Genomic DNA, 72,089 nt, shown 5'->3' with positions numbered 1-72,089 from the left:
AGGAACACCTTCCATTTCAAACATAGGTCTGAAGAATATATGAATATTCCCTCTTTGAGGAAAAAAAAAGACATTGCTTTCTAGTTTTAATTATATGCCATAAACTTTAAATTTTAATTAAAAATTTAAAAATAGCTTATATGATTCTATCTACAAGGTATGGTAAACCAGAACCAAACAAGTCACATTAGTACTGGGTGCATATATGAATTCATTGTATTAATTTGTCATATTTGTTTATAAGGCTTAAATATCCACTTATATGCATCATAACATACCTTATTTTTTAAGCAATAAAGCAATCAAAATAAAACCATAAACTATCAAAAAACTCCTGGAAACACCCAAAAAACAAAGCCACCCGGTGGGTACACTTGAGAGTCTGCTCCGACCTCTTGTCCTCCACCTTGAGGACATCTTCTGGCTCAGTGGGGGGTGCCTGATGTAGAGAATGAGACTACCACTGGAGCATCCATAGACTTGGAGAGCGTTGGCCAAGGAACGGCCCACGTTGTAAAAGCGCCGGTCATATGATGGAGGCCAAGGCCCTGCCCCAGGGGAGGCACACTTCTCTTTTACTAAATCAAGGAATAACAGAGGGGATGGAAGTCTCTGTGTGGACTACTGGTTTTGAGAAAAGGGAGTCCCATTGGCTGGAATGGGCATTGGTAAATTTACCTGAGAACGCCCTTTCTATAGATGCTGCTAGAGAGCCCAGGATGGGTTAGACTCCTCCTGATGACATCATCAAGCTGGGTCTGTCTTGTATTAAAAGGACTGCCTGTAGGAGTTTTTCCCCAGCTTTGGCAAAGGTACTTGACAGACTGTAGGAAGTGTCTCTGAAAGCCAAACAGAATCTTTAACGTTAACATTAACACATCTTACCATGGTCCGGACAAAATAAGGGAGGAGCTGGGCTCTCTAGCAGCATCTATAGAAAGGGCATTCTCAGGTAAATTTACCAATGCTCATTCTCCTAAATGCTGCTGTGAGAACCCAGGATGGGACATACCAAAGCCCGCATGTCCACGGGAGGGTCCTTGTCCGGCAAGTCTCTCCGAAGTTGGAAACACTCACTGAAGCAACCGTTTGCCAAAAGTCACACTCCTCGAGGCATAGGAGTTCAGGCGGTAATGTCTGATGAACAGAGACGGGGAGGTCCACGTAGCCACTCTGAAATTTCTCATAAGGGGTGTCTGGGTGGCCCAGGCAGCTAAAATCGAGGCACTCCTAACAGAGTGTGCCGTTAGGTCCTGGGGTACTGGAAGGGCTTTGGTTAGAAGGCCTGGACGATGCATGCTGTGATCCACCTACTCAAGGTGGGAGGAGAGGCTTTGTTACCCCCAATGGGAAGGGAAAAGGACACAAACATGGCCTCAGTTTTGCTAAATGTAGAGGGATGGAAATTCTAAGCACCCTGCTAACATCTAGGGAGTGTCACTTGCGCTTTAAATCGTGGAATGGAAGGGGACAGAAATCAGGTGTTGGGATCTGAGGAACCCAGTATTGATCTAGGTACAAAAGGTAGGGTATAGATGTCTTTCCTGACAGACAAGGCTGCCAGGACCGAAATCCTTCTAGAAAGGGTGATCACTACCAGAAATAACACCTTACAGGACAAATAACTGCAAAGGAATTGACCTCAGTGGTTCAAATGGGGCCTTAGTCAGCGACTGCAATACTTTAAAGAAGTCCCATGTGGGATCTCAATGACCAATGGAGGTATTATCCCTCCCCATTGAGCCATGGTAGTGGCTATCACAGGAGTATTGGTGGGAGAGGCCGGGGAGTCAGCCGCAGACTTGCACAGGGAACTTTCAGTGGAATTAGCCAATGTAGGATTGTTTCTCAAGGCCCTTAGGTCACGTTTCAAGGATCCAGCAAGCAAAGGATGCATTGTTGTCTGTAAAGCAGCAGGGTAGGACAACAACAGACTACGTGCAAGATTTCAGGAGGGCTGCTGGTCGATTCCCCAATTGGCCTGAACCGCTGCTTATCCATTTATTCTGGGGAGGGTTGGACCGGGACCTATGTCAAGCCTGTTTGTATCGGAGACTTTCACCCAGAATACAAGAGGGGTATCAAGTGGCTATTGAACTGGATTCAGGGTTGTGCAGTAAATGCCTTGGCCAATCGTTTGGAGAATCTCAAGTATCCTAGTGAGTACAATGATCTAGCTGAGGTATTTAATGAGCAGGGGAGTGATCAATTACCACCCTATTGTGCTACTGACTATGCAATTGAGCTATTCCCAGGTATGAAACTGCCTAAACCCCGGATGTACTCTGACTCCCAAAGAGTTAAGAGAAGATGCACAGATACGTTGGTAAAAACCTGGAGAGGTGGTTCATTAAACCCAGGCATGCCCACATAGCAGCCCCAGTATTATTTAGAGAGAAAAAGGATGGTGGGTTGATACTTTGAGTTGATTTTTGAGGTCTCAACGTGGTGTGTGCAGAACTGCTATATCCTTTGCCTCTTATCAAGGATCTATTAGCCACGTTAGCAAAGGGATGGATATTCACAAAGTTGGATTTCAGGGAAGCGTACTATCGCATACAAATCCATGAAGGAGATGAGTGGAAGACAACATTAATTGTCCGCTTGGAAGCTATCAATTCCAGGTCATGCCCTTTGGGCTGCAAGGAGCTCCAGCAGACTTCATGCAACTAATTAACGAAATTTTGCATGAGCATTTATACCAGGGTGGTATATTTGGGCAATATCCTAATCTATTCTAACAATATGGGCGATCATGTAAGACTTGTGAGACAAGTGCTTGAGAAGTTATTAAAAGTGCAGCTATACATAAAGCTATCCAAGTGCGAGTTCCACTGTACTCGGTTAGATTATTTAGATTATAGGATTTCTGGAGAAGGCATAGAAATGGACCCCCAGAAGGTGAAGTCAGTGATTGAATGGCAGGCTCCAACTACTTGCAAACAGTTACAGAGTTTTTTAGGCTTTGCAAACTTTTACCGCCAATTTATTCCATAATTTGCAACGATTGCATTACTGTTAACTGAATTGTTGAAGATGAAGAAGTTACAACAGGCAAAGCGTAAGCCAGGGAGTCCAACTGAGTGGTCAGACAGATGTCAACAGGCTTTCGACAATTTGAAACAGCTGTTCACACAAGAACCAGTCTTGAAGCAACCTAATCCTGACCATCCTTTTGTGATTCAAGCAGACGCTAGTGATGTGGCAGTAGGGGTTGTATTGTTACAATGAAATAAACAGGGGATATCGCAACCTTGTGCCTACACCTCCAGAAAGCTCAGTCCCACCAAAAGAAATTGGGCTATTTGGGAGGAGAAGGCATTTGTAGTTCATTGGGTATTAACATCCTGGAGGCATTTGTTGGAGGAGGCTCAAGTCCCGTTTGAGGTGTGGACTGACCACAGGAATCTTGAGTCACTGCAATCACCTCGGAAATCATCCCCTAAACATGTAAGATGGGCATTATATTTCTGGCACTTTAACTTCGTGTTGAAATACACTGCTCAAAAAAATAAAGGGAACACAAAAATAAGACATCCTAGATCTGAATGAATGAAATATTCTTATTAAATACTTTGTTCATTACATAGTTGAATGTGCTGACAACAAACTCACACAAAAATTATCAAAGGAAATTAAATTTAGCAACCCATGGAGGTCTTACACTCAAAATTAAAGTGGAAAAAAAACACTACAGGCTGATCCAACTTTGATGTAATGTCCTTAAAACAAGTCAAAATGAGGCTCAGTAGTGTGTGTGGCCTCCACGTGCCTGTATGACCTCACTACAACACCTGGGCATGCTCCTGATGAGGTGGCGGGTGGTCTCCTGAGGGATCTCCTCCCACACCTGGACTAAAGCATCCCCCAACTCCTGGACAGTCTGTGGTGCAACGTGGTGTTGGTGGATGGAGCGAGACATGATGTCCCAGATGTGCTCAATTGGGTTGAGACGTTACATCTGGTGAAACATCAATTTTGGTGGCCAGCTATGAGAGCAGACATAGAGACCTATATTAAAAAATGTAGCTTGTGCTACCGCAAAAGTGAGGCCAGGAAAGCCATCAGGATTATTACAACTAGTCGTGGACCCTCACCATCCATGGCAGGATATCAGTATGGACTTTATTGTAGACCTGCCATGTAGCTGGGATTACACCGTCATCTGGACCGTCATAGATCTATTCTCTAAGCAGGCACATTTTATCCCCTGTACTGGCCTCCCCCTGGCGTGTCGATTAGCTGGATTGTTTATTAAGCATATTTATTGCTTACATGGGGAACTTAGATGTATTATATTTGACAGGGGAGTGCAGTTCACAGCTAATTTTGGAGATTTTTTTTTTACAGCTTATCAGTTCATCTCAAGGACGGAGTACAGCATACCACCCCAGTACTAACGAGGCTGCAGAGAATCAACGCAGCGATAGAATATTTATGCTGCTATGTGTCATACCAACAAATGGGCTGGGCTATGCTAATACCCTTCACTGAGATAGTGTACAATAACGCGATGCACAGCAGTACAGGACAGACCCCTTTTAACATTGTGTATGGAATGGATTTCATGGCGATTCCAGAGCGGCCTCAGGCAACAACTGATCCTATCACATCCACTGCCTGGTCTGAAGATTACGGAAACATGGAAAACCGTACATGAAACAATCCAAAAAGCCTTCCAAGAATATAAAGCCCAAGCTGATTAAAAAAAAAATAGTGATCACAAACCATTCTGTGTAGGGGATATGGTGTACCTATCCACCAAATATTTGAGATTGGGAATCCCATGTAAAAGCTGGGCTCCAAATATATCAGTCCATTCCCCATAATCTGTGTGATCAATCCTGTTACGATGCAGTTGAAATTGCCTTCACGTTTCAAAGGAGCACACACAGCTTTTCATCTCAGTCTCCTTAAGCCAGGAAAGCCTAAACCCAGTGAAAAGTCCCATTCCAATGAAAGATGATCATTATGAGATAGAAGCTATTCTCAATTCCAAAATACAGAGAGGGATCCTGCAGTACTTGGTCAAATGGAAGGGTTATCCTCTACCAGATGCCTCATGGGTTAGCCATGAACATGTGAATGCACCACGTCTGCAACCATGATTCCATGTACAATATCCTATGAAAGCAGGGGTCAGAGTATAGAGGGTTAGCAGGTTACCCTTGGTCATATTGTTGTTCCCTGTTTTGCAGGTGGATCTGTGGTGGAGGGGGCCACCTGTTAGGCTCCGAGTGCGATGCTACTTCGGAACCCACCAGCTTGCCGGACTTGGCAAGAATCATCCTCCTGGGAGGCTGAGCTGCCCTGGTTGCCGCCAGCGCTGTATCCGTCCTGTGCTGCAAGCAGCCCAATGTCCAACTATGCTAGGAGTCGCGCTATGATGACACGGTCAATGCGATGTAGCTCTGCGCCAGCCGCCGAAGGCTTAATTTAACAGCTGAGCTTCTGCCAGCATATTTACAATGACAGCGACATTGAGTTGCAACGGAGTGGCTTGGGAGCCAGCTGGGAAACCTATGGGTGAGGGGTGGCGATAGGAATGGATGGGGAGGGGGGTATGGTGAAGGTGGCACAGGGTGGGGATCAGTTATAAAAAGGTGGGATAGGACAAGGAAGTAGGCATTTGTGATGGTGAACTGTCAGAAGGGGGGGTAATGAGCTAGGCAGGGCCAGAATTACAGCTGCATATATGCGCGCGTGTGTCTGTTGTAATAATAAAAGGGAATGGGGTGGGGAAACTAACCTTGCCTAGCTTTGAGTCAACGCTAACCTTGCCTGGCTTTGAGCCATTCTTGCTGCAGTTTGTTGTTTGCCTATCACAGAACATTACATGTAAAGAACCATATAAAAGGAATAAATGCTGCCGAGGCAGTGCTGGAGCAGGGATTGGACTAGAATAGATATCTCATTATCTTTCTCCTCCCTCCCTCCCTCCCTCCCTCCTTTATTTCTTTTTTTTCCTGTCCCTTCCTTCCATCTTTTTCTTTGTCTGTTCCTTTTTCTTTCTTTCCCTTTTCTCTTTCTTTTCTTCCTTCTCTCTTTCTCTCTCTCACCATTGACTTGGTGCACCGCTCCACTCAGACTTGCTTGAGCAGGTCTCTCCAGTGCAGTGGGCTCAATGGGGTGGACCTGCAGGGCCGGTACCTAGAACGCGGCAGCGGTGGCACATTTGAAAAGTAGAGCAAAGCCAGAGGTCAGTAATTTTTGCTGCAAAGAATCACAAAAGCTTCTAGGCTGTGCACAAGAAGGGACACACATGTCAATGCAATTCAGCAACATAAAATAAAGAAATACAAATAAAACAAATCAAAAAGAATCGGCAAAACATCTCTGATTAGGTTCTGTTCGCTACTAGAATCTAATCAGAGATGCTTTGCCGATTCTAGTCCAATGACCTGCTCCAGCAGGGTTAGAAGGGAGCGTGTGTGTATGTGTGTACGTGGCTGTCAAAACTCCAAAAACAAGTCAGGTAGCTCTGGGAAGGGCAGTCATAAATTAGAACACTTGCTAAACAATTGGCCATTAAGTGAGGATCACTTGTATTTGGTTTGCCAGTCACCTGGCCACGCCCACCCAGTCACATGACCACCAAACCACACCTACCCGATCATGTGACCACCAAGCCAAACCCAACCAGTCACATGATCAGCAAGCCATGCCCAGGCAGTAATGTGACCAACAAGCCACACCCTCAATTAGGCCATACCCACAGAAATTTGAATCCCACCCCTAGGTGGGGGGCACCAAGGATGAGTTTGTAGCACCAAGGGGGCAGTGGACTGAAAAAGTTTGGGAACCACTGAATTAGTTGGACCTTTTATGGTTGAAGATGGACTCAAACTCAACTCCCAAGCCTACTGCCAGATTTTAGAAGACACTTTGTTCAAGCATGGTACAGGAAAAAGTCTGCGTCTCTCAAGAAGACCATAATTTTTATGCAGGACAATGCTCCATCGCATGCATCGTACTCCACTGTGTGGCTAACCAGTAAAAGCGTTAAAGATGAAGGAATGATGACATAGCCCTCTTCCTCACCTGACCTAAACCCTATTGAGAACTTGTGGGCCCTTCTTAAATGGGAGATTTACAGTGAAGGAAATCAGTACACCTCTCTGAACAGTGTCTGGGAGGGTGCTGCTGAACAAAAAGTTGATCATCAATAGAACAAGAAAATGATAGACTCCATGAATGGGAAGCTTATGACTGTTACTGAAAGAAGGATGGCTATATTGATCACTGATTTTATTTTATTTTTTTGGAAACATCAGAAATGTTTATTTGTACATTTTGAGTTGTTGATTATTCTTACTTTAACAAGTGCAAATAAACTAGTGAAATGGGCAAATTTTCATTTTTCATTTAGTTGCATAAAAATTCTACACACTAATAGTTGTCTAATAATTGTACACAGTCAGCCTCCTTAACAATCAAAAAACCCACTTTTACTTTCTTAAATATTCAGATTTGAGATTTATTAACATTTTGGATTGACCAAGGCTTCTGTAGTCATTCAATAATCAAATTAATTCTCCAAAATACAACTTGACTAATAATTGTGCAAATAGTATATTCCAGTTCTAGCAATCATTTGAAATGAATTCCCTATTTAATTTCCCAATGAACTATATCTAAAATGATTTCAGGCATCCAAAGAAAACACATTTCAAATCTGACACAGAATACTGAACATACAGTATACATTTTGTTCTTGTATCTATAATAGGATTGTTATTAGCCTACCAAAATCAATATTTCACAAATTGTCAGATCCATGTATCTGCCATTCTACAATGGAAGAAGGGGTGGGGTGGGGTTTGGTACAAGTAATCCCTTTTGATGTAACCTGAATATATTAAATCTTATATTGAATCTGTATAACTTGCACATGATATACAACTGGAGGACTGGAGCCAGATGTCTAGAAACTTGTCACCTCTTGGAGAGATAGCAAGAGAAGGGACCATAAAAATTCCAGCTCTGGAAAATACTCCCTGGGAACCTCTTCTAAGATCCGTTCCCAGAGAAGGGGAGGGGGGAATTAGCATGTTGGTTCTCTGACTAAATGCACATCTAAATAAGAGGGGTTCTAACCCCCTTTATCTATTACTGTATCCCTGGAAGCGTCCTAGATTCTGCTTTGACTAGTACTGGGATCACTTCCTTTCAATAAAGAATTCCTTTTGAAGTGCCTAGCTTTCAGAAGTTCATTCTTTTTCGGTTGAAGGGCAATAAATCTAGTGCTTACATAAAGCAGAATCTGCAATAGAGGTCAACCTGGAGAGGATTTTTTTTAAAAAAAAACTTCACTCTACCAAGGGGCCCCTGCAAAAATGTCTAAATATAGCAAGGAACAAGGGGAAGCCAAATGCTGGGGAGAAACTTCGACAACTATCCAGCCAGACACTGACTTTGTGTACCCCACTGAAGACAGTGAAGCTGCCTGTGAAAATTCCACAAGGCCCTGGTGGTCTATAGGCGTAGGAAAGAGACAGCTGGGATGGAAGAACCAAGGGAGTGGCCCTCACCCGAGGTATCCATAAACCTGGGTGGAAAATGGAGCTGGAGATCCTCTCTGATCATGAAGAATGGGTCAAGGAACCACTGGTAGATGACCGACTGAAACGGTACATAAATCGCCTCATGAGGGAAACGCTGGAAAACCTCAATATGAGGGATGAACCAGGTCGCCAATGTAGGAGAGCGAGGGAACCAGAAATTGAGAAAACCTGACCCATCACCCCTGATCCAGAGGAGAATGATTGGGCATTGGAACAAGCCTGAGGACCAGCAGGCATACCAGGTACCCGACCCCTTGCCACTCCAGAGCAGGGGATTAACCCTGGCCAACCCAGAGACATACAACTTCAGAGAAAGGTCCCACCCTTGGGGTTAAATTCAATGGGGACCCCCAGAAACTGTGATTTTTCCTGTTGTAAGTCCTCACCTACATGCAAGAATACGGGCGTAATTTCCCGAGTGTGAATCATCACCCTGGCCCTAGAAGGGGCAGCAGCCAGATGGATGGTGACCCTCCACAACGTCAAGGCACCAGAACTGAGGAACCTCGATCGATTCATGACAGCCCTATGCCACCACTTTGAAGACCTCCTCCCTGACAGAAAAGCCTGCGATCGCATTAGAGTCGTAAAGCAAGGCCATCGCCCGGAAGCTGAGTACACTGAGGAATTTCATGACCTGGCCAGCCGAAGTCAACTGGCCAGAAGATATCCTAGTCTGTTGGTCCAAAGATAGACTCAACGACAACCTGTATCCTGCCTGCCTGGCCTGTGGGGCCCCAAACCTCCTACATGAATGGTATCTGATGGCAGAGGCAGTGGAGATAGACATGACCCATAACCATTACCACAGTGGCAGAGTTTGGAGAAGATCCCCGCCCCAGGGGAAGCAGGAATTTTTCAAACCCCAAACCACCATGACTCCAAAACCATCTGGATGCTTCAAGTGTGAAAAAGAGGGGCACCGTGCAACACAATGCCATTTGAAAACCCCTGCCGGAAAGCCAGACCACCCATCAGGGGGGAAACCTGGAAAACCCAACCCTTGAGGAAAAGAAACTGCCCCGAGAAGCCGAGAAGCTGTGAGGTTCCCTTTCCCCTCCAACCCAGAGGAAGAATCTCCAATGCCCCAAGGAGATCTGAGCCAGTCTGAAAGCGATCCGGAAGACAACCCGCTGGTAAGCGACCCAATTGAACCAATCACTCTACCCCTAAGTCTGTTTATCCCCAGCCGAGGGAAGCGGGAGGAAGTTGCAGCATCACTGGATTCGGGATGCACCCGGTGCCTAATCAACCGCACCCTAGCAGAGAAATTGGGAATCCAACGAAGGAAAATGGAAAATCCCATCACTTTCTGCCAATTCGATGAAAATATAGCAGCGGGGGTGGTGAGCCAGCCAGTTTTGCCACAGCACCATTGAAAGTAAGACTGGGGAACCATAATGAGATGCTCACATTCATTGTAGCACAAGGAATGGACGGGCCACTAGTCCTAGGACTCACATGGCTAAGGAAATGGAATCCAAAAATAAACTGGAAGAGAGGAAGTGTACATTTCCAGAAACAAGTAGCATTTGCAAATAGCCCAGAGGAAAGGAAAAGAAAGGGAACAGAGAACCAGCCATGGCTGGTCCACCAGCTGAACCCATTAACATCCCCAAAGAATACCAGGATTTAGCCCAAGAATTTAGCGAGGAAGCTTCTGATGAACTCCCACCCCATCGCACCACAGACTGCGCCATTGAAATCCTACCAGGGGCTAAACTTCCAAAACCGAAAAGGTACTCCATGTCCCCCAGAGAACTAAAAGAACTCAGAGCATTTATCAATAAAAATCTAAAAAGGGGTTTCATCGAACCTACCCGACCAAAAATAGCAGTCTCAGTATTATTCCACAAAAAGAAAGATGGCTCTTTGCATCTGTGTGTGGATTACAAAAATCTAAATACCATCAGTGTGGAGAATATGTACCTACTCCTCCTCATGAAGGACATGTTAGCGCACCGTTGTAAATGATCTTTTTTCAAAGTTAGACCCATGAGAGGCATACTACAGCATCAGAACAAGGGAAGGGGACAAATGGAAGACGGCTTTTAATACCCCACTGAGATGCTACCAATTTAAAGTGCTCCCTTTTGGACTACAAGGAGCACCTGCTGTGTTCATTCAACTAATTAATAAGACTCCTCATGATTTTTTGTACAAAGAGGTTCTTGTTTATCTCAATATTTTAATCTCTACACCGAAACAAAAGAAGAACACATCAAGTTACCCTGAACAGTTCTCACGAAACTCCTAAACACCAAACTATATGCAAAATTCTCTAAATGACATTTCCATCAAGAAAAAAATTGACTACCTGGAATATAGAATATCCCATGAGGGAATAGATGGACCCACAAAAAGTAAAAGCTGTCATCGATTGGGAACCACCCCGTACTCGCAAACAACTGCAGAGCTTCCTGGGTTTTGCAAACTTTTAACGCCAGTTCATTCCAGCTTTTGTGAATATCGCCCAAACCAAGGCAACCCCTTACCTGGGCGATGGAATGCCAAGTGGTATTAGAAAAACTTAAACAACTGTTCTCAGCAGAACCAATCCTAAAACACCCAGACAAACATTTGTCATCCAAACAGGTGCTAGTGATGTAGCAGTTGGAGCATTTCTACTCCAAAAAAATGAACGTGGACAGTGGCAACCATGTGCTTATACTTCCAAGAAACTGACAGAAGCCAAGCAAAGATGGGCCATATGGGAGAAAGAGGCATATGCTGTGTGATGGGCACTCCTCACATGGAGACAGTTCCTAGAAGGGAACCAAGTCCCCTTGAAGTCTGGACTGATCATAAAAATCTAGAAGTCCTGAAAACTCCACAGAAACTCTCAGAAAAACAAATAATGTGGACTCAATACTTTACATGGTTTAATTTCACTCTCAAATATCTCCCAGGGGGGAAAAAAAATTGGCAGGTGCCCTGTCCAGGAAACCCCAACAGATTGAAGTTATGAAACCCATGATCCAACCAACCCAACTTGTAGCCAAAGTCATCACCCAGGCACAAGAGAAGAAAGAATCACTGACTGACAATGCAACGTCTTCAATATTTAAGGAGGCACTATTTAAGGGCGACTGGCTCCAGGCTAACAAAAACACTTGCTTACTCAAAGATGGTCTAACCTGGGTAGAAAACAAACTTTATGCCCCTGCCAGCCAGAGGATGGACCTCATGAAACGTTGCCATGATTCAAAACTAGCGGGACACTTTGGTTTTCTAAAAACTCTGCACCTCATCAAAAGACAATTTTGGTGGCCATCTCTCAAAAAGGACATTGAAAACTATGTTGCTAGTTTCCCCATCTGTGCTGCTGTAAAAAGAAGACACGGAAAATATCCTGGACTTTTACAACTGTGGCAGAACCTTCAGCACCCTGGAAAGAGATTTCTATGGACTTTATAGTGGAGCTCCCTGAAAGTACAGGGAATACTGTCATTTGGGTTGTAACTGATCTTTGTTCAAATCAGGTTCATTTTGTTCCATGCCAGAAGATCCCAACAGCCAAGGCCTTGGCAAAGATGTTTTTAATACACATTTATCGCCTTCATAGAGCTCCCCAACGGATTATCTCAGATAGGAGTGTACAATTCACATCCACATTTTGGTGGGCATTCGGATTATCTCAGATAGGAGTGTACAATTCACATCCACATTTTGGCGGGCATTTTTAAACATATTAGGCTTCACCCAGGGGTTGTCATCTTCCAATCACCCCCCAGACTAACAGCAGAGCAGAATGACTAAACAGCGTATTAGAACAATATTTAAGATGGTTTATTAATTACCAACAGGACAATTGGACTGACCTTCTTACTTTTGCAGAGGTAGCATACAACAACTCGGTCCACAGCAGCACTGGTTTCACCCCATTCCAAGTAGCCACAAGCCAAGAATTCAACCCCATGCCAGAGCTACCTACCAAGGAACCCAAAATTCCCTCCCTTGAGTGGATTAATTATTTGCAAGCCACTTGGCCAGTGGTCAGACTAGCCTTACAAGAGGCTAGAGCAGCTTTTAAAAATCAAGCGGATAAAAAACATTATGATCCTAAACCTTCAAAGTTGGGGACCACGTATATTTATCCACAAAATTCCTAAAATCGTTGCAACCCTCTAAGAAACTGGGATCAAATTTCATTGGGCCATTTCCTATCTCTAGAATTATTAACACTGTTACAGTAGAGCTTCTACTTCCCAAAACACTTAAACGGGTTCATCCAGTATTTCACTGTAGCCTACTCAAACCAGAGATCACTTCAAACCTTAGACCCCCCACACACACCTCCAACTCCCATTATGGTACATGGGGAACAACATTTTGAAATTAATGATATCCTTGATTCGCGCGCTCACCGTGGATCCACACAATATTTAGTAGCTTGGAAACACCTTCCTTCCTCAGAAAATGAGAGGGTAGCCAAATGACATGTAAAAGAATCCTCATTACTACGGAAGTTGCACCTGAAATACCCTCATAAACCATCCTAAGTTGTAAATGTAACACATGTTTTATGTCTTCCAGGTAGATTTCTCAAATTTTTGAGGAGGGCAGTATGTCAGATCCGTGTATCTGCCATTCTTCAATGGAAGAAGGGGGGGGGGGGAGTTGGTACAAGTACAAGAGTTTTCAAAATGACTTTACACATGGATGCTGCGGCTAACCGCTCCTTCTTTCAGTGTATGGTGTGTATTATTCTGTATGTGTTTTGGATCCTTTCCTTGACTGAATCCTGTGGGGCAAGGAGCATCTATAGTCGGCAAGCCTTGTTACAAATTGGACTGAAATGTGGAAAGGCTATTACGGATGATTTTATACATTCTTATAACATACCGAAGGAGGCAGCTAGGCCCCTGGGGGAGCCATGGATCACTAACCCTGTAGGAAGGAGGAAGAGGCAGAGAAAGAAGAACAGGAAGAGGAAGAGAGGATGCCATACTGGGGTTTTCTTTAGGCTGAGCAAGTTTCCTCACAAGCCTTCAATTCCAAGTATATTTCTTACCAATGCAAGATCTCTGACCAACAAAATAGATGAATTAAGGCTACAGATTGCTAAGACTAAATTCATCAAGAATTGCTGTGTTTTGCTAATCACAGAAACTTGGCTTCATTCACCCATTCCAGATGCAGCTGTTGAGCTGGAAGGCTACATTGCTCACTGGCAGGACAGGAGTAGAGATTCTGGCAAGATCAAAGGAGGAGGTTTAAGCCTTTATGTGAACAAAAGCTGGTGTATCAAGACAAAGACTGTAGACAGCCACTGCTCCATGGATCTGGAGTATATGACTTTTAAATGTAGACCCGTATATCTTCCGCCGGAATTCAGTGTGGTTTTGATTACTGCAGTCTATGTCCCACCTGATGCCAATACTGCCATAGCTTTGGGATTCTTGTATAACATTGTTAGTAATCAGCAGAATAAGTATCCTGATGCTGTGCATATCATAGCGGGGGACTTTAATCAAGCTGATTTAAAAGAAGTGCTCCCTAAATTCTATCAGCATGTTAAGTGTGCTACTAGAGGAGCAAACATATTGGACAAAGTATATGCCAACATCAAACCTGGCTACAAGGTTATACAATTACCACATTTGGGACAATCCGACAATATGTCACTGCTTTTAGCACCAGCTTACATCCCTCTTAGGTGACGGGCTCTGCCTATAATAAAGACACTGAAATCTTGGCCAGAAGATGCTTCCCAAGAACTTCAGGATTGCTTTGAGAACACAAATTGGGACATCTTTTACCACCCTGACCTAGAGGTGCACACTGCAATTGTTCTGTGCTATATCAAACACTGCACAGATACTATCACTGTGGATAAACATATTAGGATCTATCCCAATCAGAAACCCTGGATGACCAAGGAAGTCCAGTGCCTCTTGCATGACAGGACCAAGACCTTTAAGTCCAGTGATGGGACAAGATACAGTGTTGCCAGAGCTAATCTGAAGAAAGGTATTTGGAAGGCCAAGACTGATTATAAGAGGAAGATTGAGGATAATTTTTATAGCAATAACATAAGGCAGGTGTGGCGAAGGATTCAACAAATTACAAACCATCAACTGACCAATGTCATCCATGCTGAGGGGGATGCTTCATTGGCAGAGGAACTGAATTATTTCTTTGCTCGCTTTGAAGTGGAGACATCAGAGACAGATAAAATACAATTATCAGCCAATTGTAGCCCCCACCTCATTGTGGAGGAACAGGTGGTGAGGAGCATTCTGAGGGCTGTGGACCCTAGAAAGGCTGTCGGTCCTGACGGTATCTCTGGCCGAGTGCTTAAAGACTGTGCTGTTGGCTGGAGTTTTTACCAGGATCTTCAATTGGTCTTTATCCCAGTCCAGTCCATTGAATTCTGCTGTATAGTGCACTGTTGGTGTGGTGTCGGGGGTTTCCGGTTCAATGTGTGAAGGGTGAAGGATGTGTGTTTGTGTTTATTTTCATGGTCATGGTCATGATGTGCACTGAAGATGGTGTTTGATTTAGTTGTATGAGGTACAATGACAATAAAGTAAACTAAACTAAACCAAACTAATCCTTTTAGTTGTAACCTGAATCTTATATTTATATATAATATATACTAAATATATATTATAATAAATAATATATAATTATATAAATAAATATAATAAATAAATATAATAAATAAAATAAATAATATAAATATATATATACTAAATCTTATATTGAATCTGAATAACTTGCACATGATATACAACTGGAGGACTGGAGCCAGGTGTCTAGAAACTTGTCACCTCTTGGAGAAATAGTGAGAAGGGACCATAAAAATTCCAGCTCTGGAAGATACTCCCTGGGAACCTCTTCTAAGATCCGTTCCCAGAGAAGGGGAGGGGGGAATTAGCATGTTGGTTCTTTGTTTGATTAAATGCACATCTAAATAAGGGGAAGGGTTGTAACTCCCTTTATCTATTACTGAATTCCTGGAAGCATTTTAGATTCTGCTTTGACTAGTACTGGGATCACTTCCTTTCAATAAAGAATTCCTTTTGAAGTGCCCAGCTTTCAGAAGTTCATTCTTTTTTGGTTGAGGGGCGGGAAAGTCCAGTGCTTACACAAATATTAATTAACTTTAATGTTCAAAACAATCAAGCAAAAAAAACACATTTTGTAATTTTAAGAGGAAAACAAAATTAGCTTATTAATTAAAACCACTTAATATTTTGATCTTAAATATATTTACAAGTGTATATCCCTATGTATTTACAGGAAAGTTTCATTTAAAATAATGTCATTATCTTCCAATAAACATTAAGACCAAATTGTAAATTGAATTCAATACAAGTACTTTGGCTTAATTGAGAAGTATAAAGTAGTTCCAAATGACCATTTAAAACCATATTCATTACATATTTACTGTATCAAGAGTGTGTAACTTCTAAATCACTTCTTGAAAGATAATAAACATAGCAAGTTTCTCCTTGATCTTCACACATACTTTTCTATTTGACTTAATTCTCATTTCCAATGTATCTTTCAAATAAATTATATCACCAATACACAGAAGAATATACAAATAATGCACAGAAAAGCCTGTGGGTCTACCCAACAAATCTGAATTAGTTCAACCCTAGGAATCTCACTGCCAATAGTGGAGAACTTTGATAACAGCAATCATCTCTTGCCTGCCATTCAATAACTCAACCATGTTTTTTCATGCATCTCCCTTACCTGTGATAACAAGGGCTTTACTTTTACTAAGAAGTCATAGCTACAATTCTGAAATATACTCTCCAGAAATCAAGATTTATTCCCACTATAACTTGTGAGTATATTACCATATAATTAAATCTCTCTGGCATCCGTAGTGACATTCCAAAATTTATAACTATGCAATCACAAAACGTTGCAAGGCACTTTATTTTAAAAATGCGCCCTTGAGTTCTTCATGCATGATTACCTAGAAATTCTACCTATTATATCATTTGAAAAAGAGATGAATGTATACTGCACTATAGAACATACTCTCCAAGACATGTGTTTATTTCTCTACTGTCAGTTATTTTAAAATGAAATCTTAATAAGTATTACTTCTTGGCAATATTTATTCTTTTCCAATAAATATTTTTGGAAGCACAATGAGATGAGACATTCACATTAGCAGCTTAATTGCATGATGGAAAGATCATACATATGGTAGAAAGAACTATTAAACTGTGTACATAAAGCAGTTTGGATCAACCAAGATATATGAATACATTGTAACGCTTTTATGTATTTTGCCACAAGATGGAATTTAACTTGTAACCTACAAATTATTTTCAATGATACATTTGAAGACTGATGATTCCAGGTATGCTTAACATTAAGATACTAAAGTGTTAATGTGCATTGATTTATGGTTTATGGTTCTGACATTAACAGCCCTATTAATATAGCACAATCTCTCATTTAAAATCTTTATTGGATGCTAAGAACCAACAAAAATAATTCAAAATGGAAATGATATGAGTGATTACTGGTTAATAGCTAGACATGACTATCTTAGATTCACATTTATTTTCCTTTATGGAACTATGAATTAATCTTTCTAAATAACCAACTTTGCATAAAAAGTATTGGTATCCATGATAATTTATTTTAAAATTTTGCTTTTGCTACTAATTTTTAATGTGCAACTAATAGTTAATGTTTGGCCTTTGAATCATTATAATCAGTAAAATGTAGTAATTTAAAAACCAAGAAAGATCTGGTTTATAAAAATGAGTATTCACATCATTTAATATTCTTTGTAAAAATCATTTTAAATATTAACACATATAATGTGGCCTAATAATTACTTTTATACTTAAATACAAAGTATCTTATTGGTTGTATTTTAACTATTTATCACGATTATTAATTTATGATGGTGTTAATTGTTCCCTTCTATATGAGAATCTACCAATAAAACTACATTATTACCAAGTAATAAAGTTGAGTAAAATATTTGAGAAATGCCAATTAGTTCCTTCTTCAGAGACATTTGGATTTAGTTCTAGAACCATAAACTAATATAAAAATGGTAAATAATTCCTTTAAATTCTAATCCTAAAATTCTTGTATGTGAAAATAATGAATGTATAAGTTCAAGGAATAGACATGGAGGTAACTTGGGATCGAACACTGAATTACTACTCTGCTCACACCTGCTCAAACCTAAGCCCTAAAGAACTCTGATTACTCTCCTCCATTATATTTCCCCTAATTTTATATACTGGAACTATGACTGGAAATGAAATATTTTCTTATTCTCCATTCCCCAAAACTTCTCCAATAAACTAATATTACTGTAACCCAAATTATTACCAGATATGGCAGCCTCCCCAAGACTTCAGATTTACTGGATTTCAACTTCCATGATTCCCAGCCATCAAATCTACCAAAATGTAAGTTGAAAAAGAACGGCAGCTTTCTTTTTTTGCAATGGCACGAGTTTGATTTCGGAATTAATTATTATTCCCAGACTGAATGTGCATTCATGTGCATTTGTCTGCTTGTGCCATTATTTTGCTCCTGGCTCTGTTTGATGGGCCACAAAATTCTATCAAAGGGGAACAGAATGTGCAAGCCTGAAATTTTCCAAAACAGCAAAACAAGCATGCATTATTTAAGTCTTGCCATTAAATAACTGATAAAATAGTTTTAGTGGAAAGTTACTTATAAATAGAATCTGCCTCAAGCAATTAGCTTAGTTTCTTGGGAAATCTGTCCAATCTTCTTATTCATCCATATATGACTTTTAATGTCTGAGAAATCACTTGAGTAAAAAAAGAACTAGCATTTTATTTTTCCCTTTCCTATTTCCACACTCATAACTCCATAGTCCAATATGCCTTACAGCCATTTACCTAGAGACCTCAAAAGCTGTTAGAAATTAAACTTTCACTACTCTCTACATCTTGAATTTCAAAAGGGAAATTCAGGAGAGGACTCTCCCACAAGCTAGAATCATGCCTCAAGAGTTCCATCTAAGTCTACTATTATTTATTAATCACTTGTTTTAGGCTAGCATTCTGTACTGTTACTATTCAAGGCTAACAGTCTTCAGCAAAACCAATCAAAAACCCTGTGAAAAGATGTTGCAAGACTCACCAATAAAATGCACCAAAGGAGATAAAAATCCAGAAATGCAATTGTTTGTTTATCTTCAACCACCAAAATAGATAAACAAAAATCCAGAAATGTTAATGGCTTACCCTACCAGAGAGAGTGGACACTGAAACAACCATACTGTACTTTTTGAAATGCACATGCTGGATATAGCCAAATATTAAAACTGGGCCTTCCAGTTATCCGCTTAAAAAGTCTGGTATAAAAGGTGAAGGTCTCATAGCTCTTAAAAAGAGCATAGCTACTTTAGATTTAAATATCTTGACTATGGCCTGGACAGAAAAGGACAACAGCAGCAAGTTGAGAAACAACATAGCCCACCCTCATAAATATCCCACTAAATTTTCAATTTAAAGAACCAAGAAAACGTTTTAAGATGCACTTTTTTTACTTCAGTACATTACTAGTAACACCTCGCTAGCCGATTTCGACACTTTCACAAACCTTTAAACCTCTAGTGTTGCGTCCAACACACCACCGCTTAGGCGCAGGCGCAATTAAAGTGTGCCCGCACCAGCGTTCAATGGGAGCGTTCATCCAGCCAACATCAAACGCAACGCACCCGACTCCACGGGTGCACAAAAAGCTCTTCGCGCGCGTGTATGTACCCTTAACACGCGAGTATGTACTCTGACAGGCGAGAGGGCGTTTTTGAAAAGGGAACTTCGAAATCCCGCCGTTCCTCTCCATTTTACAAATCTCTCTCTCCAGGGAAACAATGCGGGCCGTATAAAACCCATCGCCAGCAAAAAAAAACCTGTATTAATTTAGAAATGGGAATGACAAGTTGATTCAATAAAAACGTGAAGTGGGGGGGGTGAAAAGGTGTCCAAAGTGGGAGGAGCACCTTCCACCTGCAAAGAACCACACCTGGACACACATGTCACGCTGATAGCTTTCCACGTTCCGGGCAGCTTTGGAGAAAACTTTGTTGCCCCGGGAAGAGCACCCGGACTTAAAGAAGGATGGAGAGGAGAAGCGACAGATTTAAAGTAAATTACAGTAGTCAAGCCAAGGACGGGGTCGCGTGGGGGTCGGGAGGGGGGGGCAAGCTTACCACAGCGCACGCTCCGTAGACAAGTCCCAAGCAGAGGAGACCCCGGGGGAGAAAGCGGACCCCGGTCTCCCCACGCAACACAAAACGCGCAACGCCAAGGCGCAAAAGTGCTTTTGCCAGAAGAGACGTCGTCGGTACCTCTTGGCGCGGGAGAAGAGCCGCCGGGGCGGGGATGGAAAGGCGTCTCCAAGAAAGCAACCACAACGAGAAAGGAGCGACAACAGCAGCAGCAGCAGCAGCTGCAGGAGCTTCTCTCGAATTGGAGCTGATATTCTTCCGCGGGCGGCGCTTGGCTCGGCCACTCCGGGCCTAGGCAGCCGGGAATCCCACCGAACCAAGCTTGCAGCGACTGTAAAATTACAGGCTCAAAAAGCAGCTGCGCGGGGTCTCTCGCATCTCCTCTCTCTCTCTGAGGTTCGCGCCCCCTTCTCGCGTTTTGCCCGCCCCTTGGGTGTGTGTGTGTGTGTGTGTGTGTAGACGTTCCTAAATGGAGCGTGCCGCCGGTTCTTTTCTACGCGCGCGTTTGTTGAGGATTCAAATAATTATTAAAAAAGCAACGCCGACCCTTGCACGCGCGCGCCCCCGCAACTTGGGGAGGGGGTGGGTGGGGAGAGAGAGAGAGAGAAAGAGACTCCCTGGGAAGTTGCGAAGTTGTGAGGAAGCTTTGCGGCGGGGAAATTAGAGCGTCTGCGTGCATGTCAGCATCTTTCCCACCTACCCACCCCTTTCCTTCCCTGTCAAAAGTTCAGTAGGAGGCGCGCCGCCGGGGCTCTCTGCCTCTTCCTGGCACTTCTTGGGCTTGCAAAGCGCTTTTTGCTTGCAGAGCGCAAGGGCGTTGGGCTTCGCGGGTCAAGCCGGCCCTCCTGGTGACGCCAGGCCCACCTGCTTAGGTAAAACAAAACGACTCGGACAAGTTGGTTTTGTTCTTTTCCGCCGGTTTAGCAAAAAGCTCTGCAAGGGAGAGAAAGAAAAAAAATTGGCGATGCCCGAGTTGCGCCCGCGGTTCGAAGGCTTGTCAACTCAATGCGGAGAGGTGGTTTCCAAAGGGCTCTTTGGCGACTCTGCTTCGAGAAGCGCGGCTGAAAACAATCGCCTTGGGCTTTAGGACTTTAGGAATTTGGCCCAAAGCGAGCGCGTTTCAGACCGCCTTTCCCTGACTCAACGTGGCGCTTTAGTTTCCAGTAACCCCGAGGAGCCTAACTGACCTCCAACGCATCCCCATTTTCGCGAGAAGGGGCGAAAGGCACCTCTGGGTCCCTCAAATGGGCTAAGCTGAACGACCTAGCCTCTGGCACAAAAGACCCGTGGCGCAAATCTCTCCCGACCTATTGCACCCCCTTCGAACAGCTGATGCGCAGAGAGACTCGATTTGAAGTGTGACCGGACGGACAACTTAGTCCCTTAACATTTTTGCGCAGCGCGATTTCCCCGGGTTCGTATTCAAAAGTTCCCAATATTTATTTATTTTTTTTAATCCTGGCATTATCAAAACCGGCATTGCATGCCTTACAAAATCCACGCAGGTTTTACTCCTAAATAAATCTTAGGGCATCCCGCTTGCCTTCCGCAAAGGTGTAAAACAAGACAGCCCGACTGCCGAGTGATGACGCTCGATCTTTGGTGCCTTTCAAAGATGAAGACGGAAAAAAAAAAAGCACCCTGCACAAGATCGGGAACTTTTTACACCTTATGGTCCTCTACTTGTTTTAAAAGTGGTGAGCTCTGGCAGGGATTGGAAGCCCGTCACGTTTTACTCGCGCAACCGCACGTCCCCCTTTTCTCTTAAACAGCGTAGGTGAAAAGGACGTTTAACGCGGGTGTGCTGCAGTATATTCGACAAGTGGTCTTCCCTTCCGCTACAGAAATTGGAATTTTGGCTGAGGCCCGCGGAATACATTCGGTTGCAAGAAGACAATTCAAGCAACCTCTCCAATTTCTTGCCTTTTTTGCGCGTCTGATATTTGCGCGTCTGATACCGCATGGCAACGTGACCCGGAACAATTGTTGGTGAGAGATTACACGAGCAACTAAAGATAAGATAAAAGATTTAAAAAAACTATACTTAAGCTCGGAAAGTGGTATACACTATTCTTGAAAGGACTTTCCCCGCGCCCCCCCCCTCCGGTTTCAATCCACATACCTGTCTGTCAGAACTCTATACATACGGGCGAAGTCCACCTCTTCCAAATACGGGTCTTGTGTCCCGCTGAAGCAGCCTACGTCAAAGGGACGGTCAGATCCTAAGACTCATCATACAGGGCAACTATACACATACATGCTAAGTATTTTGAGCCGTTGTAGTGCTAAAAGAATTTCTGGCGACGTATATTCGACCATGATGAACCCCCTTCAAGTAATAAAAATACATTTGTATCTCAAATCTATAAACTTTATTGCAATTCTATTTGCAACAACTACGCCAAATTAGGCTTATGTGACTAAGCGGGAATGAATTTAAGACGAATTTGGACGGTTTGAAGTTTAGCTTACTCTGTGGGAAGCGCTGTCAGGGTGTTCTTTTAAAAGAACGGTGGATCTGACTGAAATAGCCTCACAAAAGGCAACGCGAAGTATTTTCAATGGGGCGCTACACAAATTAGGGGCCCCCAGCGCAGCAGTAGCTGTTCCTACACCGGGTGGAAAACGGGTCAGGGACAGAAAGCAAAAGAACTGCAGTTACCGGTAGTGTTTGCAGTTTCTACGTAGCACAGTACTTTCTCATTTCATGAGGTATTAAAGGGAAAACTGAGGAAACTAGGACAAGGTCGGAAAATCACAGTTCCATAAAGATGATGGGTTGCTACAGCAAGCGGAGCAAAAAATAAATAAATTAAAATAAAATAAAGACCTGGGAAAGGTACAAAGAGAGAGGAAGAAGTGTGCACGCGCGCGATGATGGTACAATCGTTTCAACTCGCGTTCCGGAAAACAGCCAGTTCCCATCAGTGTTAAATATAACCGCCACCTTGACTCCGTACACTTTTTAGGGCCGGGTTAGGGAGACCTTCGGGCAGATCAGACTGACCGGCTTTCCTTCCATCCTCATCGGAAAAAAGGCCAGGAGGGACCGAGGAAACCGGACCCCAAATCCCAAAATGTTGGCGCCCGGTTTTTGCTAGGGGCCGAAGTTGTGTTTTGCTCCGATTCCCAACCCTCAGCCAATAGGGGCTTGCGGAAAGAGAAGTTAGGCTGAGGTTGACTGAACTTATGGAGGGTTTTTTTTTTCTTTTCCCTACGCCGAGCCACTAAGTTTTGGAACTTTGGAGCGCTTTTCCGCAGAAAGTAGAGGAAGCAAGTTGCTCTGCCCCCAATTGTAGGCTCCAGGGATTGCTTTAGAAAGACGGGAACGAATGGCCCAGTTGTGGCCCGGCGTAAAAGGGGCCCCTTAGACAAGTCTAGCGAAACCTCCAACGAAATTTCAACTCCCGGTTGCGGGAAAGCGCAGAGAAAGCTCGTGCGCCACGCGCTTGCCTGCAGGCTTTGAAAGCTCCGGCGCCCTTTGGCAAGAGGAGGCCCGGGCCCGAGTTCAGGTATCCTGCAAAAACTTGATTTCCAAACGTACCTCTTCAAATGTACCGCCTTAAGGGAAGGTGGGGTGGGGGTCTTATCAGAATTAAGCTGAGGACCAAGCAAAAGTCTGCAATTCGGACGGCAAAGTCAGAGGTTTTCTCTGCCTTTTAGGACTCCGCCTGTACCGTGCAAAGAAACCTGAGAAGGTTCCTATCTCCACCCACCCACCCACGTGCAAAAAGAAGACGGCCCCGTTGCACGAGACTTTCAAGATCTTGGGTCTTTGGAGTCGTTGAAATCGGTATTTTGGGGCTTTTCTTCCCGGGGTAGATTCCGGACGTCTCTGATTTTCGCCATTCGTCCGCGAGGGTTGGCCTCTCGCGCCTAAGAACTTTGGTTTTGGGATCAAGTTTGCTGGAAATCAGCGGAAACTTAACTCCCAATTCATCTGTTGTGAGATGGCCAGTATAGCCTGCTTAGATTATTCTTATATTTTCAAGAACCTTTTCGAGACAAACCATTCATTCTCCTGCGCTTTCTATTATTAGTATTGTCGTTTTCTTTAGAAAACCCCTAGAAAGCTGTTATTTGGAAACGGTTTTCTTTCCAAAACCAAGCTTGTTGTTTGTTTCTCTTGTAGGCTCCAGATCTCACCTCTGTCGGAGTTGCATTATATTGCCGACTTCAAATAACCTACTTTCAATTAATAGGTTTCTTTTCCTTGTGCCTGGCAACACTGGGTGGAGATCAGATTGCCAGTTTTCATTAGGTTTGTTTGTAAAGGAAAAGAGAAAAAACAAACATTCTCTTCTAATGTGATTATCTTTTCCGCAGCCACCACCACACACAGCCTTTCCCCCCTTCCTGCTGCCTCCTTTATTGTTAACTGAGACAGTTTGAAAGAGGAGGTAAACAACTCTGCCTTTCAAAACTGATTTCAGATCAAGGGGATTCTTGGATTATAGCAAAAGCAAAAAGCCACATAGATAGAGTTATACCACCATCTATTGTTAAATGTCGGGACTACAAAATGCCAGTCTCTTAACAAACCCTAATGAGAGAGTGGACAATCCCTTTCCAAGTTCCCCTCTCCATTTTGACACGCTGTTTCAAGATATCCTGGTGTGTTAATGGCCTGACACTACTGTGCAGTATGGTTTTCCCAGGAAAGTTTCTTTTTCAAGGCAAACTTTGAAACAGTTGTTAGTTAGTTGCGTGAATCTTAGTTCCGCCTTTAGATGCATAAAAATGTAGGTTATCCAATCTGTAAGCATTCAGAAGACCATTAAGTAGCAACAAAGAGATACCAAAAACTCTTTAATTCTTTCCTATGGTCTGCTAGTAGTTTTTTAGTACAGATCTGATGGTCCTACAGAACGGGACAGTAAATGTGAAAGGGAAAAATAGACCTAGATACTGATTCCCATATGTAATAGTGGTGGTTCTGCCTTCCCCAAACATAGAACGAGGATATAATTCTAATATTTATTTCATATTCCTCACATGATCTCTGAAACTTTTTTAAAAAGGTTTTTTTATTTTTCAATATAAACATAACATATTTTGTGGGCATTGCATTGACTGGGTCAAAGATTTTTTTAAGCAACCGTAACAATAATAATACAAATAGGTATATGTAATTCTAATCGTACAGCTTCAACAGAGCTAATCTCTTTTCATAATCCATTTCTCATTTTACCATTAGTTCATTTAAATATAAATAACATTTCTTTGCACCATATGTATCATCCCTACATACTATTATTTAATATTTTTTTAAGAATTATTCATAGTTGCACCATAACTTCAGTATTCCAATTGTGTAGGGTTAATGATAACACTAAATATTAACAATATTTAATCAATCCCGGAAGTGTATCTCAAAATCCAACACAATTTCTAGTCCTTAATATTTTAAATTCATGATATACTTTAACATGCTATTAATATTAATAGTACAGTTTAATTATCTTATCCTAAATTGCCGTCTACTGTCTTGACTTATTTGTATTATATTATTAAATTATATTGTCTATTAGTAGATATACTATTTTCCCTATATATATTTCCCCATTTTATTGAAATATTTTCTCATTATCCATCATCTCTTAACCTTTTTGAAATTCCATTGTTTATTGATTTTTTAATCCACCTTTTATCTCTCTCTCTCTCTTTGACTTTTGTATCTCTTTTTGTTTTTGTTTTGTACCTACTAATCTTCCCCTTCTGAGTACCTTTTGTGTCTTCTGTAGTATTTGAGCTCCCACCAACAAAGCTTCTTCTTGATTTATCTTAAGGAGATTTTTTTCTCAATAGATTCTGTTATAAATTTTTAGGGGTTGTGTCTTCTACTTATTAATCCTTTCTCCTCTTTATTTTTAACTGCTTGCATCTCATTTTGCTTTTCCCCATCCACTGCTTTTTTCTAACTTCTCACCTATTTCTTGAATATCATATTCTTTTCCCCCCAATTGTTAAGTAGCTTCTACATTCATTTCTGTATCTTTAAGCAAGCCCCTTTTCTCCATATTGTCTTTTAAAGATTCACGAATATTTTTGAACATAAACAATATTTCTCCACATAGCTCTATTGTCTCTTGTAAATTCATTTTGTACAACCCCTTATTTTACCATTTATATTTCTCCAATTATATATCTCCCAATTGTCCAAATTTTAAAGTCTTTGTTTAGCTTCCTTCTTTTCTCTTTTCTTCTAGCACTTTTCTTCTTCTGGGATGTTCTGTTAAATAACATTAAAAATTCAAGTCCCAGTCCAAAAAAAAAGTCCAATAGTTGGCTCAGATAAATGTTTCCAAATTATCCAAGTCGTCAACAGTAGAGTCAAGGTCAGGCCATCCTCCAGATGTTGTTGCTTCTATTCTGTGTATTAGGCTTTGTGTGCATTGAAATAACTTTCTCCAGTATGCTGCAGCTATAGTGCAGTAGTACTTCTCTTCCTCCAGTAGATGGTTCTCTTAATCCAAATCCAGTATTAAATAGTCTGTCAAAAACAGCTGATTCTCCAAATAAATCCAGGGGGTTTAAAAATACAAATAAACCAGATAAATTCTTCTGGAGATCACTTTTCAAATTATTGGAGCTTTTTCCAAGCTTTCTGTATTTCATTAACTTGTCTTAGGCTTCTTTTGCCTCTTCGTTCTCAGTTTTTTTCTCTGTGTGTCAATCCGCCACTATCTTAAGCTTAAGAGTTATCTTTTAATATTGTTGTTGTTACTTCCAATCTTTAGAGTAAAAGTTGGTAATTATCTCACCCAGTTTAAATGCTCTGTCCATACACCGCTCCAGCACAAATCTTGTGGTCCCGGTTGTCCCAGCTTCATGACAGCCAAAGAAAATGGCCGTCATCCCTGTTGTTGTTCGGCAAGAGCTTGCTTTGGACCTAACAAGGCAATTGCCATTTCCTCGTGGTCGGCAAGGTGCTTCTCCTTCCTTCACTACCCTTCCAAGGCAGCTATGACCCCGAAGGGTCTCCCAACAAGGTTACCTGCTAGATTTTGTGGGGCTCAGCAGAGCCTGCTATTTTCCAGCCGTTCACGCCGTGACATCAACCAGAAGTCATATGATCTCTGAAACTTGAGCAACCATGCTTGAATAAAAGAAATACCTGCAACAGTTTCTTTGAAAAGGACAAATGTTGTAGTACAGTCAATGCTTTGTATCAACTGACTCCTGATGCTAAATTGGGGTGAATGAAAAATCTTCCCTCATAATAACTTCTTTTGAGGATTTACCAGAGGCTAATGGCTTTTCTGCACCTGTGTTTGTCTCTGGTGAATTAACTGGCTGGAAGTGAATTAAGGAATTCCTTTCTATAATTTCAGCCCTTTCCTCTGTTTTGGCTATTGTGATGGTTCTCTCTGAACCATATTTACCATGGCTCTTGACTGGTGGATTCCCAATTTTTATGAGAAAGGGATCACAGTTTTTTTTTCCCCAATCACTAAGATAAAAATTCTGTTCAATTTCACTTGATTAAAAAACAAAAACCTATGGTTTTCTTCTTTCCACCAATGAAATTGATGAAATGACATAATAGGACATTTCACATTTGCACAAAAATGCATAAAAGACAAGTCAGTGGGACAAACTGCTTTTTGGGATTATTGCTGCCCAAATAACATCTGGGACTTGTGTTCCTTAACCCCTTTTTCTTTACCAACTCTTCATTAGCTTTCTCAGCCAGCATATTGCCAGGGACAGATCACTTTTCAGAAATCCAATTAATCACTTGAAAAGAGTTTTTGAAATTAGTTCAAGAGCCACAGAAATAGATCTTGTAACCTCATCTAAATTGGGCAACATTAAACTAATGAAGCTGTTGATATTGCCAAGTTTTGACCTTATTCAAGGACTATTATACAATAAATACTTGTATTTATAGGGTGTGCAAAACGTGCCTGAAAGAGCTCGTTACTTGATTAAATTGAAACACATAGTTTGTCTGAGCTAAGATACAAAAGCTTAAGAAAGCCTCCCAAATGTTGATATTCTGGATTCAAAAAGCTTGGGCTGTAGAGAACATGCTGTAGTAGCAGAATATGATATTTTTAAATAAATAAATGTTCCTAGGAGAGAGAGAATGACATAAATCCAATGAATAACTAAGATCTCAGTACTTCCTAAAATCACTATCTATGGCTAGCAAGATTGAGTAATTTGTTGAAAAGTTGATATCCTCCTCAAATATAATCATTATCCTGTTTTACATTCCTTCAGTAAAGACGTAGGGTTGAATTTTGCAGAAAAGATTTTGCCGAGTGCTGCTTATCAGAACATCTGGCCTATAATTATTTTTTTTCAACACGGATCACCAAAGCATCAGAGATAGAGAACAGGACCACATAACTTAATCGTTGCAGGAACAAAGGTTTCCTTCCACGGGAAGCAAATCTACTTGACAGAAACTTAGTCAAGCTAATTTTATACAGTTCTTCCAATATAGAGAAACTCTTAGTAGAACCTTTCTGGTATCAACAGGACAGAAGAAAATGTCTTGCAAAAACAGGAAATAAAAATGCCCTTTCATCATTTCCTTGACGTAAGTATGTTATTTAAGTTTTTAAAATGCTCATGGTTTAATAAATTGAATAATACTAATTTATTAAAATCAGTCCAATCCTTTCATCATGTTCAATGTGACTTGTTACAACTGAGGGGGAGTGAGGGGTAAGCCTCATGCTTCCTGGTTGCCTCCCGCACTCCACCTCAAGGCTTATGCCGCTGCATTGCCCCTCTGCCAGCTGCCCCTCCGAGCATTTTAGCTGAGTGTGGGCCGCCACTATGCAAGTGGGTGGAAGATCTGCTCTCACGAGGTTTGACTCACTTCATTCTCACAGCAGCGGCCCGCATTCAGCCAAAGTGCGCAGGTTGCGGGTGGCAGAGGGAAAAGGACAATGCGGGAGGCCTAGCATCGTGCTCCCTGGTCGCCCCCCACCCAGCAGGCAAGGCCCGCTGCTTTAAACCTGACATAAAAAGAAGATATCTAACATCTATAAATCCTTAATCTTTCTATCTATTATTTATTAATCCAGTTTACCACAATATTGATATTCTTTATCTCAATCAAATGTAAAAAAATCCTTTTTATATTATTTGAGCTTGCATTAAGAGAAAAAAAATGCATGGGATCTATAAACCTTTAATCTTTCTATTTATTTATTTTTTAGTTCCATAAGAGAAAGAAAACAAAATTTTCCCTATCTAATTTGCTTCTGCTTCTCCAACTTACAATCTAGCTTCCTTAATATTTAGGTAGCAATTCTTTCTATCCCTTGTCTCTGGCTCTCAATAGTGCTTTAATTCTTATCTGGTTTTTTTTTACTCGTTTTCCACACTCCTCGTCTTTATCTTCATCTATATCTTATTTAATCTAAACATTTCTCTGGTTACATTCTTGTATTGACATTTCTCCCACGTATCTGCCTATATCACAGTCTCCTTATCCACAATACTTTCCTGTTTGCTCATTTGTTGATTTGTCTATTATTTTCTTTAGTCCTTCTTCCTTTATCAGCTGATTTGTCAGTCCTATTTTTTGTCCCAATCCTTGATTTATCTGTTGGTTTTTGACCAATTCCTCTGTTTTTTCCACTCCTTTTGATTGCCATTTATCTGATCTTTCTCTTCGTTGGGCATTCACTTCATTTGCTTATTTTTCTGATCTATATTTGTTCCTTGTTTGTTTTCAATTTGCTGGTTTTTTCCTTCTCGTCTTTCTATTACTTCCACCATTTCAAGGGCAGTTTGATCTTTATTTATTGTTCTTTGTAACATATCTTCCATCTTCTCATCCATGCCATCCATTAAAACTTTAACACTTTTGAAGATCAAGGTCACGTCTTGAAAAAATCCACTCATTTCCACATCTGTTCCTTCAACTCCAGTCATAATGATGATAGCCGCTCTACAATAAAAATCTCTATCCAGGTCCAAAGAAGTCCAGAGTAATAGACATATAGTTTGTCTTCCAATTGTCAATAGATGGCACTGTCCTCTCAAATTTCCATGCTGCCTTTTCCCCGCAGCAGCTATTACCTACAATCGGGTGGGATTCAGTTTTTTTAACAACCGGTTCTGTGGGCTTGGCTTGGTGGGTGTGGCTTGGTGGTCATGTGACTGGGTGGGTGTGGCCAACTCATCATCACTCATGTCAAGGGGTGCTTCTCCTCACCTGGCCTCTCATGACAGTGGGGATGCTGCAATGGTCACAAGTATGAAAAATGGTCATAAGTCACTTTTTTCAGTGCCATTGTAACTTTGAATGGTCACTAAATGAACTGTTGTAAGTCAAGGATTACCTGTCCAAAAAAACCCCAAAAACAAAAAGCTTCTTTGCTTGCAAAAAGTTTCCCTAAATACCAATCATTAGATTTAAAAGACCTGCAAACCAGAGTTACAAATCAGGCAGGGTGCCAGAGCACCTTGAGGAATGAAAACAGTTAAAATGCAGTGCTAACTATCAAGCAGCCAACTTTTGCTCATAAAGTTAAACCCTTTAGCAGAGAGGTTATTAAGCTCTCCCGAAAAAGCATACCCACGAAAAGCAATGCTTAGATCCATTTGCACCACTTAAAGCTGGTCTCACTCACCTCACAAGATATCCTAAGGAAATCACCCAGATTTAAGGAAAGGTCACATGCCCCCCCAAAAGGCAATAAAAAAATAAGTGCCAAGCTTGCATCCTGCCTCTTGGAAGTATACCCCAAAAGGACAGTGCCAGATAGTACTAAAGCAGTGAGGAAGACTACCCTCCCCAGATAGAAAGAGAAACCAAGAGGCAGGAAAAAATTCAAACACAACACAAATAATTAAATCACAACAGTAGCTGTTGCTTGTTGAAGCTGAATGGGGAAAATTATCCCATCAATAAACACAGGATTAAATATCACCAAGCTCAAAATTAGCCTTCACCAAAGCCCAGTTTTAGACCAAAACTCAGAAAGGGTATGTAAACTCACATTTGAATGTCAATTTTTCTAGCTAGCCAAGAAGCCTTGCTGAATGTCACTCATCTTGGATCTCTGTCACTAACAGTTTTGCTTCATTATTCAATTGTTTCTTCAAAGTGCTGATTGTCCAGGGAAGTATTTCCTCCCAGCAGCAGTGTAAAAAGCTTAAAACAACCCTTCCCCTTTAAGAAAGCCAAGCCCCAAAGCTCCAGAGATAGTAAGTCTAGGCTGGCTGCCAAGAACGTAATAAGGGTGGAAAAAAAACAAAAGAAGATTGCTTCTAACTACCTGTTCTCTGAACTGCTTAGAAAGTTAACAAGAGGTTCTATAGAACCAGACAGAACCAGTAGAATCCCACCCCTGCTTACAATCAAAATCCATTTATTTCAAAACAAAGTCAATTATTTAGTTAAGCCAGGTCCAGGTCCAAGTCCAGCATTTGGATTATCCAATTACCAGTTCCAGTCTTTAAAGCTAATCCAAAATTCAATGCTTTCAGAGAAAAACCTCTTGTTTCTTCCTTACTCCATTTTTTTTCAGGGCTGAATCATTAGTTCAAAAGCCCATTAGCCATCTCCCCCGCCCCCCAAGATCGTTACTTTGAGGATAACTTTTAGGTAAAAATCAAGCTGAATGTCACCCAGTCACATACTGTTCCTCTACTCGCTCCTGCTCTGTCTTCATTGCTTCAGTTGCCTGGGTGGTGGCCATGATGGCTGTGGCTGCTCCACGCCTTCGGGTTTAGAGAGTTTTCTTTAGGGAGTCGGTGTTCTCCGCGCCCCCCAGAGTGTCCCTTTTTCCTTTGCCTCACCTCCAGGGAGGCTTCGGCCCCATTTGGAGCCCTCCGACGCGAGTATTCAGCATGGGATTGAGGAGCCATGATTCCTGCCGCTGATACCGCTGCAACTGTAACCAGAAGTCCTACATTATCAATGTCTGGGAGTGTGGTGTTTGCTCCCTATTTATATATAGTAGCTTTGCCCAGCCACTGTTGGGATATGGTTTTCTTTCTGCTAGTTCCTTTATTAGGATATTATTTTATGTTTGATGGTTTCTCTGTTTACTTGTTTGTCTGCTTAGATCCTCGATTAGAATATTATTATCGGCTTGACTGTTTATCTTATGTTCATACTTGCTTATCTGGGTGGTAGCTGCTGAAGAGAGTGTCTTCTGCTCTTTTTGTTTCCTTCTTAGCCTTTTTATTGTCTCTTTGAAAGGTGTGTAACACCATCTGGTAAACTATATTGAAATGATGTCAATCAAAATGGGAACTGGAGCTTTAGGACCGGTTTCCCTGAGAGAGTGTGCCTGCCTGCATTTACCTGATAGATCTATCTTAGACAGTAGATTAGGGAAGAACAGCAAATGGCTTTAAAAGAAACGATTGGTCAATACGGTGTCCTATTTATGGAAATGCCTCTTCTAAACAGATTTTTTAGTGCTGTTATATAACCTTTTTGGTACCAAATACAGTTAATTTAATATTCTTAGAAAGTCCTGAATCATTTAAACTTACTGGATTTATTTAATTATGTAGCCACCTAATGAAAGGAAGGACTCACTGAAGAAGAACCTAATGCTGAGAATGATTGAGGGCAAAAAAGAAGGAGATGGCACAGAATGAGGTGGCTGGATGGAGTCACTGAAGCAGTCGGTATGAGCTTAAATGAACTTTGGGAGATGGTAGAGGACAGGAAGACCTGAAGGAATGTTGTCCATGGGGTCGCGATGGGTCGGACACAACAACAATAATCTCACTCTAGGCAACATACAATAATGAAATAAAATCACAGATATATAAAAACAGTCATAAAAATTGAGCAATCATTATGAAAAAGGAAAAAAACATAAACCAGTAAAATATACAAACCACATGGATAGAGAAAAATATCAACAGCAATGGAGCCAGTTCAGAATGCCTGCAATTCCCTGGGACTCTCCGACTTTGTGTATAACCAGGTCTTAAGGGACTTCTGAAACAATAGCAGGGTTGGATTTAACCTGATTTCAAGGGAGAAAATAAGATGGACGTTACAACAAAGGAGGCCTGCTTCCTGAGACCAAATATAAGTCCTGGTGGTTGATGTCTTGCCTGCCAGATTGAATCAGTTGACGTAATCAGCTCAGAAAACTAGTCTCATGACAGGAAGCACATTGAATTGGACCCACATTAAAGCACATTGAATTCAACCCAGAAACAAACTGGCAGCTAATGCAATTTGTGAAAGTTTCTAGGAGCATGCATAACAGTCAGCATTGCTGCATTCTGCACCAGTTCAAATGGATACACTTCAAGGGCAGCTCCATGGAGAGTGTATTGTAGTAATCCAATATGAAGATGATGATGATCACTATTACGCTGCCAGTTTTCTAAGATTATTGTTACTATGTATAACATAATACATGCATTATAAGCAATAGCGGATTTTGCCCTGATGGAACTGGAGTTTGATGTAAGATTTTAAACCAGGAGTGTCAAACTCGATTTCATTGAGGGCCGCATCGGGGTTGTGTTTGACCTTGGAGGGCTAGGGTGTGTGTGATGTGGCGTGCCTGTGGGTGGTATGGCCATGGTGGGAGTGACATGGGACTTGTGTTGGGGGCATCTGTGGTGGCCAAGTGCTAAGGCAGGATTTTTCCGAGACCCTCCCTCACTCTCATTATGATCTTTCTTCCTTCCCTCCCTCCCTCCTTCCTTCCTTCCTTTCCTTTCTTCCTTCCCTTCCTTCCCTCCCTCCCTTTCCTTCCTTCCTTCCTTTCCTCCCTTCCCTCCCTCTCCTTCCTTCCTTCCTTCCTTCCTTCCTTTCCTTTCCTTTCCTTTTTTTCCCTTCCTTCTTTCTTCTTTCTTCCCCTATTTCCTTATTTTTCTTTCCTTGCTCACTTCCTATCTTTCCCTCCTTTTTTTCCTTTCTCCTTTCCTGTCCCTTCTTGCATGCTCAAGTGCAAAAGGGGAAACATTTCTCCTTTTGTTTTGTTTTTAGTTTGTTTTGATAGTCCTCTGCCAGCGAAAACAGAGTCTGGGGGCACCCCCCCCCCCGTGAGCTCTGTTTTCACTGGCAGAGGCCCCGGGGCCTGGTCCTTTGCGGTTTCCAGGCCGGCACTGCGGGCCGGATGTAAGTACCCTGCTGGCAGAGCCCCTGAGCCTTTAGTTTGACACCTCTGATCTAAACTAAATTGTGACAAATAATTATTATAATTATTTGTAATATGGTCATTTTCTGTTAAAAACATAGAGGGTTAAACTTTCAAAAAAAAATGCTCCCCCGCTAAATTATAAACTATTATATTCACCAGGAGATTGAATTGTATTTTTTTCCTTAAATTAAATATCAACTTTTACCTCCAAGCAAAATAGGATAACGGAGAATAGAACAAGTAGAATATGCTATTTATAGTAGTCAGTATGACTGCAATCAAAGCTATTTTTGTCAGTCACTTGGCATTTCTTCTGTCCATTTCTAAACTAACTGGGGGGAGGAATTATCTCCGGCCTTCTTTATAGTGAGAAAGGAATTGTGTGTATATCCACACACTAACACATACATCCCAAAATATTTTCTCGGTAAAAGGAATTGAAGACTTTGGATTGATTCACTCATTTGACATTCTGTTCTTAGTGTCTGCCATAAGATAGTGAATATTGGGATACTTCTATATCTGGAATTTAGCTTTGAGACTAATTTCAATGTGGAATGTACTTTCAAAGATGAGGTGGTGGATGAGGTGGTGGATCACCAGGGCCTGGTGGATTACATCCCAGAGCTTTAAAGGAGCTGGCAGAGGTCATCTCAGAACCACTGCGTCATATCTTTCAAAAATCCTGGAGCACCGGGGAACTACCAGAGAACTGGAAAAGAGTTGATGTGGTCCCCATCTTCAAAAAAAGAGGAGGAGGGGGAAACAGACCCAGGAAACCACAGGCTAATCAGGCTAACAACAATACCTGGGAAGATACTGGAAAGATAATAAAAAAACAGATCTGAAATTAGTAAAATAGTAACTAGCAATCAGCATGGGTTTCTTAAAAACAGATCCCAATCTTATTTCATTCTTCAATATAGTGACTAAATTAGTAGACCAGCAAAATACTGTGGACATAATATACTTGGACTTCAGCAAGGGTCTAAGCCTTTTTTTCTTATTTTAATAGTAGCTATATCTGCTGACATTTCTAAAATATCAGATTGAAAATGCATTTCTTAACTGAATGATGACATCTATATTTAAGAATAAATTTCAAGGTAAAGTGATTATAATGGCGATTTTGAAAGGGTGGTTAAAATAATTAAAAAAACAACTTATTTATGTTAAAATCTAGACGTCACTGGTGTTGAGAAAAATTTTCTGGCACATAATCATGCACATTAGAATTAGGTAAAACTTCTGGAAATAAAAATAATTATATATATATATATATAATATATATATATATATATATATATATATATATATATATATATATATAAACTAAGAATTTCTACATATTGAAATTTATAAGATTTTGACTTAACAAGAGAAATCATATTTAGGAAGAGATAGTTTTACCATAATTTATTCAAAAGACCACTCATGTAATGATGCTAGCATCCAGTAAAATAAATAAATATAACAATAATATTAAATAAAATGTGTGGGCTACGAGCCCCCCCACACCTGGCTGCCCACTCTGTCCCAATATCTCTTGGCTTGCCTGCGGCCTACATGGTGCATCCAGATCACCTGCCTCTCCCATACCTCTGCCTCCACCTGCTGCTTGGTAAACAACTCATCTGCACTATGCAGGCTGTGGCTGCTGCCGGACACCATCGGCCTCCTCACCTTTGCCACCTCTGGTACTGGCCATGCCCACTCACCTATCCACCTGGCTGATGTGACCCTAACTGGGGCTTATTTTGGGGGTAGGACTTATATTAGGAGAATGCTAAAAAAATCAGCTAAGGCTTATTTTCTGGTTAGGTCTTATTTTCAGGGAGACATGGTATATTATGGTTGGTCACACAGTCAGCCTGTGTTTGTAGATTGTTTATCATTTTTTTCCACCGATGAAGTCCTTACCCAGGATCTAACATAGGCAGATATTGTCTGATGGTGTTAAAGCTATCATCACAGGCTGTAAACTTTTCCCAGTAAAGCTGACTTTCACAATTGACTGATTATGATTTTGCAAAGGCCAATGGTGTTTCAGTGGTGCTCCAGAGGTTTTGGGGATTGCACCCAAGGCACCTATTAGTATTGGTACTATTTTTGTTTTCTTTGCCACAAACATTCTATTTATATTTTCAGGTTTTTGTATCTTGTGATTTTTTTTCCCCCAGTTCTTTTTCCTCCAATCTGCTGCTTCAGGTACTGCAACTTCCACTACCCAGACTTTTTTGTCTTTCTTATCTACAGTTGTTAAGTCTTGGGTGTTATATGGCAGGTGCTTTATTATTATTCTAAATTCTGCATGTTCAGTGTTTATTAGGCATTGTTCACCAATTGTAAATATTGACTCCCTGCTTTGAAATCAGATATTCAAAGCATGGAAGGTCAAATTGCATATTTTATTTCTTTTGTAATTTGACACAAATAGAAATCTCATGCTTATTAGAAAACTTTGATAAATATCCCCCAGTGTGGCAGTCTATGCTTTTATTTTTTGTGCTTTTGATTTTCCATCTGTTGTTTGTTATATTGTGGAATAGTTACTATCTTCTAATAACAAAGATTCAGACCTTCATATTAATCACAGGAGAATGTCTTCACTATCGTTTCTTTGCAGCAGTCTTCCTTTACAGGCCTTTGGAGAGTGGCTTAGGTATCATATAAAGTCTTTATAGCAGTCCTAGACCAACATAATGGCCTAACATATTTAAAAAGCCATTGATCCTATTAATAGGCCAAGGCTCCTTTTGCAGTGTCAACTGTAATAGTAATCCTTGTTTCAAATCACAGAGTTTCAAATATCAGCTGCCACTACACAGACTGCTCTCTTTCAGATTATATCAGAGAACCCAATGGAGTCTTTTGAAGAACCTGGTCATATTGGTAGGGAGAACTTATTAGAAGTTCCTACTTTAAGCAATTGCTTTTCAGAAGAAGAAGATGTTAAAGCTACACATCAGCATCGTTTCTCCCCTGCTCCCCGAAGGCGGAATTCAGATTCTTCTGAGGAAATGGAAGCAGAAATCCCCTCAACTACTGCAAGAAAAGTTTCCTTTGCTGATGCATTTGGTTTTGATCTTGTATCTGTTAAAGAGTTTGATAGCTGGGATAATCCAATTACACAGCCCAGTGATGATCTAGAAGATGAAGATGTGCCCGTGGATGAATTCTATTTAACTCCATTGTTTCTAGTTCCCACCACACAAGAGGAACTTTTGCAAACTGTGCGTGCACATAAAATATGTTTAGAGTTTGTAGAGTTTCTTCCAGGCGTAATATGTATGAAGGGCATCATTCGTGTTCTGAATATAACCTTTCAGAAGTTGGTCTATGTTCGAATGTCTTTGGACAACTGGCTGACTTATTATGACATCTTAGCAGAATATGTGCCAAATTCTTGTGATGGTGAGACTGACCAATTCTTATTCAAGATTTCATTGGTTCCTCCTTATCAGAAAGAAGGTGCTAAAGTTGAATTTTGCATACGATATGAGACATCTGTGGGAATATTTTGGTCAAACAATAACAGTAAAAATTATGTTTTGATTTGTCATAAAAAGGGAACTGCATCGTCATTGGACAATAATAAACCTCAGGAAGGAGTTACAAATAAACATATCAAAGGCTGCTTAAAGACAACACTGAACAGGTGAGATGCTTGTTTATTGTAAAAACTCTATAGTTTCCACGCCTATATTGTGGGTACACTAAATAAAACGTGATGCAGATATACATACATATGTGCAAAGAAACAGTTGAGTATAAAATATTACAATGCTGATTATCAGAATAGTATGAAAATTCATATAAGTAAGTTTAAACAAATATAGTATCTCATTAATAGCTTTATGAAGTTAAGAACAGAGAAGATATGGAAACATTTGAAGAAATTTGGTTAATGTTAATGTACCCATTCACGGCTCCTGACTCTTTGCCCAAACTGTGTGACCTACAAACCATGTGCTTGCAATTTGTTTACAGTTAAATGTGAAATCCAAACTCAGAACAAGGAATATTTCTGTCCAGATCCTACTAAAGAATCTAATGACAATATTCAGGAAAGGAGCCAATAGCCAAAGCAGATCCATATGCATTAATTAGCTATTTTAGTTAATCAGATGTGTAAACCCATGATATGTTCAGTGATCTTCTGCAGTCTGCATCCTGACTTTCTGAATTAAACAGATGAGTATAAAGGAGATTGTAAATATGGCCAATATGCTATCTACATGTGTTGGGCTCTAACAGCCATAGTTTTTACCTACTGATAGGAAAATATGCAGGCTATGGTCCATGATATCTGGATTGTACTATGCAAGTCACTTTTTAGATGCTGCAGCACAAATCCTTTTCTCTCTTAACTAACTATTTCTTACAAAATTGCTGTAAGACATACAGTAAATGGAATAATAGTGTACTGCTATATATCTTATACAGATTGCTATGTAGCATTGATCTGAAATGCTAATATCAGAAAACATTATTTCTGCAGTATTTATTTCATGTTATCATTACAGTACAATATGATTTGGAGTTCACAGTGCTCCAAACCACATTCTGGCCCCATAAAGCCATTTTTCTCAGTTGTCTGGATTATATCATCTGCCGTGATAGAATCTATCAGTGTCTTCTTTCAGAACCTTGAAATTAAATGTATCCACCTAAAGTGGGATTAGGAAACTGGTAATTGATCTCAGTAGGGCTACTTCTCCCAATTCATTCAAATCAATCTGAACCATTGTGAAAATGCCAGAAGTAAGTGCAGTCTGCTGCAGCTTCCCAAGGCAAGGGGAAGTCCATTATTTAAAAATGTGAGATCGTAGTGATGAGTCAGAAAGATAAGATCAATGCTATAATTTTATTGAAGAACCAAGACAATGTGACAACAGTGTCCTGGATTTAGAAATGAGAGGATAGGAAATTTAGGATCAGGGTGGGATTCAGCCAGTTTCAGGTGAACCCGATGTTAATTTTACATCCAGTTCAGTGAACTGGTAGTTCTGAAGACCAGCTGGCCCTACCTCACCCTGCCCCTCCCCTCCAGGAGTCCCCATGAGTCTGATTCTGGGTTCCAGGTAAGTGCAAGGAGACCTCCTAGGCCCAAACAGGGTGTGGGGCTGTGCAGACCCCCCATGCCCCATTTTGGTTCTCCTGAGGCTCCAGGGAGGCTTTCTAGGCCCAAAATGGGGCACGGAGAGGGGTGCACTGCAACCCAGCACCCTGTTTTGGACCTAGTAAGTCTCCCTGGAGCCTCCTGGGAGCAAAAATGGGGTGTGAAAGAAAGAAAGAAAGAGAAAGAAAGAGGGAGAGATGGGAGAAAGAAAGGGAGAAAAGGGAGAAAGAGAAAGAAAGAAAGAAAGAAAGAAAGAAAGAAAGAAAGAAAGAAAGAAAGAAAGAAAGAAAGAAAGAAAGGGAAGGAAGGAAGGAAGGGAATGAATGAATGAAGGAAGGAAGGAAGGAAGGAAGGAAGGAAGGAAGGAAGGAAGGAAGGAAGGAAGGAAGGAAGGAAGGAAGGAAGGAAGAAAGAAAGAAAGAAAGAAAGGGAGAGAAGGGAGAAAGAAAGAAAGGGGGAGAAAGAGAAAGAGGGAGGCCAGGAAGGGAGAAAGAAAGGGAAGGAGGGGAGAAAGAAGGAGAATGAAGAAAGAAAGAAAGAAAGAAAGAAAGAAAGAAAGAAAGAAAGAAAGAAAGAAAGAAAGAAAGAAAGAAAGAAAGAAAAGGGGCAGCAAGGGAGAAAGAAAGGGAGGGGAAGGGAGAAGGAGGGAAGGGAAAGTGAATGAGATATGGATGGATGGATGGATGGATAGAGAGAGGGAGGGAGGGAGAGAAAAAGGAGAGGAAGGAAGGACCACAAACCCTGGCACTAGACACAGCTTCAGAGGATGCTTTGAAACAGCATAGCAATCCAGGGCTAGAAGGGACGTTGGAGGTCATCTAGTCCAACCTCCTGGTCCAAGAGCATTGTTAAAGTGATTTTCTCTCTTTTGAGTCACCCAGTCACGTGGCCACCAAGCCATACTCACCAAGCCACGCCCACATAACCGGTTGTTAAAAATTTTGAATCCTACCCCTGTATAGGATGTGAAATAAGTTCCCTGTCTCATGAATGGAATCTCCAGTTTTAGACTGTTTATGCCTGAAACAATACATTTGTGGGGGTTTTTAATATAACGTCGAAGAATGCACATCCCAACAAAAGGGTTTGGAGAGAAAGGCAGGAAAAGCAGAAATATCAAGGACTAAGTGCTTGAGAATCTTGCCCTACTGGTGTCTTAAGATTATTTTGGATTTTGTTTTGGCCAAAACCAGGAACAACCAAAACACTCCAGGTTTCAGTCCATCTGAAGTGCAGTTCACCACGAACGTGCAAGACTTTCAAAGCACAGTATACGTTTTGACTTCAAAGCAATGCATTTTCTGTATTGTGCATACCCATAGAAAGATATCTCAAGACAGAGGCCCCCAATTTTGGGGGCACCAGGGACTGGTTCTGCAGAGAGAGGTTTGGAGTAATTTCTCTGCATCCCACAGAGGGGGGTTTCACTTGCTTTGCGTGTTTCTGGCACGCTGTGATCAGGTGCTGGTTCACGGAACAAGGGTGAATGACCATTGGTCTAAGGTGATGCATCAAAAACATTTCTGATTGAAAAAAACGCAGAAAGAAAAATAAAGGTTGTACTGCATTGTGCAGAATTCTTACAACATATATATGAGAACCATAAAAATTGTAAATTGTTCAAAAGATTTGTTTAACCTTGTTTTATTTTTAAAGTACATTGGACTTTAGTCCTTAAGGTTGTGCAGATATTTTGAAATGTGAAAATGGATTTGGTGAAGCCTTATTAATCATTAATTTTTAAAATATGTATAGATTATATTTACACTTTATATTGTGCAGTGTATGCATGGATCATATATCACATATTATTTCAATTCCTCCTCTTAATTTTAAAGATACTATGTATAGTAAAATAAAAGAAATAACAAGTAAATCTATCAAGAAGCATAATATTAATATTTCATTTCATTTACATTCTACTTTGTAAATTTCATAAGGAGTATCCATATATCTTACATAAGTATAATTTGATTCCTGAACTGAAGACCAAGTTTTTCCCAATTTATATAGAAAATACAACAACCTGACTGGCAGTTGAAACAGAATAACAGAAGTTACCTTGGCAATCTTCTTGTCTAACCCGCTATTTAAGCAGGAAATGCTATTCCATTTCAAATAAATCTTCAGAGCAGTTTAGAGAGTTGTCCAATCTCTTCATAGAAACCTCTCATGTTAGCATACCCACAACTTCTAGAGACAAGTTGTTCCCCTTATTAATTGTTCTAACTGTCAGGAAATTTCTCCTTAGTTCTAAGTTGCTTCTCTCCTTGATTAGTTTCCACCCATTGCTTATCGTCCTGCCCTCAGGTGTTTTGGAGAACAGCTCGACTCTCTCTTCTTTGTGGCAACCCTTTAGATATTGAAACACTGCTATCATGTCACCCCTAGTCCTTCTTTCCATTAAACCAGACACACCCAATTCCCGCAACCATTCTTCATACGTTTTAGCCTTTGTTGCTCTTCTCTGCACTCTTTCTTGAGTCTCAACTTTTTATATATATATCATGGCAACCAAAACTGAAGGTAATGAGAACATCAGTGCAGTTTACAGAGTTACAGATGTCTATACAGGAGGTAGTGGTCGCCAACCAGTGGGCCGGGGACCACTGGTGGTCCACGAGAAAATTTTGGTGGTCTGCAGAGAAATGTCACCCCCAATCACCCCCCAAAGCAATTAATCCAGGCTTCACAAGAACACAAGGCTAGGCCACCCACATGGCCCACAGGAACACAAGGCTTGTGTTGCTTGCGTTGCGATCAACACAAGATAGTGAGGGGAGTGGGAAAAAGGCGGAGGAGGGGAACTTGCCCCATTTGCCCCATGCGCCTTGCCTGGCCACTGGGCTGCTTCTTTCCACTTCTTTTTTCTTCTGCTTTTGGCTGCACGCAAGGAAAGCAGCAAAAGTCTTTCTTTCTCTCCCCCCAACTCCACCAGAAATGAGTCTTTGGGACCCTGCAAGGCCTCCTGCTCCAAGATGGCTGTGCCAGTGTGACAAGTCTCACAAAGACTCATTTCTGGTGAAGTTTGGGGGAGAGAAATAAAGACTTCTGCTGTTTCTGCTGCTTTCTTTGCATGTAGCCAAAAGTCTCTCTCTCTCTCTCTCTCTCTCTCTCTCTCTCTCTCTCTCTCTCTCTTCCCCCCACCCCCACCCCGAGAACAGAGCTGGAGATGGTATTCTGTGATCCCAAATAAAGAATGATCAATCAGTAGGAAAATGGGGTGGGGAATTTTCCTGAAGACTTTTTTGGGGGATTTTCCCAGGGTCTCTGGTCCACGGGATTTAAAATTATGAGTTTGATGGTCCCTGAGGTCCAAAAGGTTGGCAACCTCTGGTCTAGTCTACCTTGTAAATCTCTGAAGCATTTCTACGTGTAAATATATTTATACTTGCTTGCCATCACACCCCATATTATATTTATTATTTCTTTTATATCAGCCTGCTTTTTACCAGATTATATCACGCATTTGATTTTGAATACATATTCCAAACAAATTTGATATGCAATCTTGAAACTGAGTGAACATAAGGAAAGACTAGTTTAATCCAGCAGTCTAGTTTAATCCAGAATTCTATCATATGTAGTTGGCCACTTCCAGTCTGGAACTGTATAAGCCTGAAAATGAAAGCCATAATTGTACTATAACTTCTCCTTAACCATTGATGCTGAGGTTGCTGCCTTTGATTCTTAAGACAGTAGTTATGAAGACTAGGAATTATTGATTAATTTGCCTTTTTTTGCAATACATCTTTCTAAATCCTTAGCAATGCTAAGATCTGATAATTTGCTTTGTTTTTAAGGAAAAACCTCTGCCTTGAATTTTCTACTTACAATGTTCCTTTGTCAGTATCACTAGCTTATCAACTCATGGCAAATCATCAGTTAAAAGGGAATGCTTTTTCATAATTTAGGAGTTTTACCATAACCACTAAGCTGACAAACTGCAATCAGCAAGTGGATTTGGTTAAGCTTTTTGCTATTATTAGGTACTGATGATATGCCTGATATTTACCAGCAGTGCAGCTGTTCCTTGGTACTGTGAGGAGGCATTTTAACTTACAGAATGACAAATGAATAAACAACACTCTTGTTATTGGCTGATCCTACTTAAGATTCTTTATACCAAACCAGGCTGAATGTTAAGAGATTCACAGTCTGAGAGCTTTAACCAAGAACACTGCAAAAACATATTTAATCTTTTTTAATTTCTTTGGATTTAGCACAGATCTAATATCCATAGACAAAAAATAACGTTCAGCTCATTAGTTATCCCTCTTCAATCTTGACTCTAGCAGCCAAAACCACCAACACTGGAGAGTAGTGATTGTGGCAGCCAACTGTCAAATTTGGGTAGATAAGTTTCTTTTAATTCTGCTAAAGAATATGTACAAGAAACAAAGCCTCATGTATACACTCTTTGATGAGTTGTGTCTATCTTGGCTAATGAGAGCTAGATATGTGTATGGGCTTAGTTCCAGCTCTCAATCCTTTGCCAATTTGGCTAATTTTGAAGAAACAAACTAGGGTAGTGATGGCGAACCTTTTGGCCCCCAAGTGCCCAAAGCGCGCACATACCCAAAATGCAAGGTGACCCCCACACACATGCGCCCCCCCATGTATGCATGTGTGGCCCTCCATGCATGCACAAGCACCCCGCGCCCTTGTGCATGTGTCCCCATCCCATGCATGCGGCCTACCCCTGCGCATGTGCGGCAGAGACCCAAAGGCCAGCTGGTTGGTGGGAGTCGCACGCACATGCGTGGTGGAGATGAGCTGGACAACATCACGTGTGCCCACAGAGAGGGCTCTGCATGCCACCTGTTCTGTCGCGAAAACAAGATCAGACTCGAGACCGGAGTTGAATTCAGCTCTTTATTAACTGTCAGTAACTTCAACTTAACTGGAGCCGCGGCAGCCTCTTTTATAGCGGCTGCTCGTGTGGCTCGCGGCCAATGGCATCTTTTTAAACGTCCCGCCATCAGGCGGACCAATCGCAGTAGTTGTTAAACAACCAATTGATAAGCGGCAATGATAGTCCAATCAGAATGTAGTATTATGAGTATGCAAATGTCTATATACAACACCACCTGTGGCACATGTGCTATAGGTTCGCCACCACAGAACTAGGGTGTAAGATCTGAGAAGTATGTACTGTAGAGAGAGGATTTCAAAACTTCCTAGAACTGGGAAATCCAAAAATCCTCCACAAAATGGCAGAAAACCATTTCTGAAGGATTGCTAAGAAATTCACTAGAAGTCACATTCAGTTTAAGGAATCTTTATTATGATTCATGCCATTTATATAATGAAAATTTATACATTTCATTTTATTTAGGAACAGTTATTGAACATTAACTGTTTAATAAAATACATTCGTACTGGCCAGTTTTCAATTTTCCTCTTCAAAATAACAGAACAAATGACTGCAGGTTCAGGGTTTCTTAGATGAAGCTGATTATCTGAAGCTTTTCTTATTGGAATTTGAGACTAGACATAGCCTGTGTAATTCCTTAGTTTTATATCTTATGGTTAGTTTATATAAACTTTATATCACCTATGTTTCTGGAATAGTTGGTATTGATTTCATTAATACGGATGACAACTGCACCTCTGTATCTTATAGCCAACAAGGTGGTAATGAGATGATCCCTCATGGTCTGGACACAACGACAGAACAAAAGTAGTCTAAGAAATTGAAATGTATTAAAATAAGACAGTCAATATCTTGTAAATAAACAGATCTAGGATTACAAGTACATCTGTTCTGGATGGAATAGTACACTTTTTGAAATATCAAGTCCATTCTTTGGTACAAGTCCATTCAGGTGTCAGTTGATAGCTATGCCCAGAAATCATTGTACTAAGTTTTCCCTTGATTATGCTTCTTTCTGAACAATGACCAAGATTAACAAAAGTCACCTGTGTGACTATCAATTTCTATTATTGCAATATTATTTATTTTGGGCTATCCTTGAAGAGTGCTCAAAAACACAACTTAGAAAAAGGAATAGCAAGTTTTATTGTCTGGATTGTAGTATAGTCTAGGGTATTTTTTTCCAAATCCTAATTCAAAGGTTGTTCTAATCTCTAAAGTTTTAAGTAGTGTTTAGTAATCTGAAGGATTTACAAATACAGCTGTGTAGTCAGTCTTTGGCTTTGCAGGCAGAAGGATATTTTAAACCACGTGAGGGGGCATATACAGCACATCTGCTGCTATTTAAATTGAACACGTTTTTCCTAGGAAATGTATAGTTGTAAAGATGTTGCTGCTTTAAAGAGGAATAGACATGTACTATATGCAGGCCTTACCATCAGCGTATTTACCTCAGATCTAAAGCCTAGTGCTAAACATATGCATCTGGACAAATTTTACAGTCTTTATCAGAAGTATCAAAAAAGGGTAAATTTGATGTGCTAATAGCAAGTATCCAATGAAATATATACTCAAGGGAAGTTTTTTTAAAAAATATGATCCTGTTCTAATTGTTCAGTTAGATACAATTTTACATTTGATTTGTTGCCTTGAAGGCCTGAAATTTGGAAACAGCAAGTTGTGTAAAATTGTTTATTACTGCAGGAAATTGAAATATGATTCATTTAAAAAAAAAACATTCATAAATGAAATATCCTAACTTTTGGTGAAATACTTTAATCTTACCGCAGGTAAGGAAGTATTTTCTAATGTGTTCTTTTTAAAAACCATCACATACTTTTATTAGCTGTAGTTCCTTCTCTTTCAAATTACATGTACTGGAATAGCTGTAATCAATACAAGTATAAGCATGAAAAATAGTATACAATTCAAAAACTAATTTAGACTGCAATGCTTTTGAGTTATACTATAGATATTGCGCTGCTGAAAATTATATTTTTAGAATATTAATAAAATCCCAAATGAAAAATATTATAAAATCTGAGCAGAACAAGAACAAAATAAGCCTCGCTTGACAGCACAAGCTGTGTGGCTTGATAGCAATGTAATTTAGCTGAATTGGTCAAACCAGTACCCTATATCTTCATTTCATTATCCAATCAGGAAACAAAGTCAATCTTGCTTTCTGTAATAGAAATTTAGCAAAAAATATATCACTGCTGGACAGAAACAAGGTTGTGTTATAGCTGAAAGTTAAAGAGTCAATCACAAGAAAAATGACGTAATTAGCATATTAATGTTCTATTGCACTTCAGTAAACTTTCTGGTATATATGAATTTCAATATCAATTTATTATACAGCAATCATATCTCCAGCAGCTGTGACTTTATCAATACATATAAACAATGATTTCTAACCTTCAATAATTACTATTAGAGGAGTGGGGAAACATAGGCAGCTATATTGTTATATATATGATAGGTAAACCAATTATTAAACTTTATATGTGAAGGTTACATTAATAACATTATTAGAAACCATAGCTTTGGATGTTTAAAAGAACAGAATTTTCTTTGAATTGCTCATTTAGATTTTATTGATTATAATTGTAATAGTTACTGGACCAGAGAGGCTGAGGCTCAATTCATCAACAAAAGGCTTGCTGTGTGCCTTGGTGACCCAGAAGATTGTCACAGCAGTATTTTATGCCCCCCAAAAGAAATGATTTATGAGTGTTTGAATGCATGTGGAAGTAGCACGAGTAAAAAATATAGTGAGTATTCCCTATCAGTCTCTTATTTCTCTGATTTGTCACACATTTGTTTTTGTGTGCTCTATATCTTATAATTGCTATATTCTATTCTTTTCATACCCTATACAGGAGTAAGTCACAATCACAGAAAAGAAATTAAGATGGCAGATTGTAATGTATGACTTCTGTGTTTCTTTCTGTTCGTTAAAAAGATGGAAACAAAAGATTTAACTTCTCAAAGCCATTGATTTAAAAGTCCTGTAGATCTTAATTCTTGATCATTTCAGTATACCCAATAGCAGGTTGGTTGATAAATACGGGAGTTGCGGTATATCTGAAGTCATCTGGATGCTGCCAGAAATGAGAGACAAATGTTATGACTGTTCAACTGTAGAGATTGTTGATAGAGGAGATTATTTATACCTCAGGGTTGAAAGAATGATCCTTGGTGCTTTCTGAGCTTGGTTGTTTTCTTGCAGATGTTTCATTAACTGAACTAGGTAAATTCATCACTGCTAGTAGGGAATGGGGTTTGCTCTCATTTTATATTCTAATCGTGTGATTTATCAGTGATGATGGGAATGGTCTTGACGGTTCTTTGGTTGAGTATTTACTGTTAAGCTTGTTTGGCAGTTCCTTGATTGGGGTATTGTTTGCTTCTTGATTGTTGGTCTAATATTAATCATGGTGTTAATCTTTGCTCTGTTAATCTTTATTGGTATTGATTGGTGAGGAGGTGTGTTAGTCTTTTTGTTCCGTTTTTGTTTTGATTGTCTCTTTTCAATGTTATATAGATGTTGTTTATGTCTATGTGCCTGTTGATGGGTGATTTATCAAAGTGCCAGACTTCAGGAAATTGTTTAGTGTTTTTGGACTTTCCCAGTTGAAACTATGGCTAAGTCTCTCTATGTTTTGTGAAATTAAGCAGTTTTCATAATGTCTTCTGGCTTCTAGGTGGTGTTCATGGAAGCAGTCTGCTACTCTTCTCCATGTTTGTCCTACGTTACCTTAAACTAATACCTTGTTGAAATACCTTTTGTTTTTATGATATCATTCAGTCTTTTAGAATAGGAGCCTATCAACATGACACATCTTGCCTTGGGACTCTTTGCCCACTCTTCCTTGCAAAAGCACTACAAATCTGTCAGGTCTCCTGCGCACTGTCCTTTTGAGGTCACCCAGTAGATTTTCAATTGAATTCTGGTCTGGAGTCTGGTTGGACCATTCTAAAACTTGATCTTTTTGTGAAGCCATCCTTTTATTTATTTTGGAGGTATGCTTCGGGTCATTGTCATGCTGAAAGGCGAAATTCCTCTTCAGCATTTTAGTAGAAGCCTGAAGGTTTTGTGCCAAAATTGAATGATATTTGGAATGTTCATAATTCCACCTTGACTAAAACCCCAATGCCAGCCAAAGAAAAGCAGCTCCAAAGCATTAGGTTGCTGCCACAATGCTTCACTGCGGGTATGGCGTACTTTTGGTAATGCATAGTATGGTGTTTACGCCAAAGATGCTTTTTGGAATTACGGCCAAAAAGTTCACACCATAATGCATTTTCCCACACGCTTTTGTAAGACTTGATCTAGGTTTCTGGAAATGTAGCCAGGCTTGGATTTTTTTTTTTTTGTAAGAAAAGACTTCCATCTTGTCACCCTACTCCACAACTCAAATATACAAAGAATATGGCAGACTGTTTTCAGAATACTTGCCAGAAATGCCTGCAGCGCCTTTAATTGTTGCCGGTAGCCTGTCAGATGAGGGGTTTTTTTTCATCAATTTTGGAGGGACATCTTGGTAAGGACACTATTGTGTCATATTTCCCCACTTGTTGATGACTAACTTGACTGTGCTACATAGCCAATGCCTTGGATGTTTTTTTTGTACCCTTTCTCCTGACTGATACTTCCAACAATGAAGTCCCTTTTATTCTTTGCATACCATGGTTTTTGCTGCAAGGAAATGTCAGAACTTTATATGAATTTGGTGAGAGTCACTTTGATGGCAGGTGGAACCTGGCTAGTATTTAAGATCAGTTTGAATGTAGTTGGTTAATTCTGAACAAAGTCACATCCCTACCTATAAGGGAGTGCGCACAGTAATGGAACATGCTATTGTACACTTTTTTATTGTTATTTCCCCCCGCCCCCCAAAATCAAGTTGCTTTTCAATTGAACTATATAGCTTTTGTGTCATGTTAGAAAAAATCTGCATTGATTTATCTTGGTGTCATTTTTTCTTCTACATCTCAGAAACCTGACACTTTAACAGAGGTGTGTAGACTTTGTATATCCATGGTAGATAGGTAGGTGGGTGGATAGATAAATAGATAGGTAGGTAGATAGATAGATAAATAGATAGATAGATGATAGATAGATGCTTTATGAAGCAACATACTTTATTTTATTAGTTTGTTTTAATTTGAATTTTTAAAAAAGAGCAAAAATGTCCTAGAAATACAGGAAACAACAGGCAATCCTTTGAGATTTAATGCTATCCAAGTCTACATAAGATCAACATAAAAACTGGCATCCTAAATCTTTTCAACATACACACGAAAATAGTTATGAGAACTGGCAGTCACTTGATATACATGAAATATCTGTCTAAGAATAAGGTCAAACTTCCAGACATGAACAAACCTTCGTTTCCAACTTTATGATTACATATCTTAATCTACCTTTTTTTTATGCCCGAGAATATTGTATGTAATAATACAGCATGGCTTCTGGTGGAGCTTGTTTTTCATTAAGATTATGTCTTCCCAGTGCTGATTCCCAATTAAGATCCAATCTGGTTGGTCACCAGGACCAGAGGTTTTTTCTATTAAATTTTCGGACTCATGCTGGAGCCCATTTTCAGGAAACTTTTCTCTAGCAGAGTGTGTGCTGTTCTGTGTATGGTATTTATTGTGCCAGTTGTAAGTGACTTTTTAGATATTGATTGGGGTGTGTTGATGTCTGGCTTTTAAGTCATTAGCTGTCATTTGCTTGTGCTGCCCACCTCTCACCTTCTAAGTATTTGATAGACTGTTGATATATCAGCATTCCCGTTGACTGATGAGGGACCTTTTTCGCAGGCTTCAATCACTTCCCTGGCTGTTTTTGTGCCTGCTCATCCAACAATCTTATTAGCTGTTAAGAATATTCAGCATGAGATTGGATAGAACAGCCCAGATACCGGAGAAACTAATTGGTCTTGAATCTGAGTTGTGATATTGAGTGGAGACCCACCCTATCCAGGAAATGGTGTAACCGACACATAACACAAAGTTCAGCAAAGGGCCTCCTAAGCACAATTCCCACCTGCACCTGTTGATGTCCAGGAGGAGGAACCATAAGTCCAGGAGGACACTCCAAATTGCACACTGGATCTGTCTGGTGTAGTGCATGCCCACCCAAGACCAAAGGTTATAAATACCAAGGTTCAGATGAAGTATGTTATTTCCCATCCAAGCTCCCACAGCCTCCAAGGCTTGCTTTTGAAAAGCATTAAGCACTTAAAAAATGCCACATGATGCTGTTTTATTTTATTTTGTTTGCACAAAACATATCTCAGGATCAATCCTACCATTTCACATATGACAGAAAAGGCTGCAATCTCACAACATTCTAAAACAGATTAGCAGTCGATCAGAAGCTTATATTAATTGTGACTGAAAAGCGTGATGCTTGTCTCTGATCCTTTAGGTGGATTCTCCTCGATCTAAAGCTATTTAATTTTTACAATTAATATTTTCTCTGGATCAGCGTTACTAACCAGGACATTCTTTTCCATACATTATTATTTATATAGCTTTAAGCCCAGAAATCTATAGAACAATGTGATGACCCAGAGTATATCAGAAATCCTGTAACTTTCCCCATAGAACATTCCCCCCTTGTTTTATTGCCTTGATCATTATCATATTAAGTTTTATTTCCTTGTTGCCTTTTATTTTCATTTGTTATATCATCCATTCTGTTTCTCTGATTATACTTCCAGTTGGCTCCTCCTCTTCCTGGGTTTCTTTCTGTTGCTTGCGTCTCTGCTGTTTGCAACTCCGTTTCCAGCTTTTTTACCATGTCCTGTATTTTGTTCAAAGTGTTCAAAAGTCCTCTATTCAAAATATCTTTTATATCTCATAGTTCCAACATAATTTATCTACATATTTTACTCATCATTATTCTTATTTATTCCTTTTTTTGGCCCAATTGTCCAACAATAAGCTGAGCCTCATGTTTCAAGCTATAAATCCAACATCCAGGAGTCTTTCAGTTCAAAAGTTAATCAATCGATTTCCTTTAGATAATCTAAAAGGTAATATATTCATAATTTTTTCCATCGGTTCAGTTTTATAATGTAATTTTCTGGGGCCTCTGGTTGTCTCTGGGATTTTCCAAAAACTTCATGTCTATAAATTCAATCTTATATCAAAATCTTCAAAATCACTTCATAAAATTTCCAACTTTGGGAATAGTTGTTCCTTCCTTCTGTCATCAAGTGGCGCCCCATTCCAATTTTAACCATTTTTCTCCGATTTTAAAAATAGCAATCCAAAATAATAAGATAATATTCATTTTTAAACTATATGATTCCATTATTTTAAAATGCCTTTTCAATACAGTGTCTGTCCATTTTAAAGGTCCAATTTTCCATGGTTCCCAGACATTTGCCTTCTCCCTTTTTTTTTCAATTTTAAAATTTTTAAAAATTCTCCAAATGCTTTTGCCACCACTTTAAAAATAACAGTTCCTTTTTAGATAGTCTTTTGGAGTTAAATTTAAGATAAAGAAGATTCTTCTCATCCTGCTCTAGGTACCATTCACTATCTCCATTCCTGCAGAGTGCTTAGATGGTCATGACTGTCACAACTTTGTGGCAGCCATTTTGTCCAATCCTTTCTCCATGTCGTAGCATAGAAGTTTTTCTTGGATTTCCAGGGGAGAGTTGTGTTCTCTCCTGGGACCACATGGAACACCCCTCCTTGGCTTCATCACCACCCCCCAGGCAGTTTTCAGCTCCCTCCAGAGCCCACAAACAGCAAGAAGCCAGAGCAGGAATGGATAACTCTGTTCTCTGCTTCTGGCTCAACATCAGCCAGAAGTCTCACTGGGATTAAGGGTCATCTTACTTGTTCACTGCCAAGTAGTCACTTGTGCTGACAACTGGTTCATGGGAATAATTCAGTTGACCACTCTTGAGCACTTTTACACTGGGGCATGCAGGACAGCATGTTGGCTAGGAAGTTCTCCCACCCCCCCGGGATGTATTTCAATGTGAATTCAAACTGATTAAAGTATTGAGTCCCACCATACATGCTTTGGGGAAAGTTTGTGGGGGATTTTAAGGCCTCTAAATTTTTGTGGTCAGCCCATACTTTGAAACGGATTTTGCTGCCCTCTAAAAACTGTCTCCATATTAGCAGTGTCCATTGCACCATAAAGGTTTCTTTTTCCCACACTGTTCAATGCCTATCTGTCTCGTTCAACTTTCAGGACATGTAGGCACATGGTTGCAGTTTCCCCTCGTTCTTTTGGAGGGGAACTGCCTCCACTGCCACATGACTGGCATCCATTTGGATCACAAATGGCTCCTCAGGATTGGGATGCTTTAGGACTGGCTTGACTGCAAATAGTCTCTTTAGTTTCTCAAGGTCTTCTTGACATTCCATTGTCCAGTTTAGCATCTGGATGGGCTAAGGCTTCTCTTCCCCCCCCCCACATTTTTAGCAGTTTTGTGATAGGTAAGGCAATCTTTATGAAGGAGAGTATGAATTGCCTGTAGAAGATTGTGAAGACCAGGAAACTTGCAACTGCTTTCAGGTGCATGGTGCTTGCCATTCTAGGATGGCTTTCATTTCCCTGGGTCTATCTCCACTGCTTCACAAGATACTCTATAATCTAAGTAGTTTAGACTAGTCACATTTTGACAGCTTGGCATACAGCTTAGTGTTCAGGAGTTTGTCCAGCACTTTACGTAGTAGTTTTACATGTTCCTCCCTCATCTCAGAATAGATGAGAATGTCATCTAAATATACCAGTACCTCTTTGTATAGGTGCTTATGTAGCACTTCATTTATCAGCTGCGTGTCTATGGCTGGGCTCTCTGTAATCCAAAGGGCATCACTCTAAATTGATAGCATCTTAATGGGCAGTTGAAGATGGTTTTCTATTTGACCTTCTTTTGATTTGGTAATATGCCTCCATGAGGTCCAGTTTAGTGAACACTTTCCCTTTGGCCAAATGTCCCATCCTGTCTTTCATGAGGAGGAGCGGTTACATCACTAAAATCTACACATAATCTCAATTACCCATCTTTTTTTTTCCTTGAATAACATGGGGGCTGCCACTTGGGATTTTGCAGTCCCTCACCAAGTTTTTATCAATGTAGTTTCTCAATTCCCCCATTTCCTTTGGGGTCATTGAGTATATTTCGGCCTTTGAGAGTTTCACCCAGCAAGATTTTGATGGCACAATCCATGGGTCAATGGGATAGGACATCACATTTTTTTCACTGAATGCCTCCACTAGGTACCAGTATTTGTGGGAAATGGGTTGCCCTTTGAGCACCAACTCAGAGGTGACTTTTGTGCATTCTCCCTCTTTTTTCTCTCCACTGGCTGGGCCTGCCCAGGTTTCTTTTCAGGGGTTTCTTGGCCTTTTCTGTTATGGCCACATGTCTCTCTCCCCTTCCCCAATGCACAATGGGTCCTCACTTGGTGAGCCAAAGTAACCCCAAGATCATACTTTCTGCCATCTTTGGGGCTATCATGAACTGGATGGTCTCTTGATGAGTTCCTAACGTAGGTTGAGATGAGCGCCAGTGCTGGGCAGGCTGCAGATCAGTGGCCCTCTTGGTTGCATTGGAAGCATAGGCTGGGTCCATGCTTCGGGGCTTTGGAGGGAGCAGAAGCTCTCGCAATAGGATTTCTCCAGCCCAGCAGGTGCTTCTCTTAGCTCCTCTTTGGGCAGTTCCACACTCTTCCATTCCATTTGTAACCCACTAGGTCCAGCTCTGATTCTACCATTTGGTATCAGTCATGCATCCATTCAGGTATTCCCCAAAGCAGGCAGATGTGATACAACTCTCATTTCAGGGCATCTTGGAAGTAGTGGACCAGAAGCTGCTCTGGCCAGTGCCTCAGTTTCCCCACTAGCCTCCAGAATTCACAAATGTATTCAGCTGCTGTCTATTCCCGTGCCTGATGGTGTGGACATTGTCGATTTTAATTTTGTTGATCTGGTTTAATGTCAACATTCTGACTGACAAACCCAACCAAAGCAAGCATAGCTGAGATCCAATCTCTTAAAGCAAAACATTATTGAGTATATCATATTGGCAAAGATGAAGGCAAAACCAGATCTAACTATTTCTCACAGAAACCCATATAGTTAAAGTTAGAATAGAATCCTTTATTGGCCAAGTGTGATTGGACACACAAGGAATTTGTCTTTGGTGCATATGCTCTCATGTACATAAAGGAAAAAATACATTCATCAAGAATCATAAGATACAACACTTAGTGATAGTCATAGGTTACTAATAAGCAATCAAATCACACTAGGAAACAAATAAAACAATATAAATTGTAAAGATACAAGCAACACAGTTATAATCATAAGTGGGAAGAGATAGGTACTAGGAAGGATGAGAGGAATAATAGTAATACAGTCTTAGTAAATAATTAAATAAGTATTGAGGGAATTATTTGTTTAGCAGAGTGATGGCATTCAGAGAAAAACTATCCTTGTTCTGGTGTGCACTGCCCTATAGCATCGTTTTGAAGTTCAGGTCTTTCCTCCTGCCTATTAGGCCAGGTCACATTGTCCAATGGAGACTTCTGGTATTGTTGTGAGAAAGTCTTTTTTGACTTGGGTAAACACCTGCTGAAATGTCCTTGGTTCCCAGGGCTGGCATCTTGATGTCTGGAGCTTAGTTCTATCTATACCTTCCCTCTCCCCATAGTTCATTGGCAAGCTGAGAAGTGATAATAGTTGCAACAGCAAAAAATCCATTTGAAACTTGACAGCTAAATCTCATTAATCATTTTGATGGGCCTCTTGAAGGAGATGTTTCTCTTGAACTGAACTAGAGTCCAGGTGAACACTGTCCAGACAAATTGGAACAATTTATTTCTAAGTATCAGTCAATTTGAGTCTGCCTATAATATAATCTCCTATTTATGTATCAATCATTAAATAGAAGGAACATGCAAATAGTAAGTAGTGATTGAGTATCTTATGACCCTTGTTATTTGTCATTGGTATCTAAAATATAACCAAATGAAGAGGGCAGAGATTTTTGAACCAAGGTTCCTTCCTTCCTTCCTTCCTTCCTTCCTTCCTTCCTTCCTTCCTTCCTTCCTTCCTTCCTTCCTTCCTTCCTTCTGCCATATGTTAATCCTGTTTTGGAATTACCAACATTTTCATCTTTATTGTTCCAATTCACCCTAGAATATTGAAATGTGAAGGCCAACTTTACATTTCCTTAATTTCTTTTGTGTTGATATGTTGATTTGTAAAGAACATTTACTAATGAAAGGCAAACTGAAAATAATATATCAAACTGTATTTTAAATACTGTACCAAAAGAGACATGGTTAAACCAACATAAAAGTCCAGTCAACAGATTTGTCATGCGCCAAATGATAAAAGTAGAGAGCACACTGCAGTAAGGCCTCTGCAGAATGGTCCTTAGTGCAATAATATACAATGTTCACATGGATAATTTGCCACACAATATAGGAGACACCAAGTTTTTTGAGATCCCTTCATTTCAGATTAAATTTATGGAAGGAGATAGAAAGGTTAGGTTACTGTGATTATTTTCCTATGGTGACATTGACACATGAAGCCAGATGAGAAAAATAAAACTAATTTTATTCAAATACTACATTAATTATAATAATACTATTGCTTAAAAATCCAGAAAAAGATTTTAATTATTGTCCCTTTGTTTTCTTTCTCATTTCATAGTAAAGAGGAAACATTGACAATGGCTGATAAAGACATTTGGATTAATTCCAGAATCTCAGGTAGATGGTCTCAATCATTTCACCTTCTGTCGTTTGTGTTATTATTATTTTTTAAAGTAACAAAGCATCTAGGTGAATATTATTCAATAATTCAATTCTTTTAGATATCCCCCAGATCGTTTATTCACATCTGGATAATGAAAATAAATACAGAAAAGAAAATGAAGAAGAAAAAAATGATGGCTGTAATGAAGATGACAAAGAAAATGAGAAAGAATTGGAGTTGCTGGTAAGAATCTTTCAGAATCTTTTACAGCAGTGTTGTCCAGCCTGATTCAGGGGGAGGGAGAGGAGGGAGGGGATGGTTTTGTGTGAGGGGCAGGCATGTACATGCATAGCTTTACTCATGTAGCCCAGTTGCAAATAGGCCGTGGCCCGGTAATGGGCCACGGCTCACAGGTTGAGGATCCCTGTTTTATAGAACAATGTCAAGAAAGAAACTGCTAAGACTTTAAAGTACTCTAAAATCCTTTTCAGCTGCATGTCAAAGTGTTGGAGGGTGGAATCAAACAGCATTTTCTGTTCTTTTATTTTCTAAAATAAACAAATATTTCTTCCTGTTGCAAACAATGCACATGTATTTAGACCAACCAATTGCTTGATCAAAGCTTCTCCTGGGGAGACATGAGAAAGCTAGTGGAGTTTTCTTCAATAGAATAAAAAATAATTCTTCTGATTATTATTTATTTATTTTATTTTATTTATTTGTCAATTGTTTACGAGATAAGTAAAAGTGTATACATAATTATGAATACATGAAATGAGTACATATAAGAAAAATAAAAGAAAAATAAAAGAAACAATAGGACAGGGACGGTAGGCACGTTGGTGCGCTTATGCACGCCCCCTACAGACCTCTTAGGAAAGGGGTGTAGCAGCTGTGATAGACTGGGTAAGAGGAATTTATTGCTCTGAATGCTGCTGTTATTGCTCTGTAAACAAAAGGCTGTAACAGGATGTTCAAAGCACGCTGGGTTTTTGAAAGAGAGCAAAACTCTCTGAATTAAAACACTTTAACTACAATCAGTGTGTCTCTGAATAAGATTGTTTTGTAATAGTTTTCTTCAAGTTGAATAGTCTTTACTTTTAAAGTTACTTCTAGTTGCAATACCTTTTTTTACTAAATCTGACAGTCACTCCAGATCATTAATCACAGTTATTTTCCTCCTTTGAGTCCCACTTTCCGAGGAAAATTCCACTGTAGAAATTTGAGTGCTTCTAACCAAGACTAAGCACGCTGTTACAAGATCTTTCCTTTCTTTTCACTTCTGTCTTAGCTGACTTACTGATTTTGATTTAGCTATGCAGGCAATTCTCCTTTTAGTTCGGATGGAGGGGTTTTCTTTGTGTCAGTCAAGGAGCCTGTTCTCTCCTCTCAACAACTGAAGCCTTCCTCTGCCGTTCAGGGTAACTTTTGGCTCCTAAGAGCCTCAGGGCTTTCTCCTCCCTCCTTGTTTCTCCTGCCAGCTGTCCGATGTGGCTCCGGGGAAACTGTGGGGGAAATTAATGGAAACGCGTTGTCTGGCGTGGAAGATACTTCTATCAGCTGTGTGAGGGATTTAAATGAAGGTACGTTGTTTGCATTCCTTGGGCTCCAAGTGATCCAGTTCAAGAGCTCCACCAGTGTGGTTAATAGGCTCGATGGAAGAGCTTCACTTCTCTGGGGAGGAGAGGAGGACTCCGGATCAATTAGCAGGAGCTATGCTAGTATTATTTGGGCTCCACAGCTTCAGAATCCAGCGTTTTTGGGCTTGTTTTTGGGATCAGGTTTACTCACGGTTACTGGTGCAAGCAGCAGCTTTAAAAGTGATTTCTGGTTCAGGTGGTGGCTTTATAGGGAGATAGTGCTCCAGGAGTGAGAGCTTCACCTTCCTAGTTGGGCGCCGCCATCTTATTCTCCCTCCTCCCACCCTATCTCGCTAGCATCTTATTGAATTATCTGTCAATTATTTTGTGGATATTTTAAACTTCTTATTAAGTTGTTCAAGTATAAAATTCTAAAAACCAGTGGTAAAAAAATCAGCTGGGATTTGTTATTGGATATCCCAGACAGATTATTATGTGTATCAACTCAAATGATATATTCTGATACGTTTCCTCAGCAAACAAAGGATTGCAATCTTCTTACTGAGGAAGGTTGAGGGAAAGTAGCTCATAGTAGATGAATTGTACACAGGCCTGACATTTTTGGAGGGGTGAAATGATACCACTGAATTTTTCTTAAAAAAACAACTGAAAATTGTTCAGATTTTTTTTCCAATTGTTCAGGAATGCTGTCACTAATCTCCATACCTCCAAAATTCAATCCTCATTCTTGGAAATCATGGTCCTGTCTACTTTGATGAAAGATTACTGTATTGTCTACAAAGTACCCATCCATCCCAAATAATTTAAAAAATGATCAGTCTGTGGTCACCAAACTTTGTTCGCTTCAGTTAGACAATATTATTATATATTCCACAAGAGAAAGATCTTTCTCTACTTCAACAGTGGTGATACGTATACTACATAATTTGCCAATGCTGTTACTATCAGAGTTTTAATTATATATTTAGTATGATTAAAGGATGTAGGATGTTTTGAAACATTTAATTTTGTTACCTTTCATTTAACAACTTATTTCTCTTTTATCACAGGATATAAGGGACAATTTGAAAACAATAGAAGAATAATAACTTAAATTCTTATTTTTCTGATTTTTATTATTGCATTTTTTTCCTTTTTTTAGTTTTACAGTTAGAGCCATACATAGACTATAACTAATGGCTACTCAACAGTGATTGTTTGGAGGCTTATGAAAGACCAAAGCAATGATGTTGCAAGTGAATCTTTTTAGCATTTGATAATTGCGTAAAATAATTTTTAATGTGGTGCACCTGGTGTATAATTGATTTTTAAAAATTGCTCCTTGTCCAGAAGTTTTGATTCTGGAGAGAATAATAGTAGGGAAAGTTAAGTTATTGTTTTTCTAAACTCAAAAATTTGACCACAGATACCATCCTTTAGATATAACACACACAATCCCAATATTGACTAAATCACACTGATTTTATAAATAATTATATGTTCACATTAAACATTATTTTTAACCTCAATGCCACTTATATTGCATAAATGTTATTCAGTGGGTTAGCCTGCATTTTATGAGAAGAAAAATGGCATAGTTATATACACAAGTAAATAAGCAGGAAATATAATGGCGTTTGTGAGTGAAAATATAAAATCTGAAACACACAAAAGGATACACTAAACATTAGCATCACACAGGCATTTTGGGTAGAGAATAAGACAATTCTTCAGCCCAAAGTTATCTTAGCTCTAACTTTAGGAGAGTTCAAAGTTGTCATTCAGAATGGAGCTTTTATTGCCTGAATAATCAGAATTGAAATATTATTTTTATGAACAAAGTCATAGCATTCTCCAATACAAGACTTAAGCATATAGAGTTTTTAAAAAATCTACACCCCTGGTCAAAGCTCAGTCCAATAATTTTATGGGCTGCATAATGAATTAAACAATAGAGGTCTATAATAAATGGAAATGCAACCAAATCTTTGAAACTGATAGGCAATGGCTCACACGACAGCTCAGCAGTTGACAAGTAACATCAGCCTTATGTGAGAAGGGGAAATTGTAAGATTTGCATATAATTATTGAAATCATGCAAATGTCAGTTATAAGGAGGGAGATAAGGAGGAAAAGAAACAGGCATCTCACTATTAAATCCTGACAGTTGGCATCACTGAAAAGCTCAGATACATTTGAGGACTAGTTGGCAGAGGGTCATTAAAACAGAATTTGCAGAAACATTAGTTCCTTCACTTTTCTTTGAGTGACGTTTTACTATTAATAGTTTGCAGAGGCTTTGCAGAAAACATATTAATAGGAGACATTGTAATAGGGGTATCTGCAGAAAGTGTAAATGTAATAAGGGAGTATCTAAGTTGCTATCTTCTAATTGATTGGTACAGAACCATCCAACTATGCATTTGAAAGCAAGGGAAGAATGCCATAAGATGCAAATGCTATTGAATAATATAATTTAATATTGGAGTGATACTAAAGAAACTTCTTGGTGGCCTTTCCTAACTCTCAGTTTCTGCAGTTTCTAACTAAACCATTCCTGTCTGAGGGGTCTGAGAGAAGAATAAAATAAACATAATCCTTATAGTATTTGTCCGTGTACAAATGTGCCTTTGGACACCCCTGTACATTCTTTAGCCTTGATATTTTGTGTCACTGCATTCACTTTAAAATAAAGCATGTCTAGAATGGAATGTGCTGTTTGAATGAATTAGTTTGCCTTGTATAGAATTTTCTCTTCAGGATTCATTTCTTTGAAGCATACTTGAAGCTTACGGAGCTCATAAATAAACAGGCTAAGATGGGGACAGACATAAAGAAGAAAAGTGGAAATTTTTTTTGCCTCTTATGTTTGTTTGTTGCCCTTTGTGGCTGTGCATGCACATGTACTTAAAATGCAATATTCATTTTGTAAACAGCTTGGAAGCATGCTTTCTGAAAATGGGCTTTATTGGAAAAAAATATTTCTTGAACTGAACTCCTTTTCATGTGTGTGTGTATGAGTATGGGCATATAGTCTATTCACTTACACATTCACACATAGTTTCACACTCTTTTATTCTATTATTTCAGCTAAGTCATCACTTTACTAGAAGCAGAAGTTCTTCAATGAATGAAAGGAGTTCCTATGCAACTGAGCCTGTTAGATTTCCAAATGAACTACAACAACCGGGGGACAAGCTAGAGCCTGGCTTGATTAGACAACCTCTGCCTAAAAGCTCTTCAACTGAACATTCTTTACAAGACAAAGAACTGCAGAATAATCAAACATATTCCGTTGGAAATAATAGACAGTTATTGTTCCCAGAAAAATGCAGTGAGGTTGACTTACTAAACAAAACTGCACAGTCCTTAGAGGGTTTGAATCCAAATGAAACCTATTTCTCACCAGAATATTGGTCTGAAATCAATAAAAACCAGAATATTCCAGATACTGTCTCAAGCAATTGTGGAATGCATCCAGCATATGTTCAAAGTGAGGAATCTAAGAATGTCCCAAGAAATAAAACAAAAGAGACATTATTCATAGGTGAGGATAATTATAACTTCAAAAAAACAAGGGAGACTATTTCCTTAGAAGATGATGAAGCGGGGAAGTTGAAAGAAAATGCATTGAAAAGAAAGTATAATAATATTAAGACAATCCAGGAACAACTTAAGCAGGAAACAGCTTTCCAAATTCCAGAGTTAGATTCAGAAAACATCGGACATGAACCCCAAAGAGAAAAAGTTGAAAGCAAAAACAAATTATGTTTAAACAGTGGTTTAAATAGTGATGCTATGGCAAATGCTGATGTCACAGAAAATTGTTTGGCAAGCTTTCATTCAGAAGACATTGTAGAAGAAAAACATAAGTCTGAGTATAATGATGATAAGGAAAAAGAAATCATGCTAGAAAATTTAGAGAACTCTCCAGAAAAACAAATATCTCTTACCAGCAGGTATAGAAAACATGTCTTACGTGATAATTATGAAATTAACAGGCTAGCTAAGTTACCTCAAAGGGAAGAAGTAATGACTTCCAGTGTCCCAGGTGAAATAAAAGAGCAAATGTCAAAATCAATAGGGCTTCCATATTTAAGTGACAGTGGAAACTCAAATAATAATAAAACAGAAAGCAAAAGTTGCATTATAGATGAATCAAATCATGACTTAAAAAAAGAAGAAATTAGAATCCCTGAGAAACTTCATAATACACTTTGGGAAAGTCAATCCCATATTGTACCACCAGTTGATGAAAATGTGTTTATGCAATCTATAAACACAAAGAAAATGTCTGATAGCAGAAACAACTTAGAAAAAAGGAAGTACAGTCAGAATGATAATCCAGAAAACATAAATATTTCTGAGGTAGAACCCTGCCAAAGTGAACCTGGCACGATTATTCTTAAAGATCAGAGTACCTGGGACAGATTGATGATTCAAACGCCGAGTGGTTCAGAAAATCAGTTGGCAGAAAGGCAAAGTGAAGCAAATAAAAGAGTGCAGATAAAGGAACTAACAGGAGTTGAAGCCATGGGGGGTATTAATGACAATGCAAGATGTTTGAAAGTAAGTCCCACAGATGAACTATTTACTTGCCAAGATGCATTCAGGTATGAGGAGACCTCGGTCACTAAGCATGATAATACAGAAGAAGAAGAAGCAGAAGCAGTTACAGCTGCTTCTACAATTAAAATGACATCAGAAAGTGTTCCTGAAAAAATGTCTGCTAGTGAAAAAGCAGTAATTGTTAAGCTACCCCAAGAGACTGCATTAAGTGACAGGCCCACAGAGGAAAAGGAAATGGTATTTGATATACATGAAGGAAAAAATGATGGGTCACATTATCCTCTTTGTCAATGCAATAGAGAGGGTGTATTATGTGACACCAAATTTGGAGTATCTGCTTCACATATTAATAATGTGCCCACATATGAAACAGTACATGTGGAAATGATTTCAACACATGCGGCAAATGAAATGCTTGCCAAAGCAGAACATAATTCTGTAAATAATTCACCATCAACTGAAATATTTTGTCCTTTTTCAGCAGAAGGGAAAATTGTTTCTGAACAAGGTGTGCATTGTGAAGGTGTGCAATTGAATCATTCAGAACATTCTTCACAAGGCTTACACAATAAAGAAGTTGAAGAAGGAAGCATCTGGAGTTCATTTTCTCACCTAGGTCCCACAACTGAACCAAAAATGTGCCATTTGGATAAAAATGTTGTGGGAAGCTGTTATAAAAACTCCTCAGTGATATCTCCCAAAGGATTTGCAGGCCTTCGTATTGCTGAAGTAGAAGAGATGTCGCCTCCACCCACAAATGCTTCAACTGAAATTGCCGCTCAATCTGGATGTAACTTCAACCCAAAAGATGAAACAACTCATGTTATTACAAATACCACTAAGCTGCAAGAATTTCTTCCTAGTGAGAACAGAGAAGGAAACATAAGCCAGTTTTCCCATCAAACAGAGTTCAGTCCAGAAAAACAAATAAGGCCCACAATTTTAATTAGGGAATCCACTGAAGAAAGAGAAGAAACAAGCTTAGCTTCGGAAGGTTTAATAACTGAAAAGAAAATGAATATTATCAGACACGATAAGCAGGCTTTTTTTGATCATACAGGAATTTCTAGCCAGAAAAATGAAGCTTATAATTCACCTGCTGAGTGTCTTGTGTTAAAGCATATTGCTTACAAAATATTTTATTTCCTTTTGTTCATTGTATTTTGTGTAACGTTGTATCATTATGATTTAATTGTCTGCTTTGCCCTCTACTTATTTTCATTGTGCTGGCTATATTGTGATGGTAGGAGAAACAAAAACTCCATCAAAAAGGAATAGTATGAATATTCCACATTGTATGTAGAATTTATTATCTGCTTGTTCCAAAGAGTAACAATGTCTACTCTTAAAACCAAAATAAGACTCCTTTCCTCTTTGCAAATATTGCTTGAAAAGAATGCACACGGAATGCATATGTACTGTATATGCAGCCATTCTATACAGGACCATTCTGTTTTGAACATTAAGTATATATATATAAACCAAGAGTTCTACAGCATATCAACTTACATTAAATGTAGCTGCTGTCTCTTAACCCATTATGAAGGCGTGACACTTCAGTCTGCTTGGGTTTGATCGTATTTATTTTGTAGTATAGTCTCATTTTCTGTGAATTTTAAAAAATATAAATATATTTAGCGACATAAATTAAATACTTAATGCTTTAAAAAGAAAGAACATGCTAAAAGGGCCTGTTAATACAAGAGTTTCCCTTGCTAAAACAGTTGGCAATTAACATCGCAACGGAAGGATTGGAAGAAGCACTCCCATTACTCTTCAGCACATGTTGCCTAAGAGTTTTGTACACCATTCCTTTATATGAACCTGTGTGCCTCTCATCTTTTTTCAGTTCTACCATATGAAGATATCCGATCTTTAAGAATTAGTGACCTAAATCCAAGCTCTCCTCCATATTTAAACGGTTATTTGACCATATTCTTAATATATTAACATACTGAAAATTTGATTTGTGCACAAACCAGTGCAATCGGTGAGAATTAAAAACCATAAGGAATGTACTTCACTTGCTAAATCTGTTACATCTTATTGTCCATCTTCCTCAATGTAGCTCCTTCCAGCTACACTGGATTTACATATTCTTAGCTGCTAATATGACCAAAGGCTGGCTAGAAATTCTACAAAGTACCAAGTTGGGAAATGCTTATCTACTGCTCTAATTTGTGGGTGGCTGGAAAAATTCTGATACAGATTACATGACTGGCTTTTTCCCAAGGTAATGAGTTATATAATGAATAACATTAATAGCACGCTGTCAGCTGCAGAATGCAAATTAATTACAATGTATGCATAAAAAAATATCAAGTTAAGCAAGAAAACCAGGTTCCCATTCTTATCACAGAATTAATACAGACTGATATACACTAAAAGATAAAAATTGGAGCCTCGCTGTTTTCATTTGTTTGTATTTTTACAAATGAAGTGTGTGATTTTCTTTTTTTTTTCTTCCACACTATTCCAGTTAGTTTTTTTGAACCGTATTATTTGGACTATGTTATATAGAAAAAGCAAACTTGATGAACAGTGAATAATACTAATAAAGTTTGAATGTCTTGGTTGTATGTGAATATTTCAAATTATCAAATGAAAATAATAAAGTATAACAATTGTGCTATATCCTATGCAGCTATGGAAGATTAATTTTGATCAATACTGACAGTTTGGACCTCCCAGCTGATAAATAATAAAGAATTTGCATAACTCTCATTCACTTTTTAAAAATTAATTTTTAATTATCTAGCTATACTTTATGTCTTTGAAGACATAAAGTAATGGAAATGGAAGGAAAATAATATCGTGATCCTTCATCTCTACAATCTTTTAGCTGCAACATCTGCAGTACAACATTTCTAACAATGTAATGTTTGTAGAGTGAAGCTTATCTCCTTTCTTTATGTCATCTTGAGGATATTGTCCTAAATGTGAAATATTTAGAGTAAACCATCATTTTAGCTTATCCTTATAGATCAGTATAGAAATGTTTAAGTAGAAGTCACTGTGTAAAGTATACAGTGAGGCAAAGATGGAATATTGTATAGATGATATCTTCACTCTCATGAAATACACTTCAGAATGGATTCTGACTTGAGTTTGATTGGCCCAAGTTTCCTACATATAGTATAATCAGGGATGGGATCCGACTGGTATAACTACTAGTTCTGTCTATTAGCATCGTGCGCGCATGCGCGAATCGCGCAAGTCACGCAAGTCACGCGAGTGCAATTTACAACCTGCTGAACTGCCCGAACAGCTGAGCAGTGCTGCGTGCAACTGCGCAGATGTTGGAAAAGCCCTTTTTTCCTGCTTTTTCAACTGCAGCTGTGTTGCGCAAAGCAGTTGCAGTTGAAAAAGCAGGAAATAAAGGTCAGGTAAGAGCCCGGACAGGAGGGTGGGCCACAACAGCAGCAGACATAATACCGGTTCTATGTCTGCTGCTCTTCAGAACTACTGGTTCTACAGAGGTGAACAGAACTGGTAGAATCCCACCCCCAAGTCTAATCTTTAAGAGGGTCTGCATCAGCTTCGCACATCACTTCATTAATCTATAGAATAATAAAATCTTTTATAAGATTCAAACCTAGCAGCTAAAAAAATTTCAGACTGCTTTAAAACAGAACTCTTATATTTCCCTATTGTTTTATAACACTAGTATGTATTATATCATAAGGTTACATATATTGGTGGGATACGACAGGGTTAACTACCGGTTCGGGATTTACGAGCTTCCCTGCCCGCTGTGAGCCGCGAGCCTGTAAATCGTCATCAGCACGCTGCAAGCCGAGAAGCAGCCTTTGAAACAGCCCTCTTTTCCTGCTTTTTTAACTGCAGCTGTGCCTCGTTCAGCAGCTGAAGTTGAAAAATCAGGAAATAAAGATCAGGTAAGAACCCAGGTGGGCAGGTGAGCAAAAACATCAGCAGACATAGAACCGGCTCTATGTCTGCTGCTCTTCAGAGTTACCGGTTCTACAGAGGGTGGACAGAACCAGTAGAAACCCACCCCTGGTTATATATAATAAAAACAACAGGACTTATGAAGCCTCCATCATCCCTAGCTGGATTTGCCTAGCTGGAGGCAACTGCACATGTTCAAATGTCTTTATCCACCAAGGGCTTAGAATATTTCTCATAACAATTATGCAAATAATTTACTGCCAGCATAACCTCCCTTTGATTGCAAATCTATAATTGAGCTATAGCCAGCATTGGTCCTTTCTCTCTACCAAAGAAAATGGATACTAAGACATGCCATAATACTGTCAATAGGTACCTATTTCTGATTGGAAGGAAGACTTACTTTTAATTATATCAAGTGTAATAAACAAGAGTTGACTTGTCAGGTTCTCTGTATATTGATTACCATTCACCTTTCTGTATTCCCGATACACTGAAATATCTTTATTCAGGGGCATTTGGCTTTGAAAGACCTTTGCAACAAAGTGAAGCAAATTATCAAATTTGGAATCATTATCCCTACGCAAAACTTCCTTGCATGCACAGATGTAGAAGTCAGAATTAGGAATTGTGCAGCCTGATCTGCAGCCACAGATTTTTTTTTTTTACATTTGTACTTGCAATATTTAGAAATAGAACAATACATAATACTACATTTTGCAGTGATAAATTTTAATTTTTTTCTAAAATTGTCTATCATTTTGATATCTTGAAGGAATAGACATTTAAAAGTTAAAAATACAAAATCTAAAGAGTCATTTGGATATAGATCAAACGCTGAAGGAGAGAAGAGAACATCTAATGTTCTACAAGGAATACTGAGACTACAAGAGCGACTAGCATGACAGCATGTCTAAAAGCCAAATTTAGGGAAGGCTATATTTTCTTCCTTTCATGTGATAGCTAAAAACTATCTTGCCATTTCTGTCCTGCAGCTTTGACCTTTGCTTAAATCAAATGTTGAAATGCATTGTGAAGCCCAAGAGTAACAATAGGCTGTGTTACTAATTTGATAATGTGCACACTGCTAGAGAAAATAAGTGTTCAGACAAAACGGTACATTTAATTTAGAATTATTGAGGATCGTAAGGCTTAAAAGTGCAAGAAATTCAACACTAGCAAATACTGCCATGACCTTTCAGACTAGCTGATATGGTTGAATGACCACCTGCAGCTGTATGTCAAGGCATAAGGGATGCAAACACACAAGCAAGAACAGAATGCTGTACAAGTCTGTTGCAAAACATACTAGATAGAAGCTCAGGGAGTAACAGTGGATGGCTTCAGAGCTTACTTCTTCCACTTACTATCAAAGCATGTTTCATTTTCTACATTCCAATCAGCTAACTTTATATTTTTCTTTTTTGAAATGTAATCCCTAATATTTTGGGTTTTCTTTTTCAAATTAACCCTTAATATTTTCATCTATTTCAAAGAAGCCTCATTCCATTAAACTTCCCCCTCATCTTATTCTTGATTTTTGAGACATTGTATTCATTGGAAATTTTCATATGTGCAACTTTTAGACCAGTGGTTCCCAAACTTTTTCAGTCCACCAACACCTTGGTGCTACAAACTCATCCTCAGTGCCCCCCACCCAGGGGTGGGATTCAAATTTCTGTGGGTGCGGCCTAATTTGAGGGTGTGGCTTGCTGGTCATGTGACTGGGTGAGCATGGCTTGCTGGTCACATGACTGGCTGGGTGTGGCTTGCTGGTCATATGACTGGGTGGGCATGGCCAGGTGACTGGCAAACCAAATACATGTGGTCCTCACTTAATGGCCGGTTGTTTAGCAAGTGTTCTAAATTATGACTGGCCTCCCCAGAGCTACTTGACCTGTTTTTGGAGTTTTGACAGCCATGCACATGCAATACACACACACTCCCTTTCAACCCTGTTGGAGCAGGTCATTGGTCTAGAATTGGCAAAGCATCTCTGATTAGATTCTAATCAGAGATGCTTTGCTGATTCTTGTTGAGTTGTTTTATTTATATTTCTTTATTTTATGTTGCTGAATTGCATTGACATGTGTGTCCCTTCTTGTGCACAGCCCAGAAGTTTTTGTGATTCTTTGCAGCAAAAATTACTGACCTCTGGCTTTGCTCTACTTTTCAAACGTGCTGCCACTGCCACGTTCTAGGCGCCGGCCCCGCAGGTCCACCCCATTGAGTCTGCTGCACTGGGACTTGGGACCTGCCCAAGCAAGTCCGAGCAGAGCAGTGCACCAAGTCAATAGGGTGAGCCTGAGAGAGGGAAAGAGAGAGAGAGAAAAGAAAGAGAGAGAGAAAGAGAGAAGGAAGAAAAGAAAGAGAAAAGGACAAAGAAATGGGGGTGGTGGAAGGAAGGGACAGAAAGAAAAAGAAATAAAGAAGGAGGGAGTGAGGAGAAAGATAATGAGATATCTATTCTAGTCTAATCACCTGCTCCAGTAGGGTTAGAAGAGAGTGTGTATGTGTATGTTCTCCTTGTAATTTACCAGTACATTTTGGTTTTGCCTTCTTCAGAATTGGCACTATAATTCATTGGGAAAAACTAATTTTTTAGAGTGGAGGTCTGGTCCAATGGATCCTGTTTAAAACCTCAACAAAATGTGAGAGTCTTGACCATGTTTCATCCACAAAACCTTTAATAGAAGCCAAACGTGGAAAAGGGCTTCAGTCTAACCTAGGCCTCATTTCAATCTGATGCATCAGGTCTCCCTCTCTCTCTCTCCCTCCCTCCCTCCCTCCCAGACTGGCTTGGCTCTACTTTCCATCGAACATGGATGGATGGATAGATAGAGACAGAGACAGAGAGACAGATAGGTGGGTAGGTAGGTAGATATATTGATAGGTAGGTAGGCAGGCAGGCAGGCAAGCAGGCAGACAGACACAGACTTTTTGGATGGATGGATGGATGGATGGATGGATGGATGGATGGATGGATGGATAGATGATAGGTAGGTAGGTAGGTAGATATATAGGTAGGTAGGTAGATATATTGGTAGATATATTGGTAGGTAGGTAGGAAGATAGATAGATGGATTGATGTATATATGTACGTATGGATGGATAGGTAGGTAGGTAGATAGGTAGGTAGATTGATAGATGGATTGATGTGTGTATGGATGGATGGATGGATGGATGGATGGATGGGTAGGTAGACAGACAGACAGAGAGAGAGAGAGAGAGAGAGAGAGACCTTTTGGATGGATGGATGGATGGATGGATTGGTAGATATGTAGGAAGGCTTTGGTCACACGTCCAATATCCAGGATCCCGCTCAACCAAGCCCACCCCTTTTTGTACTTGCCATGCCTGACAGCAAGTTCACAGGCTGTCCCTCCCCCCAGGGATCAGCCTCCCAAGCACCCCCCCTCCTGGGGCACTCATGTCGTAGAGGGCGGTGCTGTTCCCTGCTTCCTGGAGCCAGTATAGGGCAGGGTTGAGGAAGCCCAGGGCAGGCAGCAGTGCAGCATTGGAAAAGTAGAGCAAAGCCATGCCACCGCTGCTGCATTCGAGGTGCTGCCCCCACAGGCACGTCGGGAAACATCGACTCTGGAGCCAGCACCTCAATGGGTGAACCTGCAGGGCCGGCCGGCACCTTGAATGCCCCCCTGCTGCCTCTTAGCGCCCCTCTGCTGGCTGCCTTCTGGATGATAAGAGGTGTGACACTGTTTAATTGAAGGGACCTGAAGCATGCCTCGGGGACTCCTGGTTTCTAGCCCAACACCTCATTTAGTGCATCAACTGAGTCTGTTTAGCCTTGTCTTATTACAAAGCCTCTTGTTCAATCAAGAGGAAAGTATATAATAAAAAGATAGAAATGTTGATACTAAGTTGACAATGCCCAATGAATATTTTTGCAAATTTCTCAGATTGCATACAAATTGGTCTCATGATGTCAGGTGAGACTCCTTTTCCCAATAGTTGAAGGATTGAGGTAATGATACAGATACATTAGTTTCTATACACAACAAAATTTGTAATTGGTTTTATTTTTAGAGTACCAGCTCTGCATTAAACTATTTTTTCCAGCCGATTCTGATTTCCTGTCTGCCTCTCTCAGAAATATGAACAATGAAGATAGGACTTGCTACACCTGCTCTAATGGAAGATTAAACATTTTATTTTAAACTTTCCCTTACTCTTGACATTAACATTCAAAACAAAAATATGCTGTCAATACTGAAATGCCCCTAATGCATTGGAAATTAGAAAGAACTGAATGATGTGCTTAAACACATCCATTTTGGAAAGATATAAAGAATGAAGAACAGAACTTTTGATCAATGAAATCTTTTGAAAAACTAATATTTCTTTTTCAAGAAGAGATACCTACAAACAACAATAATAAAAAACTTTATGTTAATTAATACCTGCTTGGTAAACATTTGCTTCCAAAGTTATTGAATCCATTGTGCAAAAGTAAAACAATACACCAATATTAAATATACATTTTAATATTTATTATAATAAAAGTACTAAAATGTTAAATAGGAGTGCAGTATATTAAATATATTTTGAGAATATTTATATTTTTTCTAAGGGGCTTTTTCATAGTGTTAGCCCTTCCAGACAGACCAGAGCAGGAAAAACACCCCACAGGAAGATCAAAACTATCTTTTACTGAGATAGGTTATAACAGAACTTCGCAATTTTGTACTTCACTCCCCTTCCCTTTTATATACAAGAATTAGGGAGGAACCTCCTTATTCTTTTCCAAATATAATCTTGTTTCCTCAGATTTAAGGAAATTTTTAGTTTTCTTTGCTTATAAAACAATTCTTACCACTTTCCCTCAAGGTCATCTCTCTGATTCTTTATATAAATTTACTATGCTTAGGACAAGCCCCAATAAGTTCAAGAGAACATTCAGTGATATGACTGATATATCTTATATAAATTCTATTTTTTTTACAAATGTGGGTTACCTTTCTTTTTATGTATTACTACTAAGTGTGAGAGGCTATGACATTGTTTTCAAGAACATCAGATGGGGGTCATTTGTTCCTTAAAGACATCTAACTACCTCTGGTGGAAAGATGTTACAATTTCTCCATAGTTTTGCTATATTATTCTTATTGTTCTTATTTAAAATACCAGCTTTCTGACACTGTTTTTGCCATTTTCATTTTGTAAAACTAACATATTTTCTTCTGCTTCTAGAGATAATACAGTATTTTACAATTCACGTCAATCATGTTCTTTAAAGAAGCGATTTTGAATCTGAGGTTGAGTATAGTCTCCTCTAACTGTCATGTAATGCAGATTAAGAAAATAAATACAATTTCAATCGTTTCTTATTTCTTTAGCCACTGTTCAGGCATGTCATCTTAAAAACGGGTGCCATACAGCAGGGATTATAAGCATAAAATATCAGTATAAATATAAATAGTATAAGCATAAAATATTAGTAGAGGTCCATCCCACCCCTGAAAGGACCTAATGGTAAAGACTACAACGATGACACCATCAAAGCCAACATCTTTAACACATTCTTTGGCTCAGTATTTGTAAACAGCAATGGATCAAGCCCAGTATTTCCTAGTCGAACCCCAGACAACTACAATGTTCTAATACATATCGATTTTACAGAAGACAATGTTGAAAAAGCACTACGCAATCTAAAACCATCTCTATCTATTGGACAGGACGGAATATGTGCCTACTTCTTAAAAAAGCTATCCACTGCTATAGCCGAACCTCTAAGCATAATCTTTGAAAAATCTTTCAGGACCAGCTCCTTGACTAACCTATGGTCACAAGCCACAGTCATCCCCATCTTCAAAAAGGGAGACCCCAGCCTAGTTGAAAATTACAGACCAATCTCTTTATGCTGCGTCACTTGTAAAGTTATGGAATCAATTATTAACCAATCCATTATCCTCCACTTAGAGACAAACAACCTACTCTCTAATAAACAATTTGATTTCAGAAAAAAAAAATTATCATGTAATCTGCAACTCTTACACTGCAAAAATATATGGCCTACACAACTCAATCAGGGCAAAGCAATAGATGCAATCTACACAGACTTCTGTAAAGACTTTGACTCAGTGGTACACGACAAACTATTCCTAAAACTAAGGTCTTATGGTATCTCTGGACACCTACATAACTGGATAGAAGCATTCCTGTCAAACAGACAACAAATGGTCAAAATTGGGAGCGTCCTATCAAATTCTGTACCTGTCAACAGTGGGGTCCCCTAAGGCAGTGTTCTAGGACCAACTCTCTTCATACTCTACATAAATGACCTCCGTGATCATATTAAGAGCAACTGCGTTCTCTTCGCTTATGTAAAGCTATTCAACATCACTACCCTCCAAAAAGACCTGGAATGGTCAATCAAATGGCAACTTCAAATCTCAAC

At 39.6% G+C, this 72,089-nt stretch overlaps 2 protein-coding genes across 3 annotated transcripts in view; one reads left to right on the top strand and one right to left on the bottom strand.

The window, feature by feature from the left end:
• The window catches only part of FOXP2 (forkhead box P2), a 503,349-nt gene extending 483,547 nt beyond the window's left edge, over positions 1-19,802 (bottom strand). Inside the window, exon 1 of the mRNA XM_087933993.1 lies at positions 19,753-19,802. The gene's annotated coding sequence lies outside the window, so the exon portion shown is untranslated. The remainder of the gene's footprint in view (positions 1-19,752) is intronic.
• Positions 19,803-36,682: 16,880 nt separating this feature from the next.
• On the top strand, positions 36,683-64,399 carry PPP1R3A (protein phosphatase 1 regulatory subunit 3A). 2 transcript variants are annotated; one of them, XM_087933991.1, is made up of 5 exons: positions 36,684-37,524; positions 55,572-55,630; positions 55,735-55,859; positions 60,287-60,743; positions 62,247-64,399. In XM_087933991.1, exons 1-5 carry the CDS (start codon positions 36,728-36,730, stop codon positions 63,041-63,043), a joined length of 2,235 nt encoding a protein of 744 aa, XP_087790117.1. In that variant the 5' UTR covers positions 36,684-36,727; the 3' UTR covers positions 63,044-64,399. The 2 variants fall into 2 exon arrangements, with proteins under 2 accessions (XP_026568904.2, XP_087790117.1); XM_026713119.2 differs by having other exon boundaries at positions 36,683-37,524; positions 60,287-64,399.
• The last annotated feature ends 7,690 nt before the right edge of the window (positions 64,400-72,089 follow it).

This window comes from Pseudonaja textilis, chromosome 5, assembly GCF_049901715.1.
Source record: "Pseudonaja textilis isolate UNSWEBS1 chromosome 5, rPseTex1.2, whole genome shotgun sequence".
NCBI classification, from domain to species: Eukaryota; Metazoa; Chordata; class Lepidosauria; order Squamata; family Elapidae; genus Pseudonaja; species Pseudonaja textilis.
The sequence above is the reverse complement of the archived record's forward strand: the minus strand, read 5'-3'. Positions and strand labels throughout refer to the sequence as shown.

Bases quoted from the DNA above. Each gene is read 5' to 3' on its own strand.
- PPP1R3A (XM_026713119.2), top strand. From the start codon at position 36,728: ATGGAGTCTTTTGAAGAACCTGGTCATATTGGTAGGGAGAACTTATTA. The intron at 55,631-55,734 runs GTAGATGGTCTC...CAATTCTTTTAG, and splicing joins GATTAATTCCAGAATCTCAG to ATATCCCCCAGATCGTTTAT. The intron at 55,860-60,286 runs GTAAGAATCTTT...CTATTATTTCAG, and splicing joins AGAAAGAATTGGAGTTGCTG to CTAAGTCATCACTTTACTAG.